Source organism: Pristis pectinata, chromosome 21 (genome assembly GCF_009764475.1).
Source record: "Pristis pectinata isolate sPriPec2 chromosome 21, sPriPec2.1.pri, whole genome shotgun sequence".
Taxonomy (NCBI): Eukaryota; Metazoa; Chordata; class Chondrichthyes; order Rhinopristiformes; family Pristidae; genus Pristis; species Pristis pectinata.
Window position 1 is genome coordinate 2,199,519 of NC_067425.1, and position 64,302 is coordinate 2,263,820.

The 64,302-nt window shown below is 42.5% G+C and overlaps 1 protein-coding gene across 1 annotated transcript; it reads left to right on the forward strand.

Annotated features, from left to right (window-relative positions):
- The first annotated feature begins 14,580 nt into the window (after window positions 1-14,580).
- Window positions 14,581-54,439, forward strand: ywhae1 (tyrosine 3-monooxygenase/tryptophan 5-monooxygenase activation protein, epsilon polypeptide 1). The gene is made up of 6 exons (XM_052035488.1): window positions 14,581-14,986; window positions 41,626-41,825; window positions 44,104-44,210; window positions 47,262-47,468; window positions 48,654-48,790; window positions 53,415-54,439. Exons 1-6 carry the CDS (start codon window positions 14,923-14,925, stop codon window positions 53,465-53,467), a joined length of 768 nt encoding a protein of 255 aa, XP_051891448.1. The 5' UTR covers window positions 14,581-14,922; the 3' UTR covers window positions 53,468-54,439.
- The last annotated feature ends 9,863 nt before the right edge of the window (window positions 54,440-64,302 follow it).

Consider the following 64,302-nt stretch of genomic DNA (forward strand, 5'->3'; position numbering starts at 1 on the left):
TAACCCGTACGTCTTTGGAATGTGGGAGGAAACCGGAGCACCCGGAGGAAACCCACACAGACACGGGGAGAACATACAAACTCCTTACAGACAGCGGCCGGAATTGAACCCGGGTCACTGGCGCTGTAAAGCGTTACGCTAACCACTACACTACCGTGCTAAGGAAGGATATACCTGGGATAGAGGGATTGCAATGAAGTTCACCATCCTGATTCCTGGAATGGTGGGCTTTTGTATGAGGAGGGATTAAGCAGGCTGGATATAAACTCTCTGGAGTTCAGAGGAATGAGAGATGACTTATTGAAACGTGACAATTATAAAGGGCTGACAGGATGGATGGAGTGCCTGGAACCAGGAGTCACAGCCTCAAGGGAACTGGAAAGGAATGCCTTCACCAGAGGGATGTAAGTCTTTGGAATTCTCTGCCTGAGAGGCTCAGAGTTCTTTAGCTTTTTGGGTATTTAAGGGAATTGACAGAGATGGGGATAATGCAGGAACGTAGTACTGAGGTTTCTTATGCAGGTTGCTGAGGTTGCTGAGATGACCTTGTTGAATGATGAAGTTGGACAAAGGACTGAATGGCTTCCATTTCTTACTGCTCTGGTGGTGTGGCAGGTGCTGCATTAAATCCGATTTGCAGGGTTTGTGGATTGCAGTGACCTCTGGTGACTTAGGAGAGTGAGAATACTCGTTACTGGGCCCACTTCAAGCTTTTTAGAGACTGAGCAGAGGGGTGTGGCACAGACTGCGAGCCGCGTGCATTTATCTGATGTTGGCCAAGAGGAATTGTCACCTCCCTGAACAATGTGATGGGACTGATGTCCACTGCTGCTCTGCCCCCGCTCAGTACCCGTGATTTTCATCATCTCCCCAGCCACTCTCGGGCTGATTTGCAGATTGCTGTTGAGTGTTTTGGCTGCAGGTTTAGTGCCTGTCTCTATATTCAGTCCAACCCCAGGACAAAAGCAACCATCTCCTGATGCAGGGTTTCAACCTGAAATGTTGACCATCTCTCTGCCTCCACGGATGCTGCCCGACCGGCTGAGTTCCTCCAACTGTATATTGTTTGCTCCGGCAGCTCCTGCCTCTGTCCCTCACTCAGCCAAAACTCTCTCATCTCAGATGTGGTTGTTCCTGCCCCTCCATCTCCCTGCTTATCCCAGTTCATCAGTTGCTGAATCCTTTCCCCCAACTGTGTCACTGACCAATATCATCCATCACCTCTCCCAAAAGCTTCAAGTTCTTGAAAGTGCCAACCTTTCAATAGCCCCCCCCCCCCCCCCCGACTATCTCCTCAACCCACGGCAGCCCATTACATCCCCAGCCTAACTTATGCACCAGCAAGATTCTAATCCCAGCACCAACCGTTCTTTTAAAGAGTGGTTATGTTCCTGGCCCAGTCTTCCCCCCCCCCCCCCCCCCCCCGTCTCCCTCTCGCTAGAGGCAGGTATGTGCAGGTGAATTCAGGGAGGCTCTGAAGCTCAGTGCTTCTTAAGAGTGGGCCAGGAGGCAAGGTGATGTAGGCACTGGGAAGTGTTGGCTCTCTGAGATTCGAGTGTGAACAGCCAGCTTTTTGAAGGCTTTCATATCTTCAGCCGAATGCCCTGTTGTTCCATGGTCAGGTTTCAATATCAATGAACCTATAAACCCTGTAATGTATCTGTCCCTCTCTCACTTATTTAACATCACCTCACACCATGTCCATGGTTCCAGGAGACAGTTTGGTCCATTGAACCTGTGCTGGTCTCCAGAACCTGTTGTCACCGCCACCAATTCCACCTACCCTGCTCATTGTTGGGATCCAATGTTGGCAGCCTGAAGGTTAACCCTTCCCCACACCCCCATACTGATAACAGGGTGAGCTCCCAATTTTCCCGTTACTGGTCACTGGTGAGTAACCGCCAAGCTCGCTGATGGATTCCTGATAACGCCTCACCCACAGCCTTGCTTCCCCTGCTTTTCCCCTTTTGGACTTTGGAAGATTATGACCAACCCATTCAGAGCTCCTTCTCCTGATCTTTGAACACTTCTGGCTCTGTAGATAAAGGCTTCAGTTCCCCAATTTGATCCAGTGCACTTTTGGTCATTGCGATAACGTCTGTCAGTTCCTTCCCCTCAGCTCCCATTTAGTCTTCCTGTGAAGACTAAAATAAAACCCATTTGTCATTTGTTTTAATGAGTGGTTCGGAGAACAATTCCTCGTGCGGAGGGTGTGGAGGAGGCAGAACCTTGGAGCTTGTGGAGAGTGGAGCAGGCGGCCAGAGATCTGAGCCATGTGGGTGCAGGGGTTGTTTGGGAGGGGGCAGGGGTCACAGCAGGGGAAGGGCTAGATGAGGGAGATCTTTCTTTGACTCCAATATTCTGTCCCTTCAGTGAACACCCTATCTCCACCTCCCTCACTGTCCCTCAACACCCAGGGCTCCCTGGATTTGCCATCCTTACCCTTTACCTCCTGACACCCCAAGGCCTTTCCACCATCAACAAGGCACAAGTCAGGAGTGTGAGGGAACCTCTCCATGCCCGGGTGAGGGCAGCTCCAATAACTCTCTAGAAGCTCGACACCATTCAGGACAGCACAGCCCAGTGATCGGCACCCCGTCCACCATCCTGAACACTCCCTCCCTCTGGGGCCCACACAGTGACTACAGTGTGCACCATCGACACAATGCACTGCAGGTACGGGGGAACACCACCACCTGCAGGCTTCCCTCCAAGTCACACACCATTCTGATTCACCATCACTGGCACCAAACCCTGGAACTCCCTCCCCAACAGCACTGTGGGAGCACCTTCACCAGAGGAACTGCAGTGGTTCAAGGTGGAAGCTCACCCCCACCCTCTCAGGGGCAACTAGGGATGGGCAATAAATGCTGGCTCTGTTGACAACACCCAGAGCTTGAAAATGAAAAATGTTGAGGGAGTAGTATAATCCTCACGTTCCATTCCTGAACTTGCACTTCACTGAGTCAAAATCAACAAGAAAACTTGTGCTGTTGAGGAAGGGCTCCAACAGAGCCAGAATGGACATAATGGGCTGAAGGGCCTCAGTCTGCACTCTGGCTTTCTGCCATTGCTGGTGTGGCTGTCACGCTGACATACAATGTGGTGCTTGTTCTGATGATGCAGCTCTTCACTGGAGCACTGGGCTCTGAACAGATGGAACCAAACCTGAGCAAACTGTAGAAGGAGCTGAAACGGTCACCAGAGACAAGAGTGAATAAGCTGCAGTCAACACTGGGCTTGGTGGTGCCGCGTTTGAAAGGTCAGTGCTTATGTAGAGTCATGGAGTCAGAGAGTTGTGCAGCACCACGTCCGTGCCGACCTTTCTGCCCATCTACACTATTCCCATTTGCCAGCATTAAGTCCATCTCCTTCTGTGCTTTGCTGATTTAGGTGCCTGTCTAAATGTCTCCTGAACGTTGTGAGTGTATCTGATTCCACCACCTCCTCTGGCAGCTCATTCCAGACATCAACCGCTCTCTCTGTAAAAAAACTTTTTCGTCAGGCCCCTTTTAAACCTCCTCCCTTTCACCTATAACCTATGTCCTCTTGTTTTTGATACCCCTACCATAGGAAAACAGATTGTGTCTATCTAACCTATCTATGCCTCTCATAATTCTACACACCTCTATCAGGTCACCCCTCAGCCTCCTTCGCTCCACGGAAAGCGAGCCCATCCTGTCCAGTTTCTCTCCATAACTAAAGTCCTCCAATCCAGGCAACACCCTGGTGAATCTCCCCTGTACTCTCTCCAGTGCAATCACATCCTTCCTACAGTGTGGTGACCAGAACTGCACACATTACTCCAGGTGCTGTCTAATCAATGTTTTGTAAAGTTGCAACTCCTTGCTCTCTCTTCACTGGACTGTGGACCAACCTGAATGAGTGTGAAACACATTTCCTTCAACTTGCCCCATCTTCCCACAGACTGTGAGCTACTTTGAGGTGGGGTCAACTTGGTGTTTCTAAGAGATGTGTCAAGCCGCCAGGTAAGTGATGTGACCCTTGTGCTGTGAAAGATTTTGCGTGAGAAATCAGGAAAGGAGCAACACCATGAGTGAAGAAGCTGCCAACATCCCGACACTGAGGCACAATCAGAAGGAAAGAAATGGATACAAGTTTCAATCATAGACAGGGGGCTGGTCAGCCTAACTTCCCCATTCACTCACTTGCCTGCTCTGAACATTTATCCTTTTCAAATACTTATCCATTTCCTTTTTGATGGTTCCTTTTTCCACCACTGTTTCAGACAGCACTAGACAGATCACAAAAATTCATGGAAAAATATTCTCCTCTCCCCTGGTTCTGTAACTTTAGAAACATTGAGAAAATTTAATCCATCAGCTGGGATTTGGAAGGATTTGGAGCAGGGATGGATGGTATTGGTAAATTCGTTTATTATTGTCACTTGTACCGAGCTCCAGTGAAAAACTTGTCTTGCATACTGATCGTACAGTTCAATTCATTACACAGTGCAGTTACATTGAGTTAGTACAGAATGCCTTGAGGTAGTACAGAGTGCATTGATGTAGTACAGGTAAAAACAATGACAGTACAGAGTAAAGTGTCACAGCTACAGAGAAAGTGCAGTGCAATAAGGTGCAAGGTCACAACAAGGTAGATCGTGAGGTCATAGTCCATCTCATTGTATAAGGGAACTGTTCAATAGTCTTATCACAGTGGGGTAGAAGCTGTATGGTGGGAGATGGAGGGATTTGGAACAAGGACGGATGGTTGGAGATGGAGGGATTTGGTAAGAACCTCTGAGGTGCGAGGCTGTTGATGGTGGGGGACTGGAAGGCTGTGAAGTATGGGGTGGGGCTGAGGAAATGTGCCAGGGGAGGGACCAGGAGGCATTGAGGCAGTTGAAGTAGTGAGCAGAGGCTGGTGGGTGAGTGGGACTTGGTACAGGATAGGATATAGGTGGCATGGTGTGAAACTCTCACTGCCATAGAACACAGAACAGTACAGCACAGGAACAGGCCCTTCGGCCCACCGTGTCCGTTCTGTCCATGATACCAATCCAAACTAATCCCATCTGCCTGCACACAGTCCATATCCCTCCATTCCCTGCCTGTTCATGTGCCTGTCTAAATGCCTCTTAAATGCCTCTATCATATCTGCCTCCACCACATCCCCTGGCAGTGCATTCCAGACACCCACCACTCTCTGTGTAAAAAACTTGCCTTGTAAATCTCCTTTAAACATGCCCCTCTCACCTATGCCCTTTCCCACCACACTGTGCATCTTTCCAAATAAGGGGTGATGTGAAGTGGTCAGGATGCATATAGGAGGCTGACTGGGTGGTGGGACACTGTTTTCTCTGTTGGGTGAGCTAGACCAAGTGGGCAAAGCCTTAAAACCACTTCAGGCCATTTAGGGATGATGACAGGATGCCGTGTATCACACAGCAGGCAGGCACGGTAGTGCAGTGGTTAGCGTCACGCTATTACAGCGCCAGCGACCCGGGTTCAATTCCGGCCGCTGTCTGTAAGGAGTTTGTACGTTCTCCCCGTGTCTGTGTGGGTTTCCTCCGGTGCTCCGGTTTCCTCCCACCTTCCAAAGACGTACGGGTTAGGAAGTTGTGGGCGTGCTATGTTGGCGCCGGAAGCATGGCAACACTTGCAGGCTGCCCCCAGAACACTCTACGCAGAAGATGCATTTCACTGTGTGTTTCAATGTACATGTGACTAATAAAGATATCTTATACACAAAGGGGAATGGAAATCTGTCTCCCTCTGCTCCAGGGAGCTGCAGAGGCTGATGGTCAATTGAAAGTGTGAGGAATAATTTTACACGAAACGGAAATTAAGGGCTATAGATTGTAGAGGAAGAAATGACTGGGGAAATGGGATTGCTCTCTGAACCAGCATGGACTTGATGGGCCAAACAGCCTCCTTCTGTGTCATAGGGAAAGTTAATATTAAGGGTTGTAGAGGAGAGGCAGGTAAATGGAGTTAGGATATGGGTCAGCCGTGACCTTAGGGAATAGTGGAAGAGGTTCGATGGGCTGAATGGCCTCTCACTGCTCCCTTGTGATTTGCACTGAGGAATGAGCACCGAAGCAATGTTGAACGAGAGACACTGAGCAAGTCCGCAATGTGTCCCAGGGGATCACAATCCTACCCTCAACCAGCTCCCTGTGGCCACTGTTCTGCAGCCCTCTCCTGCCTCCCACTGCCACAACCGGCGGTGAAACTTCCTGGCCACCCACCCCACTGGGCCAACACCACCTAGAAACAGTACAGCCAGAAATCTCAGCAAATCTTGAAGCAATGGTACAAGGCTTCACTGATGCTTCCAAGGTGCACAGATGGCGATGAATTTAATGATCACGCACTCACACATCCTGCAGACTCTCTGGAGCTGTGAAGAATGAGAAGTGATCTCATTGAACAAGAACATGATTTCTGAGGGCTTGACATGGTGCGAGTTAAAGGCTGCCTCCTCCACTCACATCAGTAAGATCATCTTCTGCCTCAGTTGCACCTTCCTGCTCTTCCCCCACATACTACTATCCCCTGAATGTACAATTGTTGATCAGTATCACCCCTGAGCACTGTGGTGGGGAGAGAATTACAATGAATTATAATCCTGTGCTGAAATTTCTGACTAACCTGTCTGTAAATGGTGTTGGTCCCATGGATAGGGGTAGTCAGGGGGTTTAATTACCAATTCCAGCACTGTGTAGCAGTGATCTCAGTTGGACAGTACCCCAATGAATCATTCTTTTGAGGGAAGCGAGGGCTATATAACCAATGCTAAAAGAATATTCAGTAAAACTCTGATAACCCGGCACAGATGGGCCTTTGATGCTGGACTGGCAGATTTTCCAAGTTAGTGGATGTCATTCCTGTTAATACCCCAACATACTTTAGTATAATACACATTAGTGTAATGTATTTTTCATGAACCCAGCAAGTTTAAAAGGATGTTACTAGGACTGGGACCTTGGTAAATTTAAGAGGAGTGCGGGAATGGGGCCCCAGTGTGTTTAAAGGGAGTGCAGGAAAAGAGGTTCCAGTGAATTTAAAGAGAGCACAGTAAACAGACTCCAGAGAATTTAAAGGGAGCGAAGGTAATGGTTTCCTGGTGTGTTTAAAGGGAGTATGGGAAACATTACTCAGTGAGCCAGGTGCCAAATCATCAGTATTTCTGGACAATGCAATAGTGGGTTATTGGATTTTTTCTGTAGATGGGGGTGGGATTGTGTTTGCTCGGTGTTGATGCCTCCTGGGACACACAGTGCAGTTAGAGTCACAGAGAGATAACAGCACGGAAGCAGGCTCTTCGGCCCACCAAGTCTGTGCCAACCATCGAGCACCAATTTACATTAATCCCACTTTATTCTCCCCACAGTCCCATCAACTCCCCCCAGATTCTAGCACTCATCCACACACTGGGGACAATTTACAGTGGCCAATTAACATACCAACCTGCATGTCATTGGGATGTGGGAGGAAACTGGAGCACCCGGGGGAAACCCATGTTTTCACAGGGAGAACGTGCAAACTCCACACAGACAGCACCCAAGGTCAAGAGTGAACTGGGGTTGCTGCAGCAGGTCTACCTGTTGCTTTCTTGGTGTTTCTCATTTCTTTGATGCTTATCTTCAATGCCAACTGACTGACTCTTTCTCTAGTGATTATACCCCACTCACAATTTTCCAGCAAGAGGAAGCATCTTGCATGTTAAAGCCCTTTTCTATATTTCAGTGAGATCACCTCTCGTTGTTCCAAATGCCAGGCAATGTGATCTGAGTCTTTCAAACTCTCCTCCTCAGACAAAATCCCTTTGTTACAGGAACTGTCCAGGGAACCTTCCTTCCCTCTAAGGCAAGTATATTTGATAAGGAGTCATACTTAGCTCCCTGAAGTGGTGACACAGGTGGCTAGGGCAGTGCAGAAGTTATTTGGTGTGACTGCCCTCATAGGCCGAGGTACTGAGTATAAGAGGTAGGACATCATGTGCAGTTGTACAAAACATTAGACTGCACTTGGAGCATTGTGTACAGTTCTGGTCACCACACTACAGGAGGGATGTGGTAGCAATAGAGAGAGTGGAGGAGAGATTCCCCAGGATGTGGCCTGGAATGGAGGGCTGTAGCTATAAGGAGAGATGCACTGCCCAAGAGATGGTGGAGGCAGGTGCTCTCACAACATTTAAGAAGCATCTGGATAGACCTTAATCACCAAGGTATAGAAGTCTGCAAACCAAGTGCTGGTAAATGGGATTAGCATGGATGGATACTTGATGGTCGGTATAGACGTGGTGGGCCGAAGGGCCTGTGTCTGTGCTGTCTGACTCTATTTCCAGCATCTGCAGATTTTTGATTTTCAGCCACAGCTTTAATAATTGATTCATGTAATTCCGTGACCACTGATGTCAGTCTGACAGTCAGTTTGTTCCCGGATTCCTCTCTCCCTCCTTTCAGAAATGGCAATTACTTTCCCACCTCCCAGTCCACAGGGACCATTCTAAAATCCGGGGAATTCTGAATCCACTGTCTTTGAAGCCATCTCCTTAAAACTCAAGGACATAGGCCATCAGGTCCAGAGGATTATTGGATGGTGGTCCCATTGATTTCCTGAGTATTACTTTTTAAAATTAATTCCTTCACAAGATTTGGGTGCCAGCATTTATTGCCTGTCCCTGTTGCCTTTAAGCCCCTCAATCTCATGACTTCCTTGGTCCTTCACTCATTCTCTGTTGCTTTTCTGTTTTCCACCCCAAGGACAGAAGCATTTGTTTAAAGCTGCCCCAATATAATTCCTCTGCCATTAAGAGATGAATATTTCCTTCTGCTTTCTTTGTAGTAGTGGTTAGTGTAATGCTATTACAGCGCCAGCGACCCAGGTTCAATTCTGGCTGCTGTCTGTACGTTTGTACGTTCTCCCCATGTCTGCATGGGTTTCCTCCGGGTGCTCCGGTTTCCTCCCACATTCCAAAGACGTATGGGTTAGGAAGTTGTGGGCATGCTATGTTGGCGCCAGAAGCATGGCGACACTTGCGGGCTGCCCCCAGAACACTCTACGCAGAAGATGCATTTCACTGTGTGTTTTGATGTACATGTGACTAATAAAGATATCTCATCTTATCTTAGACAAACACGTCAGCTTTTAGTTTGTTTTGATACATGCTGATAGTTTACTGTCACCCTGTTCCTCCTTTCTAGATTTCTTCATCCTCCTCTGGGCTGAACTCCCGAACCCTCCCCAGTCCCAGACCACTGACTCGTTTCAGCAATGTTGAAAACTTCCTTTAATCTAATAGCACCAGAAACTTCTCTTCCTGGTCACAAGTCTCATGGGGTTTTTATTGCTTACGGGGGAAAACCCAACTCCCTCCTTAAAGGTACGTATGACAGGCTATAAACACCGGCCTCTGGTGACCCCAAATCAGGTGAATGAATGAATGAATTGAAAAATATAAATCAGCCTAGATTATGCACAGGTCGGATTTTGTTCCTCAAACCTCAGCCTCAGAAGTGAGTACAACTACAATTCATAACCAGCACTTCCTCAGTGACAATCGTTCATTAGGTGTGAAAGGGACAGTTTTACAGCTATAACCACAACACAGCCTTGTGTCTCGTTGTCTGCAGCAGTTGTAAAACTAGCAGTGAATAGAACTGCAGGAAATAAAGGAAGAAATGTAACCAAACACCTCAAACTAATGAAGGTGGCATTCTACCAGGTTATCAGAAGAAGCTTGCCTGACCCAGAGTTGTTAACCCATGTGTTTCCTCCCTAGAGGTGGTACATGCTCACTATTGCTTGGGTGTGGGCACCATTTCTTGTTCATCCCTAGCTGTCCTTGATGAAGTGGTTGTGTGCTGCCTTCTTGCACTGCTGGTTGTAAGTTTGCTACAACTGAATGATTTTCTGGGCTAGTTTAGAATCAAGCACTTTAATTTGGGACTACTGTTACATGTAAGCCCAGGTGAAGTAAAGGTGGCAGGAGGTTTTCTGCTTTTCTCTCAGTGAAGAAGTTGGGTTTGTACAATCATCTTCTCTTTCACAAGGTTTTTTTTTAATTGAGCTGAATTCAGAATCTCAAATTGACAGTGGGTTTGAACTCCTGTTCTCAGAGTAATGCTGTCAACAAATGCTCTCGGGGCCTGCTGAGGTGGCCTTCAATATCCCAGTGAATGAAAATCAAAAATCTGCAGACACTGAAAAGTTGAAATAAAAACAGGAAATAAAAAACATTCAGCAAGTCAGGCAGCGTCTGTGGAGAGAGAAACAGAGGCAAAATTTCATGTTGAAGAGGTCTGCCAAAAGGTCGCTGACCTAAAGTGTTAATTCTTATTCACTCTCCATAGATGCTTCAATTAGTTTTCTTTCTTCCATGCCTCCTCCGTGAGTTGTCGACAGAGATCAATAAGTCAGCAGAGATTGGATGCCCCAGCAACTTACTTCCAAACAGGTTTTAATTTAACTCTGCTGTTACCAATTGGTTCCTGTAAACCCCTCGAAGAGTGGAAATGGGGAACTTCCTCCTACAAGGGGTGGTTGAAGGAAATCTCCCCGTGTAGCTACGGCAGAAAGAAAAAGCACTTACTTTTACTGAGATGACTTCATGTGGAGAGACTGGGATTGTTCTCCCTGCTAGTTAGGAGCAGAAGCCAGCAATATCACCCCTTGAACCTACTCTGTCACTCAATAAGGTCAGAGCTGATGTGATTTTGGCCTCAGCTCCACTTCCCTGTCTATCCTATTACCCTTGACATCCCTCTGTCCATCCCAGCCTTGAATATATTCAGTAACCCCACTTTCACAGCTCTCACGGGAGGGAATTCCAAAGATTCACCGCCCTTTGAGAGAAGAAATTCCTTCTTATCTCCATCTTAAAAAGTGACTATTCTAAAATGATGCCCCTGGTTCTAGAAACCCCCACTAGGCAAGACATCATTTCGGTATCCAAATTGTCAAGTCCCTTCAGAAGCTTTTATATTTCATTAAGATCACCTCTCATTCTTGCAAACTAAGAGTATAGGCCCAACTGCTCAATCATTGCTCAGAGATGTTTCACGTAATGAGGGAGTCCAGACAGTCTGAACAGTTGAGGAGTTGATAACCAGGCAGCACAGACTGAATTGAATTGGTTTATTATTGTCACACATGCTGAGGTACAGTGAAAAACTTGTTTTACATGCCATCCATATAGATCACTTCATTACACAACAGTGCATTGAGGTAGTACAAGGGAAAACAGTAAGTGTTACAGCCACAGAGAAAGTGCAGTGCAGGTAGACCATATGGTGCAAGGCCACAACGGGGTAGATTGTGAGGTCAAGAGTCCATCTTACCATACTAGGGGACCATTCAATAGTCTTATAACGGCGGGATAGAAGCTGTCCTTGAGCCTGGTGGTACGTGCTTTCAGGCTTTTGTATCTTCTGCCCGATGGGAGGGGGGGGAGAAGAGACAATGTCCGGGGTGGGAGGTGTCTCTGATTATGTCGGCTGCTTTACCGAGGCCATGAGAAATGCAGACAGTCCACGGAGGGGAGGCTGGTTTCCGTGATGTGCTGGGCTGTGTCCACAATTCTGCAGTTTCTTGCAGTCACAGGCAGAGCAGTTGCCGTACCAAGCCATGATGCATTCAGATAGGATGCTTTCTATGGTGCATTAATAAAAATTAGTGAGGGTCGATGGGGACATCCAAATTTCTTTAGCCTCCTGAGGAAATAGAGGTGCTGGTGATCTTTCTTGATCATGGCATCTATGTGGTTGGACCAGGACAGGCCATTGGTGATGTTTACTCCTGGGAACTTGAAGCTTTCAACCCTCTCGACCTCAGCACCGTTTAAACAGGTGCATGTGCACTGCCCCCCCTTCCTGAAGTCAATGAGCAGCTCCTTTGTTTTGCTGACATTGAGGGAAAGGTTGTTGTCATGACACACGAGGTTTAACGTGAGAAACCAGAGGGGAGATGGGATAAAATGCCATTCAGCAACAAGTTGTTGGGAGTTGGAATTCACTGAAGATTAGAGGAAACAATCCAATCACAGCCTGCAGAAGGGGGGATATTGAAGGAGAAGGAATGGCTGGGAAGGAGCATCAAAAATGTGACAGATGCTGGAAGTCTGAAATAGAAAATGGTGGAAACACTCAGCAGTTCAGGCAGCATCTGTGGAGAGAGACACAGTTAATGCTTTAGTTCTGGCGCCCTTCATCAGAACTGGGAAAGAGAGAAAACATGAGTTAGTTTTAGGTAGCAGAGGAGGTGAGAGAACAGATGAATAGAAGAAAGGGAATATCTCTGGTAGGTCGAGACCATAATGTGGCAGTTCAGGGGCAGATAAGGTCAGCTTAAGCTTCTCTGTCCATGTAATGTGTTGCTAATGGCAATGCTGTAGGACATGTCCAGCAGGTGAAACAATATATAAAAAAAGAAAGACAAACTAAAAGGACAAGAGGCAGAAATTCTGATACAGCAGAAAGAAAGAGCAAGCTTTAAAGCTGGAGAATTTGCTCCCGTTACAACATGCCCAGACAGAATGGGAGGTATTATTCCTTGAGCTTATGTTGGGCCACAGACAGAGAGGTCAGAGAGGGAATGGGATGGGGAATTAATGTGGCAGCAACAGGAAGCTCATGGTCACTCCTGGGCTCTACCTTGCAGGAATTGCAGGGAGGTGGGAAAAGAATGAAGAGTCCAACTAATCCAAATCATCTTTGAAAGATGTGGTGGAATTCAATGGACTGAAGCCCTCCTTCCGTGCTCTTCCATTCAGTAATTCCAGGATCTGCTCATTGAGTGAAATGGCACGGGGTGCTAGGGTACCCGGTAGGGTATTGACACTGGCAATAGACTAGTTGGGCCAAATGGCCTGTCCCTGTGCTGTACACATCCTATGCAGTATCAGGCACCTGACTCTGACCAAGCTTTGTGGAGAGCAGCCAACTTTGTGGCAATGATACAGACTCTTCATGCTGTGGCTCCTAGCACCAATCGGATGCATCACTATTTGTTCCTGTACCATGCACTCTCCTCTCCTGATTAATGCCAGGGCCATTCAGCCAAAACCTGTGCCTCTCTGGATGATCCGATGATCTGTGTCTGGGAACAGTATGTGAGGATACTGCGTCTGCAGAGATCTGAGATCAGAGTCAAGCTTGATCCCACCCACACCTAATGTGTGTTCACATGCTCCTCACAGTGGGTTACACTGGGTGGCCATCAGGATTGGGGATGTGAATTAGCTTCCTTTATCTAATCCAAGCATTCCACAGAATATCATTGCAAAGAACGGGTGTTTCACAGCCTCCACCTCTCCCAAACACTTCCCACCAATTAAGTACTTTTGAAATGTAGGGTGGCATACCATAGAAGGGAAAGTGCGAAATGAGCACCACACTATGGGAGGAGTGGTGCCGGGGAAGAGCTGCACTTAGGAAGGGCAATGCTGAGGGATTGCCGCCCTATGGGAGGGCAGTGTTAAGGAAGCATTACACCATCTGAGGGGAGCACTTCACTACTGAAGATGCCATTTTTTGGACAAGGCATCACATTGTGAGAGATGTGGAGCTGAGGATGTGCCACAGCATCACTGGGGCAGTGCAATGGCAAGTGCAGTCACTAAACTGTGTACAGCAAGATCCCACAAACAACAGGAACTAAGTAACCAGATATTCCATTTGCACAGTAAATAATCATTGGTTAGGACACCGGGGAGTGCTCCCCTGAACATCTTAAAAGTCGTGCTTGGGATAATTAGCATTCAAGCGAATGACAGGACTGGGCTACGGCTTAATGCAATTCTGACTGTGCGGCGCTCCCTCAGCACCGCCCCCCCCCCACAGTGCGGCGCTCCCTCAGCACCGCCCTTCACAGACGCTCCCTCAGCACCGCCCCCCCCCCCACAGTGCGGCGCTCCCTCAGCACCGCCCCTCCCCCACAGTGCGGCGCTCCCTCAGCACCGCCCCCCCCACAGTGCGGCGCTCCCTCAGCACCGCCCCTCCCCCACAGTGCGGCGCTCCCTCAGCACCGCCCCTCCCATAGTGCGGCGCTCCCTCAGCACCGCCCCTCCCATAGTGCGGCGCTCCCTCAGCACCGCCCCTCCCACAGTGCGGCGCTCCCTCAGCACCGCCCCTCCCACAGTGCGGCGCTCCCTCAGTCCTGCACTGGAATCTGACTGGATGTTGTCAGCCATTTGGTTGCGAAATCATATCTGTGGCCCGGTTTAATGACAGGCATAGCTGGACGCCCGGCTGCAGAAGCGAAAGGAACCTTAAACGGGGAGCTGGGGGAAACCTGCCTTTGAAGCGCTCGTCAGCAGCTCGCAGCTCGCAGCACGACGCGCACATCCCGCGCTCCCGCCACCCACACGCCGCTGACAGCCGCACTATCTTCCTCGCGCGACTTGACACAGCGGCCTTCGCTTCTCTTTGTGTCTGCGCTCCGCTGCGCCGAAGCACAGCGCGGACGGTTCGGGCGAGGCACGGAGGGCGCGGTGCCCGGCACTATGTGCTTTGTGCCTATTGCGAGCGGGAGGGGGGAGGGGAAAGAAGGCTGGCCTGGTATCCTTCCGCCGCACTCCTTTTCCTCTGCTACGCATGTGCGCGCCCACACCAAAGTAGAGAGAGGGAAAAAAAAGTGCGCTAACCTCATCACCGTCGGAGCCGAGGCGCAAGCGCCCGGCAGGCCCGGCCCGGCACTACACTGTCGGTCCGCCATTTTGGCAGCTGCTCGGCGGCGGGTGCGAGGCTGGTGTGTCGGCGGCTTCCTGAGCACGGCGCTCGCTCCTCGGTGCCTCTCTCTCTCTCCTCCACCATCTCTCTCCCACGAATAAAACAGCGAAAAGCATCTGTAAATTTTTTTTTAGCGGCTTAAAATAAAACTCGGCCAGCCCCTTCCCGGCAGAGAGAAAACCCTCCCCCCGTCGAGCGCCTCAGCTTCCCCCCCGCCGGAGAAGATGGATGACCGCGAGGATCTGGTCTACCAAGCCAAGCTGGCCGAGCAGGCTGAGCGCTATGACGGTGAGTGATCGGGGGAGGGGGCGATGTTTCGGGACAGCGGTGCGGGGGGGGTTGTCTCGCCTCCCGGCGGGGTTTTGCCCCCTCCCCGCCCCCGGCCGCCGGCTCCATACACTGCACAAAATGGCGGCCGGCGGCGGCTCGGAGCCCGCGCTCCCTTCCCCCCGCCTCCCCCGTCCCTGGGTGCCCCCCTCCCACCCCTCACTCCCGCCTTTCCCCTCGGTTCTGGGTAGGGCACGGGTGGACGGCATCGGGTGTGGAGGTGGTGGCCGATCCCTGATCCGCACCCCCCCCCACCCCACCCCGCTCCGCACCGACCCCTCCCTTCCTCGGCATGGCGAGGCGCCTCCGCCGCAGGCTCCCCTCCTTAGTACTCTTCCCTGCATTTCTTTCTTCCTCGTCCCCCACCGCTTCCTCATTTTTAATTTAAATGCATTTTCTCTGAACGTTTTACCGGCACCTCTCTCGAAACCGGTTCGACCTGATTACCTACTCCCTGCCCAGAATGGCGTTGAGCGGCTTCCTGCATCCATGGTGGGGTCAATGAAAGGGGGCAGGGTCGCTCCCCCACCGTCGTTCTAAAGGATTTTATTGGTGTTTGTCCCTATTTGAGACCCACCCAGAGAATCTCCGGTCAGTCCTCGGCTCTCTAAATGTTTAAAGCCATATTCAATGAAAATTAAGAAAAAAGGGATCTTTTAATATACAATGGGTTTGGATAACTGCACAATAGGATTTTTTTACTCTGCCGAGGCGGAAGTTGCAGGTCACTCTTGGCGCACACATGCTGAGAAATGAGGCAAAGAATTTTTCAAGTCCAGCAACATGCTGTTTTTACTTACTCTAAATACTTTTTTTTTGTCCCCTTTTGGCCTGCCCTATTGAATTTTTATCCAGTGAAGGTTGTGTGGGCTATTTTTCGATCTATTTTTAAGGGTTAGTCTGGGTTCTGCAGCCACAGCCCTGGCAATGTGTAGCTTTGGGGTTGAGTAGTGACAAAATTCTAACATTAAAAAAAAATTTGCTTGACCAAACAGCTCATTTGTTGAATTGTTAATTGTGGCAAATATTTTTCAACTCCATTCCTTCAGCTGTACAATCAAAATATGCTATTAACGTTTAGCACCGTCATGCCTCTGTGGCAGTATGTTCATTTCATTGTCTGTATACTAATGCCCAGTTTCTTTTTGAAGGGTGGGGAGCTTATTCTGTTTTGCAATTACAGGGAGATTAGTGGTTCTACTCTTGTTTTATGGTATATTTCACCTGTGTTATGATTTCATGGTATGTTGTAATATTCCAAAACTGTAATAGGAACCATTTTTAATCTTAACAGGGTTGTGCCTTGTGTGTCTCAAGAGTGAGATATTCTTGGTGGTGCACTTTAGTCTTACATTCAGAAAGCTAACAGGCTGGGTTAGTCTTGCTGCTATTTTGATGGGGGAGGTTGTCAAGTATTTAGACCGAAGGGTTTGTGGTAATCTTACATCAAACTTAATTATTTCAGTTGTCATAAAATTTTTTTCCTTATTTTGCTAATTGCACACAAGTACAATTGTACAGTGATTTTTGCCAGTGCTGCCATTATTCTGGTGCGTGGGTGGCACAAGCAGAGTGCATAATACATCTATGCAGCCACTGGCTCCCAGGCAGCATGTGATACATTGGTCAAGCAATGGAATTGGTTTGAGATTTTTTTTGAAGATGTGGATTCATGAAAATTGTTCTATGCCATTACTGGTGTATTATGCTAACCACATGAACAAGATTGCAGTGCTATAAATGATTTCATTGAGTATTGTGGCTAAAATAAATCTCCAGTTACTAATAATATAAGGTCTTTAAAGAAAAGAAATGGTATCTTCTTTTCAGCAGGACTTACTTGTGTATGTTAAAAGTACCTAACCTGGTGGTTTTGAGGCATTTCATCTGCAGAGATCACAAACATTCCAGGCCTTTTCATATTAACTATTCTGAAGTTTGTTTCTGAAACTGATAATAGCTGTTAACCATATTTTGCTATAGATTTAAACTGAACAACAGCATGAAATGATGGGCAGGAGAGAACTAGAATAATTGTGAACAATTCATATTTGCAACAAATAAAGCTTAATCTGTAAACACGTCTCCCATGTGTGTTTTTTAAATTAATCTGCATTAAGTTGAGGCATTTTCACTCTTAAATATTTTAATATTGGAAAATAATTGGCTCATTTTAATGGGCTGCAGGGGACTGAGTCATCCTGGCAAAGAGGATGCAACATTTGATCTGATTAGCTGTGATATTAATTGTCCTACCAGCTAATCCTTGGTTCATCCATCCTGTTCTAAGGGGAAGCATGGAGTGGGAACTTGAATTGTTTGTAGTAGCAGAATTTCTTGTCTGTTTCTACCTGGTCCAACATTCAGAATTTTAGTTTGCATAGACTTTCTAGTTTTTTTTCGGTTTGACCCATTTGCTTCCTTGATTTTATTCTGACTGTGCTCCATGTCCTATACCTCTCGTCATCTTAGACCATTTAGCTTGTGTGAAATAGGTCATGATGGCTCGTGAGACTGAAAATGCCACAAGATCTGTGACTAAGACATCCTTGACATCTGCCTGCCAGTTATGTGTGTGGGACTTTTGCATTTTCATTCCAGTTATTTAATCAGTTGATGCTTAGTACAGGATTTGGTGTGTTTTAAAGGCAATACAGAATCTCAAATGTAGACATTTAACCAAGTATTAGAAACTTGATTCCAATTTTTCTGTACAGCAGTCAAACCCCCTCTGTACACTGATCAAATGGCCTAATCTCATCAGCAGGTGTAACAAGTACTGATGAGAATTAGGAATCCACATCGTCTGAGGGCCATTTGTATCACCCCAATTTCTGTTGTAACTAGGATCACCTAATTACCTACAGACTGAGAAATGCAGTTAGCACCTATTTTGTGTGGTTAGTGAAGATGAATGAATTTTATTTTATATGGTGTAGTCTTACATCCTCATTAGATCCTTAAAGACCTTGCAACCAGTCACATAGTGATGTGCATTCTCTGTTAATGTAGGTAAGTGGGGCACAACAAAAGTGTCCATTTCATGATTTTCCACGGATGTGGGGATGGGCTTTGGTAAAACTGTTAGAAACCTTCAGTTAGAATTTCATCCCACATATGGCATACCTGTATACTGCATTTATAGTGTTTGCCCAGAGTCGGTGCTGAAGTCAGCAGGAGATAACTGATGTTTAGAGTTCTACCCAGCATGATCAAGTTTGCCACTAGGGAAGCCAGAAAAACTCCAGTTTTAATGAAAACTGGCATTATGCAGACTAATAACCAAGCTGCAGTAGTGATTAAGGTTTATGTTTCTGCATCCTTGGACAAATATATTCCTGGTTTAGGTGAATTTGTATGCTTTGGGAGACATGGACAAGGATAATTTATGGCACTTAATTATAAATATAGTACTTGTGTAAATGATCCCAGCCATTTCTTGGTTGAAGTACTTTGTGACAGAATTTGCCAATTCAGTTGAATGAAAAACAACTGTTACTAATTTACCGTAGCTGCTTTTTAATATTCAAACCTGGCTAAGTTTCCAGTCAGCTCAAAGGGTTTGGGTCATTTTGATACTGATTATAAAACATTAATTTCTGACTCCTGCAACTAAAGCTAATGTGAGATTGGGAATCCAGTCACTTGTTCTCAGTTTTAAGTTGAAATTCAATCATATCAAGTCTTCAGATTTTAAGTACACAATGGAGATTAGATGGGTCCCAGAGATGGCTTGGGTCGTGTCCCCTTGTCTTTGAATATGGTGTGTTCCAGTCTACTATATATAATTTTTGAGAAACTAAGATGAGTATTAAAGCTTAATGAAGGGCATTAAGTTTGTAAGGATTGGGGAATGAAAAACACGGGCAATGGTTATTGATTCCAGAGAGACTAAACTAAACAATTTTCTACATCAGAAAATAAAGCAATAAGTAGTGATAAGGGGTGGGAGATTCAGGCAGTCATAAAAGCCAAGATGTGAAACTGTTAGATTGAGAGGCATTAAGGAATGTTGTAGAGACCCCAAAGAAGATGGATTATTGTTAAGATCACTTTGACAAAATGACTGTTATTGTGACAAGCTAGAGACTAATCTGAAAGCTGTGAAATACTGAGTTGTGTCTTCAAAAGCATTAAGATTTTTATGCAGAGCAGCACAAATTGGGAGAGAGCAAAGCCCCTGTGAACTAAATTTATTGTCAAATTGATTAAATGCAAGTAAACTGCAATGTTTTCTAGGAAACAGTTTTTGAAGCACAAATCTAGAGGGATGTGATGACGGCTTGGTGTTTAGTCAAATGATCTGACAGATCTAATTATGATTGGTTGTCATGGTGAACAGATGGCAGAAAGGAGGTGGGTTGGTGTTGGAGAAAAGTGATCTTAAAAAGGACAGCTTGATTTTTCTTTCATGGTAAAGCTAACCATTGGGATGGCAGCATGGGTGTGGAGCTTTGGAATCGGAATTGTGGGAAGGGTGTCTGTTTAGCCCATCATATGTACCAGAGCTTAAAACAGTACCTTTGATCTCTTCCCCATTCATTATTCAGTATTTCGAGTATTTATCTGGTGCAGATTTAGCTTCCATCTTGTCTTTAGTTGGAAGTTCTACCACAGCTGATTTTTCATTCAACTTCCAGTGATAAATTGGCCTTTTTTTCCAAAGGTGGCAGGTAATTTGACCTTATTAAAACCATAATATTTTGTTAAAACATTGTGTACTTGTGTACTCTCCATTATGTACTTAATTTTGTTTAAACCATAATTTTTTCCAACCTGCTGAATGTGTCCTAGTTTTGAAAGTGATTTTTTGGGTACCATCTGGCAGTAGTATCAATGCCAGAGGGTATTCTAACAAGATACTAATTGATGATTTGTATAAACTTGGTATTATCTTTATTAATGCTGAGTACCCCTATTTCTAAGTCGGGATCCATATATTGTACTTGACCCTTTTGTAAAAATGAGTTTACAAAATGTTTTTTTTAAAAAGTCTGGAAATGCAGCAAGTTAGACAGCATCTATTGAAGAAACAATGCTCAGGTTGTAATCTTTCATCAGAAATTGATGTGCAAACCTAGATTCTGCTGATTATTGTAAGCTGACCCCTCCGTTATAGCAGTTCAGATAATGGAAATTTTTCCTCATGGAATATACAAATTGCACCCCAAAAATTTGAGAGATGGGAAAAAAATTCAACAAAATGCGAAAGAATTAAGAAATTGTCAATTTTTATTCTTAGTCACTCACTACTGTGGGGCTTTGGATATGACATCACAGCATGGATTGGGTTGGCAGTCACTGCGAAGTCTCTTTCCCGCCCTCCTCCCCCTCCCATTGCCATGCTCTCTCCAGTCCAAGGACAAGTGCACAGACGTCTTGGAGTGTAGCGCTGCCGTGCTCTTCATCTGCATGGCATTTGCTCTGCTGTGCTATGTTGTGGGGAGCCACAGTAGCGTGGCCAGCTCTTACACCTGCTCCTTAAAATAATCCTTTGGCCTTCACTTGCACTAAACCACTGCACTTTAACTCATCACCTCCCATGCATTCCATCTAACCTACCTTTCTCTCATGAGCGCTGATGCTCTGATATCCCCACTTCCTAAACCCTTTCAAAATCCATTAGTCTTGTCCATCCCCCAAGTCTAATGTTGCCCTCGTCTGTTTTATTGGCTATGAGTCAATTTGTTATTACCAATAAAATGACTTAATATGAGGGGGAAACATCATTCCAAAGGAACGCATCTCCACATAACAACGGAAAAGGGGTTCACATTATGGAAAATAGTGGAACGGGTGGCTTTCCAGGAATACAACCCCTCTGTGATGCAGAGGTCTTGGTATGTGCCCTTGCTTATTCTTCTGGTTTGTTTTTCTAATCACTGTACATCATCTCAGCACCTTTTTGCTGAATATGAATTAAAGGTATCTTTAAATTGTTAGAACTTCTAGGTGAAAGGTGATGATTCTAATTGGAAATTTGCTTTCCCAGAGGCCAAAGGAAAAACTTGTTTGCTTATTTTGTTACATGGAGATGTTATTGTTGGAAATATTTCTTTAAAGGGTAACTTTTTTCCCCTCCCCCCCCCCTTTTTTTAAAAGGTGACCGGGGGAGTCCTTTTGGGGTAACAGATGCTACATGATATAGTCAGGGAGAAAACGTTCAATGCCATACTTCGAGCTATGCCTGTAATGGAGCAGCCTTTAATACTTAAAATGGTGGACTCAAGGAGGTGAAATGTTAGGGTAGTGGTGGCTAATGGGGAAGAGATGTTTGTCAAGATTAAGCACCCCAGGAATTTTCATTGGGTAACAGATTAAGCTAATAGTGTCTATACCAATCACACTTGTGTTTAAGTGTAGGTGTGTATGGCTGTATCAATCCATTTAACTATTTTGAGAGGTTACCTTTTTTTAATTTATTCTTTCAAGTAATGTGATTGCTTATTGTCTATTCCACATGAGTAGCTTGCCATTAGAGAATCTTGCTATTTCTAGATTCTCCCAGTCACAGATGTAGACATCAACTGCATTGGTATATCTGGAGTTGTATAACAACAGACTGGGAAATGATGGCAGATTTTCTTGGAGAAAATAAAAAATTGGATGGGTTTTTAATTCATCTATTTACAGATGACCACTTCAATTTCAGATTCAATTATTTCCCCAGCTGCTGCAGCGTGATTCAAGCTTATCATTGGATCAGCAGTCCAAGCTATGGATGTTAGTCCAGTAGCCTAACTATTACGCATTTGCAGTTTCTCCTTGCCGTCTGTGGTAATTCAAAGAAAGGTGGTCCCATTGCCAATCTGCTGGTTGTCTTGTGACCTAAATGGTGGGAAAGCTTTTTGAATGCTACAGTCAACGCAGCTCAGCCTGGCTATGTCTTTTACATCTGAACTCATTAGGTCCTATCAGGATTGGTAATCCCGACTGACATTTCATTCACCTCTCTACTGACGTAGAGAGGCTGATGTTAATTATTATGGTTCTTCCAGGGAGGTGGAAATTCGCAACTGAGAAAAATGCAAATAAATACAATGTAAATTTAATTCAGCAAATAAATTCAACAAATAATCGTGTTGGCATGCCAATTTGACCATTTAAGAGTCTTGTCTATGCTTATGAATAAGTAGAGCTACTTTGGGAATCAGTCAGCTTCAAAAGCATTGTTTTTTTTCTCTGAAAGGATATTTGGGAATGACTGTTTACCAGAAGTAGTTGTTAAAGTGTAGAATACAATTTCAATATATCACTTAGAAGCAGGAAGATCCATAGAGTTTAGGACATCATGTGCTTCAGAAGGTATTGCAGACAGATTGAATGCTAAAGCAAATTTGCCAATAGAGATTCTGTTAGTGTTTCAAGATTCTCCCAGCTGGAGATGTGGACATGTTTGCATATTTGAATAATTCTCAAAGTTTTAGTTAAGTGATCTTATTTGAAATGATGTCAGATGCATGGTGATGCTGTTTTGAAGTGCTTTTGAGGTTTTTGTAGTTTATGATTGCAATTTGAGATTTTTAAATAATTTTGAATTTAATTTAGAATTATTTTGAAATCTTTCACATTGAGCCACATGACATTTAGGTATTACTATTGAATGTGATTTTTGCTGAATTGGCTACAAATTGTAACAAAAAACACAGACAACTTGATGTCGTTGCTTTCATTCCCAATAATGGTAATCTCCCTGATCAGATCTGAGCTTTGTTTGCATCTGATATGAATCTTGCCTTTGCAGTCCCCAGTACAAATATCATCTTTGTGCAATTATGATGAAGTATGAGTCTTAATATTTTGGACATTCTGTTGTTAATAGTGATGCACAAATAAGATAAATTCCTTCTAGCTCTTGCTTTTTTTCCTGAAATTATCAACTGTGCTCCATGGTCCCCAAGTAGTTCATAATATTAACAGCTTGATATTTACTCTAATTGCACATGTATTCTAATATTTTGTGCATTAAATTTCAGTTTATTTACCTGTAGCATCAAATTAATTAAATTATTCAAATTGACTGCCCAGAAGTTCTGAATGTCAAGTATATTTTGTTAAGAACACAGTTGAGGTGGCTATGCAAACCCTGCTTTGCTCACTTTAATCTGATGTCAGCCATTCATTCCATGACAATTCAAGTTATTCAACTATGGTAATTTATGAGCTTTTGATAAAGTGGGTTAAATAGTACAAAACATAACTGGTAGGAAGAAACTTTTTTAATTTGATGCTGAGGCAGGGATTAAGGAGATAGAAATAAGAAAATTTACAGAAGTAGCTAAAGGTTTTTATTCATTCGGTTAAAGGCATTTCCTGAAAATTCCAACCACAATCTGCTTGGAGCTATCATTGTGAAAGCGTTATTGACATGTTGCAATTAGGTGTTTTTAGATGTTTCTAATTATCTTCCACTTTCCTAAGCTTCAATGTAATGTTCAACTTGCTGCTACACTTGCAATTTAAAAATTGCAACAGTTAATGAATTTTAAGACAATACATGAGTGATTCTGCTTCACTGAATGACCATCTTTTTACAAATTGCTGATTGTGAATATTGAAGATTTATGCATAAAGAGCAATTACAGTTTAAAGAAGTCCATTAATACCCTGATTGAAGTGATGTTGGGTATAGTGGAATTGGGCATTTAAGCATTTACTTTTTAAAATGTCTGGTGCTAGCCTGCCTTTGCACTTGAAATGAAATAACTGTTACATCTCTAAATGTAAGATCTCACAGGCTGGAATGTTGAGTGAATCATTAGTTTGATATTTGTTACAGACACTTCAGATGTTCTGTGGTTCCATTGATCCAGATTTCACTATTCCAAGTTCTGTATTCTGACTTCAGATATTCCTCAAGTGAAAGCTTGTTTTAATACATGCCTTAGAATACCTATTACTTGTGAGATTATTATCATGAGCTATCCTTAAGGTCCTTACAATATCAATAACTCTTAAAGCCAGCTGAAAGAAATGTCATTAACTCTTGAGTTAGATTCAAATTAAGTTATTGGAGATGGCGTGTTTATCCAGCCAATTCTGGGGGTTTAAATTGCTGAAATCCAAGAATGGTACTTGCATTCAAAACTACTTCATTGAATTAGGTACACTGCTTTGTTGCTCTGTTCATTGGCTCCACACTGCTGTTTCTATTTGTAACGGTCATTGAGTGTAACTACAAGCTTAATTTTACACAGCAAGTGGATATTTAGAAACAATAATTTTGGAAAAACTCTCCGGCAGTAACATCCAGATCCAATACATTTGCATGTTTCTCACTCAGCAGCCATAATACATCATGTAATCGAACACAAATATTTTGTGGTTAACATTTAACCAACTGAACCCAACTGCATTAGTCTTATGGCTATGTCATTGAGTTAGGGCGGCATGGTAGCGTAGTGGTCAGCACAATGTTATTACAGCGCCAGCAATCGGGGTTCGATTCCCGTTGCTGTCTGTAAGGAGTTTGTACGTTCTCCCGTGTCTGCGTGGGTTTCCTCCCACATTGCAAAGACGTATGGGTAGGTTAATTTGGGTTTAAAATGGGTGGCGTGGACTTGTTGGGCCGGAAGGGCTTGTTACCATGCTGTAAATAAAATTTTAAAAAAATTTAACATTACCACTGTTTTAGTGGCAGAAATCACACATAAGCAGGTGTATTCTGTTTTTAGTCTATTGTCAAAAATACAACCATATTGCAGTTTTGAGATGTTCTCTAATGTTAATCTGCTTGTCAAGATTCACTTTTATTTTCTATGGGCTGCTTTTTTGTCTCAATTTCTATGACCACTTTTTCTTTTGGATTCCATGAAGGGTAATGTGCGTGAAGTCAAAAGTTGTTGGGGGGGTGGGGGGAGACACATTTGCAGTTTTAGTACATTTACAAAAATATTGCTTTGTCTAGAGAGATGGGCTGGGTTTTATGATCTGCAATAGAGAGATGGTGCTTGCTGCTGCTTTGCCTGTTTCCCATTAAGTTCATTCAGTTATTAGCTGTGAAGTCTCCAGCCTGAACAACCAGTCAAACTTGACAATGGGCATAACCTTTTTTCAAAGTTTTAAGTGGGAATAACCTGTTAAAAATCTAAGCTCATAAATTCAATACTTTCAGGAAAAAAACTTTCCAGTGTACTGAGGTCCTTGCAGTTGGTAAAAATCGGATAGTTTGAAATTTCAGAATTACTTTGTTTAAATCACATCTGTGCACTTAAGATTGCTTAAGACCATTTAAGATTAAGGTGGCAGATAATTGACAGTTTGTGGGAGAAACCACGTCTTGGCCTCTTCTGTTGAGTGGTGCTTGACAGCAGGCTGTGTCCTTAACCCAGATATTGGATGGACAAAGTAAAATGGACCTAAAACACAAAAATGCGTAGAATAATTTTTGGAGCTGTTAGCTTGTTAGCAAATTGGCAAACTAATTTCTGCAAAACCCATAAATTATTACTTGGTAGTTAAATTTTCTTTAACTAAATCTTTAATTAAAATTCCAACTCATCAGTTTCTCTTCAATTGCAGAGCCCCCAATGTTGCTTTGATCTACACTGGCTCAGCAAACTACAACTGGGGTTTAAACTTCTAGTTTACATCATACCATTTTTAAACAATGTTATCAATAGGACTGAGTATATTATCATTCTATTTGCTGTTGCTCTCTATAGTATTGCACATTATTTGGAAAGGAGGGGTTACTGCTTGTGGTGTTCCATTTGAGAACCACTCCTTAACTGTTCCACATGATTTAATGATCACGTAGCTAACATCGCTGATTTAATCAATTTCTACTGAATTGCATTGGCCACATCTTATTGTTAGAGTTCAGAAATAAGAACTTAAACTAATTTGACTTAAATTGTCCTTTTATCCTTTGTACCTCTGGATATCCAGCATATATATAAGCTAATTTGGAATGTCTGTCCAGTTGAGTAGCCTGATTGAAAAATTCTACAATGCTGCTGTCTTGTGATCCTTTTATCTTGAAGTTTTTTTTATTTAACATGTATAATGGTTACCATATCCCTTTTTATTTGGTTTGCTGCTGTTCACAAGAATCATTTATTTGCTTTTTCTTTAGGTTAAAAGACTGAATTAACAGTGTTGCCATTTTCAGTCATTAATTGCTGGAAATTGCATTAATAGTTCCTAGTAGAGGAGGCGTATATAAAGTAGTTGAATAAAAGTATGCTAGGTTGGAACTCATGATCTGGGTTTGCAAATTTTAAATCTTTCTACTAGTTAATTTTATTTTTCCTGTATCTTCAGTTGCCTTGCTGCTAGATGAAGTTTAAATTTTCAATCTGGATAAACATGGGCCTGTGTGCACCACATGAAAGTTAAGATTTAAAGGTGAAAATCTAATTTACTGGTCTTAATGCCTTCAAGGCCAATTGGTATAAGTTTAAATCATGTTTGCAAGAAATCTGAAAGCCATGGAAATTCTGTATGGTAATCAAACAGGCACAGTTGAGGGAGTTACGATTTGATAGTTGTGGGTACAGCCAAGTTCATTTTGTAATGAATGAGCATTTACATGGGAGCACAAAGTAAATCCTCCTTTGAACAATCAGCAGACTTGGTTGAATGTTGAAGACTTAAGCACATCCTTGTTTGCTTGAAGAAAAAAAATGCTGTAATTGGAATTTGAACTTTATCACAAGGGATGTCTAGTTTTAGATACTGCCACTGGGTTAATGGATGTGTTCTTGATGTTCCTGCTTTGAATTAATCAAGAGTAGCTATAGAAGATTCAGTTTGCCTTTGGGTGCAAGATCTCACTTTCGCTAGCTATGCCTCCCAACCTCTGGTCATTTATGTCGTGTCAGCCTACAATAGTCCAGGTTCGTACTCTGAACATCGGTTACTTTGAAGTACTGGGGGTTGCTCATTTTGGCATGGGCTTTCCAGTTTTAAAAAGATGGGGAGGGGAAATTGTGTAATATAGTCTTCCTTTTGAAAATGATTGCATGAAATTGGAGATCTGTGGTAATCAGTGAAGTGATAGGTTTTCGTTTTGTACTGGTCAAATGAAATTCTGGTATTGGCTATAAAAAGGATTAATGTAATATAAATTTCATATTAATTTGCCTAGAATGCTTGCGGTTAATGTGGTGACTGTTAGTTGGGCGGTTGAGGCCATTGCAGAATGTTTATATTTGTATTGAGGCAAGTGAGCATCAGGGAATTAAATTCTTGTTTTTAACGGTCATTTCCTTCCTTCATCTGAGCAATGCAATTTTGCAAGAAATATTGGTAATGTCTGCCTACTAATCTGAGTGAAGAATGTGGGCAAAAAGTGAGTTTCATGTTAGGATCAGGGATGTAGTGAATTGTGCTGAGGGGAGTAAATAGTAAATTGTCAAATGTAAAATAGAGCGTGACATTAGAAATGGGAGAAGGGAGTAGGTCAATTGCCCTTTGAGCCTGCTCCACCAGTCAGTAAGATGGTTTATCCAGTCTTGGGCTCAATGCCACTTTCCTACTATTGATGTCCCTTGCTTTTCTTGTTTAAATGGCTTCAGTAATTGTCTTGAGTATTCAATGACTCTGTCTTCATAGATCTCTGTGGGAAGAAATTCTTCAGTGTTAAGTTGGGGTTCCATTATTGTGGGAGCATGGTCCCTAGTTCCAGATTACATGACAAGACAAGATATCTTTATTAGTCACATGTACATCGAAACACATAGTGAAATGCATCTTTTGCGTAGTGTTCTGGGGGGCAGCCCACAAGTGTCGCCACTCTTCCAGTGCCAACATAGCATGCCCACAACTTCCTAACCCATATGTCTTTGGAAAGTGGGAGGAAACCCACACAGACACAACGTACAAACTCCTTACAGACAGCAGTCGGAATTGAACCCAGGTCTCTGGCGCTCTAATAGTGTTACGCTAACTGCTACACTACCGTGCCTGTCCTTAGGAATAGTAAAGGGAAAAAATAACCAGTGGGAGTTGACTATAGGCCACCAAATAATAACATTACAATGGCATAGGCAAAAAATAGATGTAGTAGAGGATGCAGAGAGTCTACAGAGAGATATAGATAGGTTAAGTGAGTGGGCAAGAGTCTGGCAGATGGAGTACAATGTTGGTAAATGCAAGGTCATCCACTTTGGAAGGAAAAATAGAAGATCAGATTATTTAAATGGTGAAAGATTGCAGCATGCTGTTGTGCAGAGGGACTCAGTGCATGTGCATGAATTGCAAAAGGTTTGTTTATTGCAACTGTACAGGGTACTGGTGAGGCCGCAGCTACTGCGTGCAGTTCTGGTCTTCTTGAGAGATATACTGGCTTTGGAGGCAGTGCAGAGGAGGTTCACCAAGTTGATTCTGGAGATGAGAGGGTTAGCCTGTGAGGAGAGATCGAGTTGCCTGGGACTATACTCGCTGGAATTCAGAAGAATGAGAGGGGATCCTATAGAACACAGAATTATTAAAGGGATAGATAAGATAATACAGCAGCATGATACAGGCCTTTCGGCCCACCATGACAGAGGCAGGAAGGTTGTTTCCACTGGTAGGTGAGATGACAACTAGGGGACATAGCCTCAAGATTTGGGAATAGATTTAGGATGGAGATGAGAAACTGCTTTTCTCAGAGTAGTGAATCTGTGGAATTCTCTGCCCAGGGAAGCAGTAGAGGCTACCTCATTAAATATATTTAAGACACAGGTAGATTTTTGCATCGTAGGGGAATTAAGGGTTATGGGGAGAAGGCAGGTAGATGGATCTGAGTGAAGTAACTTCTCGGCATCCACCCCTGTTACTTTCTAATGAGTACAGGCTTGATCGCTCTTTCATCCCAGGAAGCAGTGAAACTGTTCTGCACTACCTCCAATGCTGAAATGGTGACCAAAACTGTACACTGAAATCCAGTTGTGGCCTTGTCAGCACCCTGTAAAGTTGTCATCAACAAACTGTGTCACTACATCAAATTGAAGATGTTTTTGTCAAAACTGCACCTAATTTTGGTGTAACTTTGCTAATTAACATGCTTTTAATATTATAATCTGCCCACATAAAGCAGAGGGTGGTAATAGTTGGAGAGTATTCTGCCTGGAGGTCGGTGACTAGTGGTGTTTCATGGGGAACTGTGCTGGAAGCCCAGCTCTTTCAGTTTTGTAAATGATTTAGATGAGGAATTAGAGGGATGGGTTAATAAGTTTGCAGGTGACAAGATTGGAGGTGGATAGTGTAGAAGGTTATTGTAGGTTACAATGGGATACAGACATCATGCAGAGTTGGGCAGAAGTGGCAGATGGAGTTCAGTCCAGAAAAGTGTGAAGTGATACACTTTGTAAGAACAAACTTGAAGGCAGAGTGTGAGGTTAATGGCAGGACTCTTAGTGTGGAGGAACAGACGGATCTTGAGGTCCAAGTTCATAGATCCCTTAAAGTTGCCACGCAAGTTGATAGAGTGGTTAAGAAGGCGTATGGTGTGCTGGCCTCCATTAGTAGGGGGATTGAGTTCAAGAGCTGTGAGGTAATGTTGCAGCTCTATAAAACTGGTTAGACCACACCTAGAGTATTGTGTTCAGTTCTGGTCATCTCATTATAGGAAGGATGTGGAAGCTTTGGAGAGGGTGCAGAGGAGATTTACCAGGATGTTGTCTGCATTAGAGAACTTATGAGGAATGGTTGAACGAGCTAGGGCTTTTCTCTTTGGAGTGACCGAAGATGAGAGGCAACTTGATAGAGGTGTATAAGATTACGAGGGGTGTAGATAGTGGACAGCCATCACCTTTTACCCCAGGGCGGCACGGCCAATACCAGAGGATGTTAGTTTAGGGAGATGTCAGAGGTAGGTTTTTTCAGAGTGGTGGGTGCCTGGAACGCGCTGCCAGGGGTGATACAATAGGGACATTTAAAAGACTCTTAGATAGGCACATGAATGCAAGGAAAATGGGCTCTGTAGGAGGGAAGGGTTAGATTGATCAAGGATTACAACATCATGGGCTGAAGGGCCTATACTGTGCTGTATTGTTATATAATATATGTATAGCATTTTAAATGTTTGTGGTTTCAGAGCTGCTGTTCTTATCAGCTGTACCAAACCACCTGTTTTGTCAAAGCATAATAGTAATCTGAAGCTCACCCTGCACCTAGAAATGGTGTCAGTAAAATTATTTCACGTTTGAAAGATCTTAACAATCTTCCTGGATTTAGCTTCAAAAGGAGCATACTGGTATTTGAAGAGGGAAATTAGATTTAGCTGGGTGGAGATTTGGTTTTAATTGCTTAAGTTCAAAAACTTCTCAGTTCCTATTGTCCTAAAATAAAATTCAACCCTTTAAATGAACTAGATCCCAAATATAAAACTGGTTATGTATGGGAATCTCAAAATCCATGATATTGGAATAAAAAGCCAAATTTGCTAGTTGCTAAGGGTTGTGCTAGAATTCCTTTCATTTCTGTGTAGTAATATGTCAGTGTTGATCTGAAGTTGGTCCTTTGACACAGTTAAGATATCTTTTAGTCAAAGGTACATCAAAACAGTGAAACGCATCTTTTGTCTAGTGTGTTCTGGGGGTAGCCCACAAGTTTCGCCACGCTTTCGGCGGCAACATAGCATGCCCACAACTTCCTAACCCGTACATCTTTGGAATGTGGGAGGAAACAGGAGCACCTGGAGGAAACCCACGCAGACACGGGGAGCACATACAAACTCCTTACAGCAGCTGGAATTAAACCCGGGTCACTGGCGCTGTAAAGTGTTACGCTAACCGCTACACTAGTTACTGTCGGATATGTTATCTGCAGTATGATGGGTGAACTTTCTAAGGGTTCTGGTTTTTGAGGTTTCTTGGGATACAACACAAATGTAAGAATTAGGAGCAGGGGTAGGCTGTCTGATCCTTTGAGCCTACTCTGCCACTCTTCAAGATCAGTTTTGTTGCACTTTCCACACATTGCATGAATCAAGCTATCTGTTGCTCTCTGTTCAAAATGAAAGATGTGCTTCATAGCCCTCTAGGGGTAGAATATTCCAAAATTTGTGTCACCCTGAGTGAAGAAATTTTTCCTCATTGCACATGGTTTACCCCTTATTCTGTGACTGATCCCTGGTTCTAGGATTCATAGAGCACAGAAGCAGGCCCAACTTGTCCATGCCAACCAAAAGGTCTATTCAATCTAGTCCAATTTGTGTGTGTTCGTCCATATCCCTCTAAACCTTTCCTATCCGTCTAAACTTTGTAATCGTACCTGCCTCTACAGTTTTCTCTGGAAGCTCATTCCATATACCCACACCTCTGAAAAGCTTTTCCCTCAGCCCCCTTTTTAAATCTTTTCTCTCACCTTAAATCTATGGTTTTAGACTCCACTGCCCTGTGGAAAAAGAATGTGACCATCCACGTTATCTAGGCCCCTATGATTTTGTATACTTCTCAGTTCACCTCCTATGCTCCAGGGAAAAAAAAATTCCCAGCCTCTCCTTGTAACTGAAGCTCGCCAGTCCTGGTAACATCCTTGTGAATCTTTTATGCACCCTTTTCAGTTTAATGGTGTTCTTCCTATAGTTAGGTGACCAGAACTGTGCACAATGCTTGTGTGGTCTTACCAACAACTTTTACAGTTGCAACATGACATCCCAACTCCTGTACTCAATGCCTTGACTGATGAAGGCAAGTGTGCCAAATGCTGCCTTTAGCCTGTTCCCTGAAGGTGACACACAAGTTATATACCCTAGGTCTCTGTTCTCCTGGGCCCTAACCATTTACGAGGCAGTCCTGCCCTGGTTTAACTTGCAAAAATGCAGCACCATCTGCCATTCCTTGGCCCGCTTCCCCAGTTCATCTAGGTCCTCCCTTCCAACCCATCCTCCCTGCAGCCACTCTGTTGGGTCCTGTAAGAATTTTGCATGTTTCAATGGGAACACCTCACATTGTTCTAAACTAGAGAAGAGACCTAGTCTGCTGTCTCTTTGACAGCAAACTTGCTGTCCTTGGAGCCTGTCAAGTGAAACTTTGCTGCACGCTATGACAAGCATATACTCTGCTTGGGCCAGAAGAGCAAAACTGCACAGTACTTCAGGTGTTGTCTCACTTAATAAGATATCTGTACTCAAATTCTCTTGTGATGCCCAGTATACCATTTGCTACCTTCATGCCTTGATGCACTTGTTAGTTTTCAATGGCATACCAATACAAACAGCCCGAAATTTCTTGATGATCAAAGAATTAGTCTAGATTTTCTCTTGTGTAGTTCAAATGAATTTGAAATAGCTTTCTGAGGATTGTTAGGACAGCTGGTTGAAACATCTTACAGGGTGGTTTCTCGATGTGGTATTTCAATATTGCTATTTCAGGGAGTGGTAAGAAACAAGTTTGGAACTGCATTTGTTCTCTTCGGGAGAGGCTACTCTCTAGCTTTAGGCCATGAAAAGAGAAAATTGAAGTTCTGGCTCCAGATAATTACATAGCAATTCCTAATGTTTGTGCTTTTGGGTGGATATTGAATGAAGAGATTTGTTCTAACAATGCAAATTTCAGTTGTTACTAAATCACCCAATGGTTTTGGTTCAAAGGTATGCTCCTGGATCAAGTCCTGTAGTTAGAGGTTTATTAGGATTAAACACTTAAGACTGGTACTTTCAATATGTATTGCATTTTGGGTTTGGCTCTGATATTCAGCCTGAATGATCAGCTATACATTAGTTTGTACATGTGTATTTGGATATGGTGCAGGAAGGCAGCCAATAAATGGAATTCCAGTTCAGTGAGATGTCAGATACTTCAAGCAAGATGTTTTGTAGGTGGATTGGTAGGTGCAGGGTAACCGTTTTTAAGTTTGTTCTTTTTTTACTTGATTCCCTGGCAACCTCTTGATTTGTATCTTGAATCAACTTGGGTTTTCAGTTTTAAAGTGCAGGAAGTTGTACTAAATGAAGCTTGCATTGTGTTCTGCAGAATTCTAGGCAGGAAATGGTGCCATTTCAGTTATAGAATTGTTTGGGCTTATTTGGGTATTACGGCAGAGTGAGATGAGGAAGTAGCCTGGACTTAAGGATTATTTCTGCCTATAGTGCACAGTCATTGGGCGGGGCATCCATAGACAGCAGTGAGTGATTGTGAATCAGTCATGGTGACATTTTGTTTCTATAGAATACAAATAAGGGTGTGGTTATATTTGTGTTCCATTCAATTGGTTTTAACAATCTTATGATTGTCACACCTTTTGATCAGATGTAATTTAACTGCACTGCAGATAATGCACATTGAATCTTGGACTTGTCTAAACAGGTCTGGATGAGATCTGAATAGACAGTTTACTTGTGTAGCATTCTGAATGGGAACTTTGTAGCCTGCACTGTCCCATGTATGAAAAGGTTACGGTTGTCCAATTGAATGTATTGCTCCTTGAAATGTCACTCAAAAATGAGTATCCCAAAGGTAGTTTTCTTTTGTATCTTTGGACTCCTGAAGAAACTTGGTTTGTAGACTGATTAATGGCTCAACAGGACATGAGTGCTCCGTTTGTAACAATCATTTTATGCCAGTCATTATATAGAATTGTGCATGGAGGCAGGGCTTAAAGGTTCCCACAACTGATACTTGGCTAAATGTGCCCACAGGATGTGAATATTCTTAGTAACAATAAATAAATTCTTGCTGCTTTGGCTAAAATGTGTACACACTTAGTACTGGCTAGGTTTTCAGAAGGTCTTAGGAATCTTAGTGGTGGTTTAGTCTTGTGTGTTTGGAAGCAAGCCAGTTCTTCATTTGTCCTGTACGTGAACTCACTAGAACTAGTTTGTGACTTGCTAAAGTGTAGTTACTTGCAGCTATTTTCTAGCTATTTTGTTGCACTCCATCACCTTGGGTTCTGATGCAGTAATGAATTTGTTAACGGACACAATTGAAGTGTATGGGAGATATCAAGTGGTTATTGAAGTCTATAAAATGAATTTGCAATGTGTTTTCCATCAATTTTGGATCAAATTATCTTCCTAGTTTGCTTAGTCTTGTTTTGAGATGATGTATTGGATTGTGGAACATTTTTCCCTTGTAACTTGACAGAAACTCTTCTGATTTCATGTTTTCTATGTGTATTACTTGTGGCATCTAAGATCTTGTAAAAGAGTTGATGTTGGATATTGAGCAAGAGGTCAGGAAAAATTTTAGTTGCATTCCTGGGTTAACTGATCTAGGCCAGAGTGGTAATGCCAGCAGCAGTTACTATGTCAGAGCTTGATGTGCAATTAAATTGAGATGAAATTTTAAGGAGAAGGGGATGGTAAAGCATCCAGGTTTCTCTTTCCTCAGTACAATGGGAGAATGTGAGGAGATTCACTAAGACCAAGATAAGATGTTTTTGTTAAGATGCTCAAAACACAGGCTCCTTGATCTCAAGGGAACAGTAGAGTTTGCATTTTTTTTAAATAAGAGGGTAAATATTCTCATAAATTAGTAATAAAGCAAAAATATTTGTGGAGGGTTAACAAATATTATACAGTTTCTAGGTTCATTGGGGAAAATTTTTATAAATGTTTGATGTTAAGCAGATAAGTTGCAAAGATGTATTAGGTTTGGGGGGTGGGGGGGGGAAGCTTGGCTTGGGTTGCCCTGCATTTGAATGGTTTGAGACCAATAGAAGAGTGCGGTGATTTAAATTGGTAGCATTGTATACTAACACTTGAGTTTGGATCACACTGTGGAATTTAAATTGTAAATAACCTGGATTTAAAAATCCTTAGTAGTGCTGACTAAAACTGCCAAGTCATTTTAAAAACCATCTGGTTCACTAATGTCATTTCTGGGGAGGAAATCTACCATCCTTGGGACTCAAGATGCACTAATCTGGTTGATTCCTAAGTAGCTTAGCAGTCCACTCCTTTGTACCTATACTACTATGTTGAAACAAAAACATGTGACATGATCTTGATACTGAATCTGGACATAGTAAAATGATTTTCACCTTGGTGAGCATTGAAGTTCTCCTCTGGAACGTGGACTAGAGTCCCAAAATTAGAGAGCTGTCCCTCAGACTAGTCAGGCAACAGTCTGGTGTAGTTGTTCTCACAATTGCCTCAGAAAATGTGCCAGAATCTACTACCAAAGGGGACAGCAAAGTCACAAGAAGGTGGGTGGAAGTAGCCTCCTCAGCATAGACTCTAGCTTTCGTGTCTCGTGGAATCAGATCGTGTGTTGCCAAGGAAGTCACTGCCTATAGCCCTCGTAAACTGATGAATCAGTGCTTCTTCACGTTCAGCACTGCACATAGCAATAGCAGTCTGGGTGGGTAGGGAGGAGGGAAGGGTGGCTGCAATATCCAATACAGAATGGCTTGGCAGCGCTGCCATTGACTGAGCTGGCCAAGTCCTGTAGTATGTAGCTGCAGACTCAGTCCAAAAGCTATGAACCAACAAGGGATAGATCTAGCTGTGGCATTGGAATTTGTCAGTGATAATGTTGGTTGAAGTGACCACCACTGGTCCTTGAGAGAGATTCCCACCTGTTGTGCTGAATTTGCACTTGTGTTGCAGATATGTGTTACTTGTGCTGTCAGTTAATCACTGACAGTTGATTAACTCTTAATTGCAGCAACACTCTACAAGCACTCACACCTTGCATAGTTATATACCACCATCCAAGATGCATGATAATTTCTCAGACTTGTGACTTCCCTTTGCCCTCTCGGCCCAGGGCTTGAGGTCTCCTTTCCAATGTTAATACTAGGGTCTCTTCGGTTCCATGTTCTTCTTGTTCCAGGGTTCATTAAGGAGTTAAATCCTGCTTCCTATGCCTTCAGTTGTCTAATCAGATGGTAGCACATTGACATTCCAGGTCTGACCCGTTTCATTCATCTTTGTCCAGTTGCAGCTGGACTATTGGCTGCCGCAGTTGTGTAGCATTCTAGTAATTGGTACTTACCCAGTCAAGTATGGAGGAGTATGGAATTGATTGCTCCTGACAGTTCATACAAAGACCTTGCTCTTCATGTGACTAATCCTCATCACTTGAGTATTTCTATCTTAACCTAAACCAAGTTGTATCTTATTGCCAAAGTAACAGCTAGCTCTAGTGCCCACCATCGAGTCCTTGGTTGTAACTGGAGATGTTTTAAAGTGGACTTGTTCTTAACTCACTACAGTCAGCTGGCAGTCTTGTATTTCCACTTCAAGGTTTCTGGGACCTTGAGTCTTAGTCGCAGTCATAGCAGTACAGAAGCAGGCCCTTTAGCCCACCATGTTCAAGCCAATCATTGGGGTACCCATCTATACTGATCCTATTTATGACCACTTTGTCAGTAACATTTTGTGCCTTGGTAATTCAAGTGCTTGTGCAGATATTAAATGTTGTGAGAGTATCTGTCTCCACTGATTAATGCTCAATCTCAATTTTATTTCCCAATGACTTTCCTACATTGGCGTTAGACTCATTGGCACAATCTGACTATCCTTGAACACGGATACTGCATATGCTGCCCTCAAGTAATCTGGCACCTTGTGAGCAGCAAAGATCTAAATATCTGTCATCACTCCAGCAATTTCCTCCCTTGCCTCCCGTAGCAGCCTACGGTACGTCTCATCAGTTCCTTTATGCCTGCTAAACCATTTAATACATCCTTTTTAATGTCTAGAATATTCATGCCCCTTTCTGAAATCTGCATCTTTCTCCTAAATGACTACCTCAATTATATTCACTTAAGACCTTGCCCACTTCCTCTGGCTACACCTGCAGATTGCCCTTTTGATTTCTAATGGGTCCTACTCTCTCCCTGGTTACCCTCTTAATATGCTTATAACATGCATTGGGATTTTTCTTAATCTTGTCCAGCAGTAATATTTCATGGTCCCTCTTTGTTCTCCTAATTTCTTTCCTATATACTCCTCTATACATTCTATACTTATACAGAGCCTTGCCTGTTTTCAGTATCCTATATCTGCTCTATGATTTCTTTATCAAACCTTCATATCCTTTGACATCGAGTTCTCTGGACTTGCCTTCCTTACCTTTCTCTCGTATATCTCCTTCCCCCCCCCCCCCCCCCCAAAAAAAAACTATCCAAAGCAGTATATATGAGAGGGGATGGCTGCAAGGGAATAGTAAAGGGAGCTAACGTCCCATTGCATTACTGTAGTTTAATGAATGAGGATATAACGTTGGGTTATTGTCTTATTTTGTGCTCAAAATGACATCTATCCTCCTGTGAAATCCTGTGTTGTGGCTTTAGAATTGTGCTTGATGGGATAGTCTCTGAACAAATCATGCAGGCAAATGGGACTAGGTTAGATGGGAATCTTGATCAGCATGGATCAGTTGGGCCGAAGGGCCTGTTTCCTCGCTGTACAACTGACTCTAAATTTGCCAGCTCAAAATAAGCAGCAGCAGAAGTGTGTATACCATGACAGTTTGTAACCTCATGGGCTGGCATATCCTTTGCTCTGCCAGCAACCCTGGTTCAAGGAAGAGTACAGAAGGGCATGCTGGGAGCAGCACCAAGCATACCTAAAAATGAGGTGCTAACGTGGTAAAGCTGAAACACAGAACTAGGCAAATACTGACCTGTTTTTAAAAAGTACAAACAGTAAATGCTGAAGTGATCTCAAAATCAACTGACGAGATCAAGTTCTATACCCTTGCTGCATCTAGTCATAAATATAGGTGAGCAACTCACAGGAGTCTTCTCTGAGTATTCTCATCCTCAATGATGGTGGCACCCAGCATGACTACTAAAGATGAGGCTGAAGCATTCAAAATCATGTTCAGCCAGAACATGGTTAAGTGGATAATGTTCTACTAGTTCCCCACCATCACAGAAGCTAGTCAGTATATACATTTCCTGTGATATCAAGAAATGACTGAGAGGAGTTGATACACGAAAGGCTGTGAGGCCAGGCAGCATACCAGCTATTCTTCTTCCCCCACATTGTATGGAAAATAGTCCAGATTCTCAAAACAATAAATCCAGGCCAGCTAATTGCTCAATCTGTGTGCTCACCAAGTGATGGAAAGTGTTGGTAAAAGTGCTTTCTTTTTCTTGCTCGAAAGTAATCTTCTAGCTGATCAGTTTGGGTTTGTTGGGACTGTTTGGTTCATACCTCATCATAACCTTGGTCTAAGCAGGGACCAAACAGCTGAATTTCAAAGGTGAGTTAAGAAATAGCAAGTGTGGTGTTAAGAAGGAAATGCTTTAATAGTTGGAGTCAAACCTTGACAAATGGTTGTGGTTGTTCAATCATCCCAGCTCCAGGACATCATTGCAGGAGTTCCTCAGAGCAGTGTTCTAGCCAACCATTATCATGTGTTTTGTCAATCACCTTCCATCGTAAGTACAGAAGTAGGAATATTTGATTGCACAATGTTCAATTCCATTTGCAGCTTGGCTGCATATAGTGGATCTTAGTCAATATTTCAGGCTTGGCCTGATGTGACAAGTATCATTTGTGCCACAGAAGATGATGACCATCTCCAACAAAGTCTGACCATGTAATTTTTACATTGAATGGCATTACCATCAACATTGTGGGATTGTCACTGGCCAGAAATTCAATGGACCAACTCTCACTCTAGTTAAAATAGTTCAGAGGCTTGATATTCTATGACACCTGAAGCCTTTCCACCATCTGCAAGGCAAGTCAGGATTGTGATGAATAATCTCCTAGACTGGATGTGTAACTCCAAATACTTAAAAGCTCCACCATTCAGGATGCACTTATTCAGTTAGTAACCCATCCATCATCCTAACATTCATTCTCTCCACCACTGGTGCATAGTGGCTGCAGAATGTATTATGAGCTGCAGTTACTTGGCCAGGCTACTTCCAATAGCACCTCCCAAACCTGTTGCCTCTATTACTAAGAAGAACAGGTACTTTAGGTTCTTGGAACCATCTCTTGTAGAATGTTTCCATCTTAGTTGTGCTTCCTCCTGACCTGGAAATATTTACCATTGTTGTTTGGGTCTAAATCCTGGTTACTCTTCCCCAAAAGCATTGTGGGAGTACTTTCAGAAGGACTTCAGTTCAAGGTGGCATCTTTAGGGCAATTGGGGATGAGCAATAAATGTTGGCCTTGCCAACAGTGCCCAGATCCCAGAAGAATTTTAAAAATAGTAGAAAGCAAATGGGGACTATTTACTCTATTCCTGCCCTAGCCAAATAGTCTGTGATGCGTTCTGGTTGTCACAAGGCTATCTTGAAAACACAATGACAAAGGCAGGTCTTTGTTCTCTGGTACTTGCTGCCTTTTTAATCTGATTTCTGCTTGCAATTGGATTGAGAATCTGAATTATCTTGTTTATATTTGCTTTTGTGTAATAGGTTGTTGGGTGAGATATTCCTTTGCACCATGTCATTAATTATCTTGAATGGTTATCTTTGATGGTTGTGGTTGGCATGTGAATCCTACCGGGTGTACACATTTGAAGGTTTTGTACTGGTTCTGGCTTGTCTCATAAGAGCTCCTGCTATTGGTATGAGTCTTTTTGCAATGTAAAGCAAAGTGGGATACATGCTTCTAATTGTGGATGTCAAGGCATAGATAAGTTAGGCCAATAAGTTGCCATTTCCGGCAGCATCACTAGTGTAATATTTTTCTTGGTGGCTTGCATAGAAAAAATACTTGTATGCATGTTTCTTTTAAGTACTTGATTGTGTGGGGAGTTTTTACCCAGAAAATTTGAGTGATTTTTATTTGCTCAGATTCCTGTATTTCAACTGTCAATCAACCATTAATTGTTTCTGAAGTTATTTGCAGGTGTGTGAAAATCTAGTGTTATATGGTTTTAAATGGAAGTACTGCATGTACGAGGGAAAAGCTTGCTACATGGTAATATTATAGTGTTTAAGTATAGGTATATAAATTTTAGAGGCATAGATGGCTAGTGTCTGTTTCCATGATAGAGGTATCTAAAACTAGAGGGCATAGGTTTAAGGTGAGAGGGTGGAGGTTTAAAGGGGATCTGAGTGGTCAACTTTTCACACAGTAGTTGGTATCTGGAGTCAGTTGCCAGAAGAGGTCATGGAGGCAGGAACAGTAACAGCATTTGAGGTGCTTGACAGGTACTTGAATGAGCAGGGCATAGAGGGATATGGACTTAATGACAAGTAGGATTAGTATAGACAAGCATGATAGTCGGCATAGGTGTGGTGGGGCAAAGGGCCTGTACAACTCCTTGATTATGACTCTAAATGTATTCTGTATGGAGTACTGGGGAGGAAGGATTAATCCTTGAAGCAGACGTTTTGCTTGATGAAATATACTATGATGCTGGAGGAACTCAGCAGTCCAGACAGCATCTGGAGAAAAGCAGGCAGTCAACATTTTGGGTCAGGACCCTTCAGGACTGAAGATGAGAAAAGGGGAAGCCCAGTATCTTGGAGGGAAAACCAGAGCAGTGATAGGTGCACAAAAGAAGGGAGGTGGGGTAAACACAAGGTGGTGATGGGTAGATGTGGGTGAGAGATAGTGGTGGGTGAGGGGATAGCAGATTTACTGGGGGGATGGATCAAAGGCAAGGAGAAATGGTGGGGGGGAAGGGTAGGTAAGAAAGGCTGGGAAAGAAGTGAAAAGCATGGTGGGGGGAGGGGAGAGTGGTTGTGGGGATTACCTAAAGTTGGAGAATTCAATGTTCATGCCGTTAGGCTGCAGGGTTCCAAGATGGAAAATGAGGTGCTGTTCCTCCAGTTTGTGCTTGGACTTCTGGCAGTGGAGGAAGCAGAGGACTGACATATCTGTGATAGTGTGGGAGTTGAAGTGACTAACAACAGGGAGATGCAGATTGCGGTTATGGACAGAGCGCAGGTGTTCTGCGAAATGGTCACCTAGACTGTGTTTGGACTCACCAATGTAGAGGCGGCCACACCTGGAGCACCGAATGCAGTAGATGATATTAAGGGAGGTGCAGGTGAATCTACGGACAGAGTGCAGGTGTTCTGTGAAATGGTCACCTAGTCTGTACTTGGTCTCACCAATGTAGAGGAGGCCACATTTGGGCACTTTGCTTCTTTGATTTGATTTAATAGTGGAGCTGTTCTCTGTGCTGAAGCAAAGTTGCTTTAGGCGCTTGACCAATATGGGTGTGGTGTACTTGAGATCTAATGGATACTAAATTGTGCAAATGCCTGTCTGATCTGGAACTAATAAATTGCAGGAAAATTAAGTTTGAGTTTAGTGTTGAGACTTCTTCGCCTCAAGAAGCAATCAAGTTCATGGTGAAAAGCTAGTCAAAATTGCTTCTGATTTTTGTATCTGTTTGAGTTAGTAGGATGTAGCAAATTTTTCTTGTCTGTCTTGATTCCATCTTTGGTTCCAGCTAATTCAGCTTGTAAGTTTCCTGGTGTAGATCAATGGAAGCTTTTCTAATGCTTAGATGAAACAAACTAACATTTTTAGGATTTAAAACAATAAAAACAACCACCCAAAATGGTTGTATGGCATCAGAAAAATTAACTTGGTGCTGAACATTAAATTTGGCAACTTGAGTATGGAGTATTAGTGTAAAAGTGGTAGCTCTGTTAGGATGGTAAAACTTGTGGCTCCTATTCAAGGATTAGTTTTGCATCAAATAATGAAATGGGAATCTTGCAAACTGCAGTTATGGCTTTGCATTGGTCAATACTTGTTACTATGCCAATAAACACATTTCCTTGTTCAACAGAAATGGTCGAATCAATGAAGAAAGTAGCTGGTATGGACGTGGAGTTGACAGTTGAAGAAAGGAATTTGCTGTCTGTGGCCTACAAAAATGTCATTGGAGCACGGAGAGCGTCCTGGAGGATAATCAGCAGTATTGAGCAGAAGGAAGAGAACAAAGGTGGAGAGGAAAAACTAAAAATGATCCGTGAATACAGACAGACGGTGAGGCCAGTGGTTTGTTGACCTTACAAATTTACGGGTATTAGTGTATGTTAGCAGACAATGATTTAGTTGCTTGCAACACTGATTTCTGAACCTCAATGTTTTACCATTGGGTTTGACTTTTATCGATGTATCTTAAAATTCTGTTCAATGTTACTTTCATTGCCAAGTGAAATGTTCCTTGGAGAAAATGCAGTCAAAGATGCCAGGTAAGGTGGTGATGGGAGCCCTATCAGGTTTGATTGAAAAGGGACTAAATTCCAACATTGGGGTGGTCTAAGGAAGCCATTCTGTCAGAGCAGCTGATGGCAGTCTTGATTATTTGGTCAAGCTGAGACATATTGTCTGTTGAATGTGGAAATCTGGGTCAGAATTTCTTGGAAACTAGGCAAAGCACTGTAATTTCTAAATCATAAAGGATTCAGCTAAATAATTTCTCTGATCTCTAGTTTCTGACATGATTTGTAATTTGTTTTATCTATTTCTACTTCCACCTAATTGAAAGAAATGATTTTGTATACATTGAACCTTAATTGAATAGTAAGGAGGTCCTTTTATTTTATAATCTCCATCCAGCCATAGGGACAGTACTGGTTCTGGGTGTATTTCACTGACAGATCAATGATTTGCATTGTCAGGAATTTCATCCTACAGTGAAACTGTTTCTGCTATGCTATCAATACTGTTCTGACCAAAATCCAAATCTTGCTATGCAGGAAATATGTGGCTGAGAATGCTGGAAACTAACTGCAGGAAGAGATTGTATGGGATAGGATCTGATTCTAAGGCTGCCGAGGTATTAGGTGAATTAATGAATTAATTCCAGCATTCTGTTCTGGTGTTTAGTATATAGGCTTCAGTTTAAATTATGTGGAAAGTCCCTTTTTTTTTATAAATTCATTTAGTTAGTAATTCACAATGGTTATGTAACATTAAGTAGGAGCAAAGGTGTAGTACAACATATTTTGTCTAGTGCCAAATTCCTGCCTCTGTACGTGGTGATCTGTTGCTCTGAGTTAATTCCCATTTGAGATCTTAGTCTGTGGGAGTAATGTGGTTAACTTTTAAGTGTAATGAGAAATGTTGATCTATGGGCAAATTGCAGAGGCTGTTCTGGTGTTTTAATTTCCTCCCCCTTAAGTTGTGAAATGCAAGTCTTTGAAAAAGTTTCACAAGTTTCTTTCCAATTTCCTGCAGTTTTTATGGGTTTTACAGAGCATAATGTGGCAGAGTAATGCAGAATAAGGTCCAAACTGCATGTTGTACTAGTGTGGAACTGAGCCATTGGAGTTTATTCCCATGTTCCTTCTGTGATCTGTTTCACTTGCTGATCTAATCAGAATGGTAGTTAATTTTGGCTAAGATTTAGTTTATTATGTCTGTGAAACTCCATTGGAATAAAGGAGAAGTGGTTTGATTATCCACGGGCCTGAAGTTTGGAAATCTTTTCACTTGTTTCCCTTTAGGAGTGCAGCTGGAAATTTTCTAATCCTTTGCACAGCAAATACTATGGATTTTTGGAACAATTTGAATCTAACTTTAAGCTCTTTGAAGTGCATCACATCCCTGTGGTATGCCACTTGTTACAGACTTCCAATCAATTAGTGTTCAACTTGAAAGCATTTCTGGTGTTTCCAATCAATATTTTGCACGTGGTGTGTTAAACATTCAGTGATTCATTTTGCCCTAGAAATCAGTAGAATAAAGTTCCTTCCGTCTTATGTATTGCCAGTACCAAGCTATCCAATACACTTTATCTCCAAACCAAAAAGTGTATATTTTACGTCCACTGTGGATACCCCTGTTGGTCTGTGATTTCTTTCTTAAACTGCAAAAGCTGCTCTGAGACATTATAACAAGTAAAAATGAATTTGGGATAGTGTTGATAAAAGAACTCAATTAACCTAGTCTCTGATACCTGAATATATTGAGGCATTTTCTCTATTAAATGGCTTGCATTCCATGGCTCATTGGTATCTGTAGTATATAAAGATAGGTACTGTGTGTAGTTGTCAATGCCAACATTAGTGCACAAACTTCTGCCTAATCTTCTCTGTATTGGTTTATTATTGTCACTTGTACCGAGGTACAGTGAAAAACTTGTCTTACAAACCAATCGTACAGGTCAATTCATTACACAGTGCAGTTACATTGAGTTAGTACAGAATGCATTAATGTAGTATAGGTAAAAACAATTAACATTTCTATTGATCTTGCATCAATATATAATGCTGATTTAAATTGTTGCTAGAGTGTTTTAAATGCTTTGTCGTTTCAGGTTGAGAATGAGCTGAAATCAATTTGTAATGACATTCTGGATGTACTGGATAAGCACCTCATTCCTGCTGCCAACACTGGGGAGTCGAAGGTTTTCTACTATAAAATGTATGTATCAGGCATTTCACTGAAGGATACAGTTATTTGCTGAGAACAAATTCATACTGGCATTTACTGAACCCTGACTCTTAATAGGAGTAATGGACAGTTATAACCATTCCAAATGTGCCACTTACTCCCCTGTAGCTGGCAGCACTATTATAAAATAGCACTGTTTATGGGAGGAAAAAAAGTCAGTTTAGTCCAGCTAAGAGTTGAGTGAAGACAATGTTCCCTTAATGGTCTAGTAGGTAGTTCCTTCCTCTTGTGTGGTCATGATCATAGGACCCAAGGTGTATTTCTGGACTGGAACAACATTTGGGGTTGCTGTAAATGGCCAGTACCTCAGTTGAGATAGAAAATGTCAGCCAACAACAATTATCCAGTGATTACATGGAAAGTGCCTCCATGTGGATCTCTGCAAATAAGTCAAAGCAAGCCATTGACTGACTTTGCTTTGCCCCATTAGATTGCATCCCAGCTGAGTCAAAGAAGCTATTACTCATTAAAATACAATATAAGACCTTCTAAACTGGTTTTCAGAAGGCATTTGACAACATTCCTCAAAAGGCAGTTACATAAAGTAAGAGCTCACAATATTGGAGGAAGTGTTAACATGGATTGAAAACTCCTCATCACACAGAAGGTAGAGTCAGAATAAATGGGTCTTTTTTCAAGCTGGAACAACGTAACCAGTGGACTTCCCCAAGGATCCATTCTTGGACCTTAATTATTTACCATCAATATTAATCACTTGGAGTTGGCAGCAGAGTGCCAACTAAGTTTGGATACCAAGTTTGAGAAGCATAGGTGGTGTGATGAGGGTATTTGTATGCTACAGCAGGATATAGATAGTTGAGTAAGTGGCTGAAAACTTATTAAATGGAGTTTAATGCAGGGAAAGTGTGAGGTCATGCACTTGGATAAGAGAAATCAAAAGGCAGACTATTCTCTGACCGGAGAGAAATTGTAATAAATGGAGTACGGGGGATCAAGGGTTTCTTGCATGAATCAAAAAAGGTTAGCAGGCAAATGCAGTTATGAAGTCAAATGGTATGTTTTTCTTTATCTCAAGGAAGTTGGAGTAGAAATAGTATTGTTTCGATTGTACAGGGTGTTGGTGAGGCTGCACCTGGAATACTGTGCAGTTTTAGAACATATAGAACACTACAGCATGGTACAGGCCCTTTCTATCTAACCCTTATACAAGATCTATCTAACCCTCCCCTCCCGCATAGCCCCCTATTTTTCTATCATTCTTATGTCTATCTCAGAGTCTCTTAAATGTCCCTAATGTATCTGCCCCACAAACTCCACCGGCAGTGCGTTCCATGCACCCGCCACTCTGTGTGTGGGGGGGAGAAAAAAGAACACAACAATAACTACAACTTATCCCTGACATCCGCCTTATACCTTCCTCCAATCATCTTAAAATTATGTCCCCTCGTGTTAGCCGTTGTCACCCTCGGGGGGAAAAAGTCTGACTGTCCACTCGATCATCTTATACACCTCTATCGAGTCACCTCTCCTCCTCCTCTCCAAAGAGAAAAGCCCTAGCTCGCTCAACCTATCCTCATAAGACATTGTTCTCCAAATCAAGCAACATCCTGGTAAATCTCCTCTGCACCCTCTCTAGAGCTTCCACATCCTTTCTATAATGAGGCGACCAGAACTGGACACAGTACTCCCAAGTGTGGTCTGACCAGAGTTCTATAGAGCTGCAACATCACCTCACGGCTCTTGAACTCAATACCCCAACTAATGAAGGCCAACACTCCATACGCCTTAACAACCCTATTGACCTGCGTGGCAACCTTGAGGGATCTATGGACGTGGACCCCAAGATCCCTCTGTTCCTCCACACTGTTAAGAGTCCTGCCATTAACCTTGTATTCTGCCTTTGAATTCGATCTCCTGAAGTGTATCACTTCACACTTATCTGGGTTGAACTCCATCTGCCACTTCTCAGCCCAGCTCTGCATTCTATCAATAATCCTGTTTTAATCTACAGCAACTATCCACAACACCACCAACCTTTGTATCATCAGTAAACTTACTAACCCACCCTTCCACATCTTCATCCAAGTAATTTATAAAAATGACAAAGAGCAGGAGTCCCAGAACAGATCCCTGCGGAACACCACCGGTCACCGACCTCCAGGCAGAATACACTCCATCTACCACCACCCTCTGTCTTCTATGGGCGAGCCAATTCTGAATCCAAACAGCCATGTTTCCTTGGATCCCATACCTCCTGACTTTCTGAATGAGACTTCCGTGAAGAACCTTATCAACTGCCTTACTAAAATCCATGTACTCTACATCCACTGCTCTACCTTCATCAATGTGCTTTGTCATATCCTCAAAGAATTCAATCAGGTCCCCTAATATTGGAGGCAGTCCACAAAAAATTTACTGAGCTAATTCCTGTGCCAAAGCAGTTATCCTATCATAAATATTTAAGACTCTTGTAGAATATAGATACAAAGAAGAATAGACTATAGGAAAATGGGTGATCATATTGAAACATAAAGGCTTCGGGTGGGGGTAGGGGTGAATGTGACAGTAGATGTTTGCAACAGTGGAAGGGTCTCCAACAAAGGAGCCTGGTTGCAAAATTGGGCACGTCATTTCAAACTGAGGTGTAGGAATTTCTTCTCACTGCAGTGAATCTCTGGGACCCTGTACCCAGAGGATTAAGAAGATTGCTGGAGGTATTTGAGGTGGTAGGTACATTTTTGTGAGGTTGAGAAACTGAGGGCAGTTCATGTTTTCTTTTGTTAAAACAATTGGTCTTAATTTTTTTCCTGCCAGTTAGTCCCTCGATGTAATTTATTATCTTTGAAGGTGTGCGATACAGCATAGTGTAAGGGAAGGGGGTAATGTGGGAATCATTATTTTATAAGATTTGATTACTGACAGTTTTCAAAACCAAGTAATTTGTGTTGCTCTGTTTTAATGAAACTGGTTTTAAATCTCCATTTCAATGGAGAATGATAAAGTGAAACCACTTCAAAGATCTTGCATGGGGTTACTGATTGTTCATTGCTCTGATTGCAGGAAAGGTGATTACCACAGGTATCTGGCAGAGTTTGCAACAGGGAATGACAGGAAGGAGGCAGCAGAGAACAGCTTGGTCGCATACAAGGCGGCTAGTGATATTGCAATGACAGAACTTCCGCCAACGCACCCCATCCGCTTAGGCCTTGCTTTGAATTTCTCTGTATTCTATTATGAAATACTCAATTCCCCTGATCGTGCCTGCAGGTACGTATGGGATATAGAACTACAGATGTTTACGTAAAGTTGTTTTGGTATGTGAAATCAATTTTTGTTATAGCTTAAAGTTATTGATTTTAATTATTAATGCACTTCACTGGGTCCCAGTAGTCCTCTGATACCTTGTCTGAATAGTCCCTTGTATAAGCTTGGGTGTTACTTCAGCCATTGTTTCAGTGTCAGAAGTTAAATCCTGTAGTGTGAAAGGTCATGGCTCTCGTGACCATGACAACACTGACCCCTCTGGCTGGGATGACACCATTGAGCACGTGGCTGAAAGCAACACCACTGTCAATCAAGGTTTGGCTCCACCCATCCATTAGTACACACCTTGACCATTGGGCCGATGTAAGTACCTGTTGTACCTGGCCATGGCCCATTGGACATTTTTGAATCACCTAGGCTGGCTCCACCCAGCTCTCCGGCACTATAATAAGTGCTGCATGTGCTGGTTCGTTCTCCCTCCCTCCTCCCGAGGATGTTGAGGTAAGCTGTGCACTACTAAAGGGTAGATAGTTAAAGATCCCGGGGAGCGTTAGAGCCATTGTTTGTCCAGATTCAAGGTGTTCAGACATTGTATTGTTTATTCCTTGATCATTTGTAACCATTTCATTGTGTGTGTGCATCTCACCCCTATTGCAATTTCCCCCATGTCTCGTAATCACCTGTGTGTGTGTGTGTGCATCGGTTCCCATCCATTCTGTCCCTGTGTTTGTCTTTATAAATAAATTTTCCCTTCTTAAAATACAAAGACTTGTGTCTGAAGCCCTCTGCCTTTAAGACCAGAAAGAACTTTCTCTCACAACAAATCCCACACTAAGTTGCTAATCCATTGGGTACTGAGGGATCTTGGTATGTAATGTTAAACTGATGTCTTGGCTGCCTTTTCTATGCTTCAAATGGATAAAAATTTCCTGGTACATTTTTGATAGACTGCTGGTGTCTGGTCATCATTCTTTCCTTGTGGTACTGTTGAAACAGCCTGCTCAGATATATAAAATGCAGTCTCTGAGAGTTTGCTGGTTTAGAGCAGCTACTCCATTTACCCAGTGAGGCACTCCACCAAAGGCTGCAGACTGAACACTTTGGACCGAGATGCTATGTACCAATCTGGGCTGTCACATCTACATTCAAGTTGACTGATGCAACAAAATAATTATTTTCACCTTGCAGATTGGCAAAGGCAGCATTTGATGATGCAATTGCAGAACTGGATACCTTGAGTGAAGAAAGCTACAAGGACTCTACACTCATTATGCAGTTGTTACGTGACAACTTGACACTATGGACTTCAGACATGCAGGGAGATGGTACGTAAACAGCAAAGGCTATTGTTTGCAGGGATCTTATTTTCTTGTGATGAATGAAATCAGTTTCCGGTTTTGCCTCTGTTTTTCACTTTTGTTTCTCTGAAACCCAAGAAGGGGTGGTTGTGTTATTTGAGGTATGTGGTGAGATCATAGTACAACTATTTTGTGTATCCTTGCATTTATCATTCAGCAAAGATAATGGAAATCCTTTCTTGTCTAGACTATTATGTCTGGGCATTATCAAAGGGAACAGGGAGAGGAAATGAAATAGGGCACTTCTAAGGTGAGCAGCATTTTGGACCTTCAGGACAGTTTATCCTGTTTCATTTGCGATGAATTGTGGTAGAGTCAGCATTACAGGTCTTTTGTCAGCTGAACAGAACATAAATTATGACATTTTAAAAGATTAAAATTTCCACTGGTTTTGAGTCTAAAGCCCACTTAAATTGTTATGGTAATGTTTTAGTTTTCACACCATCTTAGGAAGTCCCTATGTTCTTTTGATAAGCCACTTGTGAAATGTACAAGGCTTCGTTTGCAGGAAGTCATCTTATGGATATGTGCCTGTGTTGGTGTTTGCGTTCCCTTAGAATTGTCACCACCAAGGCAAATGGGGGAAGTGAACACCTGAGTGAATGATATACTACTACCATCTGCTGAATGGCAGTTTGGGAAGCTACAAGCATTTGGTGATTTCTGCCTGATTTCATCTGCAGATTGATCTTTCCATAGTTGGCTGTAACCCTGTTAGGCAGCAATAATTATGTGACATCTGTATTGTCTACCTAAAAATGATTTAAAGGCAAAGTTTAAAAAAAATCTAACTCCTCAGTTAAGGTATCTTTCACTACACACTAATTATAGGCTTTTTTTTCCAAATCTAAAACTGTTATCTAAGCTCTAAACTGACCTTTTAGTTCTGAATTTCATTTACAATGTGGCTAGGTTTAATTGCTGGATCTCTGTTTGACAGTTTCTACCCTAAAGTACTAGGCATTTTTTTTTGGTATATGGTGCCCCTTACTCTTCTCTCTGTTCTTCAATTTAATATTGTGAAAACCTTTTCTATCAGGAAGTATAATGCTGAGTGTGACTTTAATGGCATTGAATGTCAACTTAGTGGTTGCTGAGTGAATAATTACTTTGGGGTTGGTACTACAAAATAACCTAGCCATCCAGTATAATTCATCTCACATTTCATCAAGGGATGTTATGCTGTTACTTGTGCCCTTTGTTGTAGTATTGTTAAATCTTCCTGTGATTCTGGATTCATTCTTTTTTTTATTATTTTTCTCCTTCCTGAATAGATTCCTAAAGGATATGAATCATTCACTCCCCTGTAATCTGTAATTTGTAAGTCACTCAAATGCCAAGCAGTTGTTACATCTCCTAAGATGTCACAGTCCCATTTTCAAACTAAATTCTAATGATGCATTGTTTGGGGCTTTTGGCTTGCAAGCAGTAAGTTGTTAACTAATGCTGATTCAGGACCATTTTGTGATTATCGCTGTAAACTTCAAAGGCGTGACATTACAATTATCCCAACCATATAAGAGTTGAACCTTGGTGTTGGGGTGTGCTAGCTCTCTTGGTAAATTATGGAGTTAGCAGATACTTGCTGATGCTGATGTCCTCCATCCTAGCAGCTATTGCAAATGGCACAGCCACATCTGGGGCAGGGGAAACTGCTTTCCTTGGGCTCTGGTGGCATACAGATTTAGAAGAAAATTAGAAAACTAGCAGTTTGAAAATTGTAACACATCAAAATTATTTCATCCCTTGTTTCTTTTCAGGGCTCTGTATGGTTTGCATGCCAGTAATACTGGTCTTTTAATGACCTATGAAATATTGAAAAGCACTCTTAGAAACATGAGCAATATCTTTGTGATGAGATGTTAAATAAATGGGCACTTATTCCATGCTTTAACCCCTGTTAAGCTCCTAAGAAATCTATGGGCAAATGAAGGGAGGAAAATCAAAATTGGATTGTGATTTTCCTATCTGTGATGTCAGCCCATCCTTGCATTAACCTTTTGTGTAGTTGTTCACAGCTGGGCCTGAATCAGTTGCACTAATAGAGTTGGAACATATTTGGCAAAGCTGCATTTCAACTTGTCTGCTCAGACTTGATATGTTTTCAGCCATTTACATATTTTTGCTCTAGTGAATAGTTTCTTTGTAGCAATGATCAGTGCAGATGGTCTGGAATATCTACAGACCTGAATCACAGCAGCTTCTTACATTTAAAGTATTTTTTTTGCAGGAAGAGCAGCCTCAGTCCAGAGTCTGGGCATACTCAAGTTTAGTGTTTTGTTTTTACCATTCAATCCACTTATTCCTTGCTTGCATTTGTTGCCATGCTTGCTATTCTTTTAAAGCTGTGGTGTCTCAGTTAGTTTCATTTAACCTTAATCTGTACAGACTAGTGATTTGTGAAATTGAATGACGTATCTTAGAGGTTAAAACCTATCGTGACCATTGCAGTCGTCCTATTCCTCCCAAATTGATTAACATCAATGAAATGGATATCTAAGCAAATGATTTATTACAAGTGATTGTATTTCCTTTATTGAATGGCCAGCACTTCTGTTGAATGTTTATACTCCATTCGGGCATGTGCTGGAATAATAAAGATTCGGACATCCTTTCCACATCCATTGTTGTGAATGGAAATCAAATCCTTGAACTTCATTTCCTTTAAGTAACTTCCAGTCTGTGGAATGAATTACAGCGTGCTTCCCTCTACATCCTATCAACCACATGTCCATATTCTCTGACTTCGAAGCACCCTCTTTAAAGATCTCATTTAGTGCTTACTATCCACCCCAACTGTCCATGGATAAGTTTAAAATTATGTGCCATCATGTGCTTTGTATGTGTTGAGACTGCTGTAAATTGGTTTCTTCCATTGACCCTCTGTGCCAGAAGTGAGAGTGCAACTAGCTTACTGTTCAGCCGCCTCCAGTGCATGGACCCATTGTGTCAGTGGCATCCAAGATTGTGGTGGGCTACTTCTCTTTTCGGTGAAGATTGGAAGCTGTTCCAGGCAATGAACTGACCATGTTCGGTATACACATTGGGTTCTGATGGACCTGACATAATGCAAGAGGTGCTGCAGCATTCTGCTATTCATGTTGCCTCTACTTAAAGCCACTGTGTTTACAATAGGTTTGCTAATTTTGAAATGCTATAAAACTATTTTCATTAAAGCTGTGCAGTATGTCAGCACTGAAGTTAAACCAGAAACTTGCTCTTCATGATACTGAAATCTTTCCCTGAACTTCGTACAAAATGATATCATACCTTTTTTCATTGGATTTTTTTGGTGTGTTTCTGTGTGTGGAGTTAACTGACATCAATCTCAAGATTTCAGTTTTGAGTGGCATTGACGCATGCAGCAAGAGTTATGCAATTTTCAACTAACCCAGAAACTATGCTTCATACTTCAGTTTTCCCAACAATAATTTTCCACTTGTCATTACAGGAGCTTGGTTATTAATTGGTAGAAATTATGATTCCTATATAGTTTAAATTCTTGATGCAGGTACCCCATGCTACTGTGGGGAAATTTGCCTTTTGGTTTTGAGCCAGTTGCCTTTTTCCTTAAAACAGAGTTGGGAATCCCAGCAGTGTTTAAAATGAAGTTAGGCTTCCAAGTTGGCTGCTGAACATTTTCAATCTGACTAACTTCGAGGAACTACAGTTCCTGTTATCTCATCATATGAACATCTTTGCCTAGAATAATCAGAATTGTACTTGTTAACCACTAATTCATAGAAAATGTTTCCTGAAGGTAGTGAATGACTCTTTGGAAGATGGCCTGCTTTGGGCCCATCTTATGAATTACCATAGGATGGATAAGTAATTAAATGAAAATCCTTCCAATGCTATTTTAACAGGCATTAATCCATTCTAAAGTAAGCCAGTTAATGCTTGAGTATGTTGAGCATTTACGCCCTAGTATCTTGAGGCCTCTGTAGTCAGCTTGAATCTTACCTTTGCTTGTGCCCAACAGTTGGAAGTGTAGCATTCACCAGGTGTTCCAGTTGGTCTGGACATAAGCATAATGCCAATAATTTGTAATCTCTCCATTCCTGTCTCCTGTAGCCACTAATAATGCTGAATATGTATTCAACACTTGGTTATTGAATTTATAATTTGAGTGATTTTGATCAGGTCCTGTTTTGAGGCTTTAATGTGCTCTTCCAACTGGGGAATAAAGTCAGATGTTAGTTTCTGTAGCATAAGCAAAATTTGTTACTCTGATCAGGTCCTGCATGAAGATGATCCAGTTTCTTTTAGGCTTTGTCATGGGTAGTTAAGGTGAAAAGGATGGAGATGGGGGAGGGTTCATGAGTTCTCAGTCTATCTTGTAAAATGAAAGTCTGCTTGAAGATGAGCAGAGTTGAAATTGGCCAGAACTGAAGAATAATGATTGTATAAGTACAGGATGGTTTGGGGCAGATTTCCCATTGCTTCAGTAGCTGGAATGCAACAGCTAATCTCGAGAAAATGCATGTATCTCTGAAAGCTGCGACTGTGGACATTGTAGCTGGTGTTCCTGTAATCTGTTGGTATGTAAATCGATTGCTTTTTCTATCATCTCATTCTTTTTTTTACACAGGGGAAGAACCAAGTAAAGATGTGGTGCAAGATGTTGATGATGACAATCAGTGAGAAGACATGGCGAATGAGAAGACCCTGTCTGCCCCTCTCCTGCCACCCCTATAGTCCCAGTCCAAGCTGAGAACCAGTAAATTTGATGTTGGTACTGGACCTCAGAATTAGCTATGTGCCCATTTGGGTTCCGAGGATTATTTTTGTTTTTTATTTTTATTTTTTACTTGTTTAAAAAAATCTAAAGGCAATGCTGGCTCTCTATGGATGCTTAACTGGGACCTGCTGTCTTTGACTAGATATCACAGTCCCTTAAATCTTTTTGAATAAACTGTTCAATTCTACTAAATACAGCTTTGTGAATAATTCATGCCTCCACCTTTTTACCAGTGGCAATCTGAGCAGTGAATTGGTGGTCAGTCATGAATCGCAATGATTGATCTGAGCCCAGCTCCTATGAATGCTGCAAAACCCTTTGGTCCTTTGGGGGGTGGGGGGGGAATAATTAGGCATTTACAACACACCAAACAGTCTTAACCACCTTTGTGATTGCATGCTCTTGGTTTGCTTTCCTCCTTAAATAAAATGTACATGCACACTCACTACCTAAGCAAATAAAACTGTGTTCTTTGTGAGCAGTTGTGAGCTTGCTCTGAGAGTCTTTGAGCGTGATGTGCACAGTGTTTTCTTTGTTTTTTTAACCCTGAAGGTAGCAGGTGCCAGTTACAATCCATGGGTAGTCCTTTGCTGTTATTTTTTGTCCATCCTGGCAGAGCAGGTCTTGTTTGAGCTGCTGTTGAAGCCTGCATGCTTTGTTAAAACAAGTTTTTTTTTCTGACCCATTCCTCCTCTTTCTCTCCCCCCCTGCCCCTGCCCCCTTCTCTTTTTCTCTCTCTGTTCAGTATGTGTAACTTGAAGCTAATTTGTACTACTGGATATATCTGACTGGAGCCACCGATACAGATCTGTATCCTTCTTACTGAAACACAGCATGGATTAATATTAAACTTAAAATAAAAGAACCTAAATTAAGATCTGTTTTGCTGTTTATCCTCTGTGACAGTCGCTTCTTTTTTGCAGACATTGAGGAAAGAATTGGTAATAGGCAGATTAATTCAAGGGGAGATTGTTCTTTATGTGGAGTTTGTGTTAGCATTTGAACCATTAGTGGAGAGAAGTTGGAGAGTCTGTGTAATAAATCTGTTAAACTGGCCTTCAGCATCCCTGGCTAAACACAACAGTCCACATCAATTGGTCTTTCTCTGATTGACAAGATGTACTGAACAGTGTGCCAAAGGGATCAGTGGTGGGGTTTCAACTGCGTTGCCTTTATCCAAATCATTTGTATAAATTGTTACAAGTATTTGGTTGCTAAATTTGCTGATGAAATGAGATAGGTAGGAAAGTAAGCTCTGAAGAGGGGGGAGAAAAGGCTACAGATAAAGTGAGTGGGCAGAGCTATGGGAAATGGAGTATAATGTGGGGCAGCGTGAAATTCACTGGTAGGAAAATCACAACGCTGAGATGCAGAGATCTAGATGCATGATTTACGAAAGGCTAGTGTGCAGGTAATGCAAATAATTAGGAAAGGGAAGAAAATGTTATTGTTTAGGGGAACTGAATATAAAAGCTGAAGTTATTCAGTAATATCAGGCTTTGAGACCACAGCTGGAGTATTGAGTACAGTATTGGTCTCTATTTATGAACAGATGTTAATACACAGAGGTTCACCAGACCAATATCTGAAATGAGTGGATTGTCTGAGGAAAGTTTGGGCAGGCTAGGCTTGTATCTGCTAGAATTCAGTAGAGAGAAGATGGGACTTGATTAAAATATAAGATCTTGATAGTATTGACCAGGTGCTGAGGATATTTCCTCAAGTGGTAGTCTTGAACAAGGGTCACCCTTTTAAAAGTAAAGGGCTGCCCATTTCAGATGAGGTAATTTTTTCAGAGAATTGTGTCTTTGGAACTCTTCAAAAGCAGATATTTGATAAAGGGGTGAAAGGTTACTGTGGTAGGTGAGGATGTAGTCAGATCAGCCATGGCAGATGCTTTAGGGACTGAGTGGCCTATTGCTCCTAATTTGTATGTAAAAAAAAATTGTCATTAGTTTTGGGTATTGGTCTGATTTGTAGAATCCAGTGAAGCCTAGACTATCCACATTACATCACAGCTATTATACAAGTTTGCTTTTTGAGTTGGAACTGTTTACACCTTTTTATAGCCATTAGATTCAAGAACCAGGAGTGAGTGTCTCAAAACAGTTGTCCATCCAGGGCAGGTAAGAGTTTCTTCACCCAAAGGCCAATAACTATTTTGAATTCCCTCCCCAAAGATGGCTGTGGAGGTTCACTCAGCTGCTGACTACATTTGTGGTAATGGATAGATTTCTGGATGTTGATGTGAGGACAGGAAAGTACAGGGGTTAGTACAGGAAAGTAGCACTGGTAGAAAACCAGCTACAACCTTATTGAATGGCAGAGCAGCCAAGAGGGGCTGAATGGCCTTGCTTCTATTTATGTTCTCATGGCAGAATCTCCACAATTTGCAATTCAAATGGCAGTTGTGAATGTGTATTGGTAAATCTGGTCCCAGCATTCTGCACATATCCTGACTCCACAGCAGCTGCTTTTTGGATAATGACTTGCAGTACTATATTGTTACTTGCAACACCTCCAGCAGACACCCTTGCTTTCTATCCATTAACCCCTGGGGATGGTGGAGTGTGGGATTTGAGTTCCTATTTCCTCAAATGGAGACTGTTTTCAAAGTTTGGCCAAATCTTTCACTGAGTGGATGCTGTAATGTGACCACCCACTTTCTATAAGAACAAATATTACATTGTAAATAGGGCTTGTTTTGAGAGAATCAGTTGCAACAGAACACTGCCCTTGAAGTAATGTTGAATGTGAACAATTGTTGAGCTAACTGCTTGTAAAATAGAATAGATTAGTCTTCTAGTTTGAGAATAAGGAATCTGTTGGCAGGAGATGACTTAAAAGCAAAATGAAGTGGGTACATGCTTCAGTGTGGGGAACTCTGGAAATGGACCCATGACTAATTGGAGGTCCTAAATTGTGAAGATGTTACTGTGTGGTCCATGGAAAAACCTGCTAACTGTCCTGTTGAACAATTGTTTTGGTAAAAAGCAGAAATAATGAGCATTAGATTTAAAGCAGTGTTATGAAATGAGAACTATTTGGCAAAGTAAACAGTTAACTGAGGCATTGTCCATTCTAAAATAGGACATGAGACAGCAGGGATGTCAATCAGGAAGTGGGGCATTGGTCAAGTTGTACATTTTGTGAAAAAGTTTTAATTGTGTATGTAGTTTTGTTTTGGGCCATCTCACATTCTTAACAGGAATTAGAACATGGAACCATTTCCAAATTCCATAGAAATAGTTGGAAAGATTACAATTGATCTGAATCTTATGTAAATGAGAAAAGGTCAGGCACAGTTTGGCTATAGAATTTGTAAACTACTCTTTAGGGTCAAGTGGTGTTGGAGAAGTAGCCCAGTAAATTAGTGAAAATTGTATTTAAGGAATCCCTGGGGAGGTGGAGGAAAAATTACATTTGTAACCAGGAGCCAACAAAGAATTAAGAGGCTGCATTTAAGTCACTGGCTTGAAAATAAGATAGATTAGGGAAAGGTAATACTTAAATTAAGCAAAAGGATCTTTGCCAAGTCCTTAATGCGCAAGATGTCAAGGATTAGGGAGAAAGCAGAAATTGAAACATGCAGTAAGTGAATAATGTTGGTACTAGTCAGGCAGTTTCTGTGGCAGTGAAACCAGTGGTCATTAACCCATTTCTCTCCACATTCTGCCTGACCTGCACATTTTCTGTTTTAATTTCCAGCAGTCATATATACAGACAGACAGTGTGTTGAACCTGTGATATCAATCAGGTGTTTGAGAAGCATGCTAATTTTCTTCACTGTTCTAAGAACTTGTACTTCTAAGTACTTTGAGCAAATCTGAATTTCTTTCTTTCTTTTGGCTCCTCGGTGTTCAGCTACTTCAGCTTCCTTGCTGTTCACTTTTGGTCCATCAACCACTTAATATTTGATTCCTGAACTCTTTTTTCACCTTGATCCACTTTACAACAGGTCCCATTCACTTTTTGTTTGGACCCTACTCATAAGCCATCACAGCCACAGAATTGTTCTTCACTACAGTTTCCCAGTGTACCCCCTGCTGTACCATAGGGCCCATCTCTGGTTCAGTGAGGGAATGCAGAAGAATGTGCCAGGACCAACAAGCCCATTTGTGAATAAGGTGCTGATCTGGTAAAGTTGCAGTAGAATTAAACATGGCAGAAGCAGTATGTTATTGCCACAGCTAACTAATCCCACAACCGCTTGATGAAGTCAAATCTGTGGACTTAACCCATCCCATTTTGAATTATGGTGGACATTTAATGAGAGGTGGTGACTCCATGAATATCCAGTCCTAAATGATAATCAAACTAGCATTTGACTACAAAAGACAGGCTTGAAGCATTTTCAGTTTACTTCAGCTGTAGGTGGGCTTCTATCTGAGATTCCTGCTATTACAGAATCTTGCAATTTGATTCTTATCAAGAACTGGCCTGAAAGCATTGGATTGAAGACTTTGTGCAGCCTGGCTGTAGTTTTCAGTGCTGAATCAACACTGGCATCAACCTAGCAAAGGGAAAATTGCCAAGCAGTACCTTGTCTACAAAAGGATCAATAAAGTCCAGCCAATTATTTTGGATTCATGGATGCATGTGGAGTTGAGTGATGACCATTTCCATACTATATTATTTATTCCTTTGCAAGCTCCAGTTCAAACATGGAGAGAAGAACAGAATTCCATAAGTGAGGTGGTCATCAAGATATTTGACTAAATGTGGTAAATTTTTAGTTGCCTTGACAAATTGAGGTTAATGGAAATGAGGGGAAATTTTCCATTGCCTGGAGTCACACCCAGTACATAGAAAGATGGCTTGGGTTGTTGGAGGCCAATCATTCAGTTGTGGGATTCGTGAAGGCAGTGTCTGCTCTCAGCTGCTTAACTTTTCGTCTAGCATAGGGTAAAAATTGGGCACAGTGGTATATGATGGTACACTTTGGTTACATTTAGAATTTGGCAATGTGACTGCTTCCTGGATGAGTGCAGCTCCAATGTTCATGAAACTGTCCAGATTAAACAGCCAGCTTCCCTAACACTCCATTCACCACCTTTAATCCTGTTCCTCTGGCATCACTACACTATGGTTGTGGTGTGTACCATCAACAAAATGTGCAATAGTATATTGTCATGTCTGCCTCATCAGCATCCAAGCATTCCACCAAGGTCAAAGGCAGCATAGAAAAGCAACTGCCTGTTTGTTTCCCTCCAAGTCTCCTACCATCCTGACCTGGAAGCACATTGTTAATTTTTTGCTGGGTTAAAAATCCTGGACTTCCCTACCCAATAGTGCTGTGCAACAGCCCATTGGGGTTTGGTCTCTTCAGGGACAGATCCGTTAACAATGACCTAATTGAGATTATTCAGTAATAGACTATTTCAGAGCATCTTACCTGTGGGAAAGATTTCTTGTCTTCAGTGAAGCACAGCACCTTGCCAGTAATGCCATGAGTGAATAATTATTTTTAAATGTTGGCAGATACAATTTAAATCTAGTTAAGTACCAATGGTGAAACAGTGCAGTCCATGTCAAACAATATGCATACAGACTGTAGTACAAACAATACCACCATCTTGCCTGCACCTTATGATTGAGGCAACAAAGACATTTACACTGGGTTAGACCAATACAGCATGGAAACAGGCCCTTTGGTCCAACTTGGCCCATATCCCACAACCCATCCTATCAATATACTCACCCAAATATCTTTTAAATGTTATTGTACTTATCTCAGCTACTGCCCCTGGCAACCTATTCTGTATGCAACACTCTGCATGAAGTAGTTGCCCCTCAGGTGCCTTTTAAACCTTTCCTCTGTCACTTATACCCTCTAGTTTTTAGCTCCCCTTACCTGGGAAAAAGACTGTTCACCCTATCTATACCCAGCATGATTTTATACACCTCTAAGGTTACCCCTCAATCCCCTACATTTCAAGGAATAACGTTCTAGCCTGACCAACCCCTCCCTATAACTTGAGCACTGGCAGTATTCTCATAAATCTCTTCTGCACTCTTTCCAGTTTAATGTCTTTCCTAAAACAGGGCAACCAAAACTGTACACAATACTCCAAGTGCAGTCTCACCAATGTCTTATACAAATGTAACGTGAAGGCCAGTGTGCCAAATGCCACCTCCACCACCCTGTCTACCTGCGACACTGCTTTCAGCAAACTGTGTACTCCTAGGTCCCTCTGTTCCACAACACTCCCAGGGCCTGACCAGTCACTGTACAAGCCCTACCTTGGTTTGACTTCCTAGAATGCAACATTTGCACATCCAAATTGAAAGCCATTTGCTGATCTTTGGCCCACTTTACCCAGCTGATCAAGATCACACTAGTTTTTGTTAACCTCCTTCACCGTCTACAATACCACCCATTTTAGTATCATCTGCAAATTTACTAACCATGACTTGTCCAATCACATCCAAATTGTGTATATAAGTAATGAACAAAGGTCCCAGCACCGACCCCTGCGGCATACCACTAGATACAGGCCTCCAGTCCGAGAAACAACCTTTGACCATCATCCTCTGCTACCTACCATTGAGCCAATTATGAATCCAATTAGCTCACTCTCCCTGGATCCCTTGTGATCTATGATTCCAGACTAGCATTCCATGCGAGACCTTGCTAAAGTCCATATAGGCAACATTCACCACCCTACCCTCATCTACCCTCTTGGTTACATCCACAAAAAATTCAAAGATTTGTCAGACATGATTTCCCACACACAAAGCTATGCTGACTATCCCTAATTAGACCTTGTCTATCCAAATGTTGATAGACCCTGTCCCTCAGAATCCCCTCCAGTGACTTACCCACCAACTGATGTCAGACTCACTGGCTTGTTTTTGCTGCCCTTTTTAAATAAATGTACAACGTTAGCCAACCTCCAGTCTTCAGGACATCTGTGGCTAAAGATGAAGAAAATTTCTCTGCAAGGGCCTCCACAATTTCTTTCCTAGCTTCCTACAAGATCCAAGGATGCAGTCACAGGCCTTGGGGATTTATCCACCTTAATGCACAATACCTCCTCCCTGCTAACTCCTACGTGGTCCAAGACATTATCACTCATTTCTTTCACATCCATCATTTCCTCTACAAACACTGATGAGAAATATTCATTAAAAGTCTCACCCATCTCCTGTGGCTCCACATACAGATGGCCATGCTGATCTTTAAGGGGACCTATTCTTTCCCTAGCCACCCTTTTACTCTTAATCTACCTATGGAATCTCTTGGGATTTTCCTTAACCCTGTCTACCAGATCCATCTCGTACCCTCTTTTTGCCCTCCTGATTTCTTTTTCAAGTGTACCTCTACACTTCTTTATAGTCATCAAGGTATTCACTTGTTGACTGCCTCGACCTACTGTATGCCTTCTTCCTGACCAAAGCCTTGATATCATTCATCAGCCAGGGTTCCCTAAACCTGCCAGCCTTGCCCTTCACCCTGGCAGGAACATGCTGTCCCTAGATTCTCGATCTCACACTTTTAAATGCCTCTCACTTGTGATTTGTCCCTTTACCAGCAAACAGTTTCACCCAATCGACCACCGCAAGTTCCGGCCTAATGCCTCCAACATTGGCCCTGTCCAAGTTTAGGACCTGAACCTGTGGACCCATCCTGTCTTTCTCCATAACCATTTTAAAACTAATAGAATTATGGTCACTGAAGTCTGTTTGGGAGCATTTTGGGTCCAGTCACCTGGAGACACAAGAAACTGCAGATGCTGGAATCTGAAGCAACACACAAAACACTGGAAGAACTCAGTGGGACAGGCAGCATCTATGGAGGGAAATCCACTGAGTTCCTCCAGTGTTTTGTGTTACTTCAGTTACTTGTCCTGCCTCATTATCTAAGAAGTCTAGTGTTGTGCCCTCTCTAGTAGGAACCTCTATAGTCCACCCCATTCAAACCCTTTGCACTGTGGATGTCCCAGCCAACGTCAGGGAAGTTAAAATCTCCTACTAATACTACCCTATTACCCTTACAACTATGCAATTTCTCTGCACATCTACTCCTTTACTTCACACAGACTATTGGGGGTCTTACAAAACAGTCCCATCAAAGTGACCATCCTTATTTCTAGGTTCTACCCATACGATCTCAGTGGATGATCCCCCAGGATTATCCTCTCCCAGCACTGTTAAGTTCTTCCTCATCAAAAAGGGAACTCCCCCTCTTCGCTGTACCTCTCGTGTCTATAGCACCTGCATCCTGGAACACTGAGCTGCCAGTCTTGCCCTTTACTCAGTCATGTTTCTATTATGGCAATGATATCCTAGTCCCCAGAGCCAATCCATGACCTGAGCTCATCCACCTTACCCATTAAGCCTCTTGCATTGAAATAAATGCAGTTTAAACCAGCAGTCTTTCCTCTCCCTTTACTGTGCTCCTGGCTATCCTGACTGCTAAACCTGCTCTCGTCAGCTACAGTATTTTCCCCCGAACTTTCATTGGCCTCTCTACAGCTCAGGGTCCCACCCCCTGCCAGTTTAGGTTGAACCCTCCCTAGCAAATCTCCCTGCAAGGATATTGGTCCCTCTCCAGTTCAGGTGCCAATCATCCCCTCTTGTGCAAGTCACCTGCACCTCAGAAGAGATCCCAATGATCCAAGAAGCTGAATCCCTGCCCCTTGCACCAGTTCCACAGCCATGCATTCACCTAGCCTATCTTTCTATTCCTGCCCTCAATAGCACGTGGCTTGGCTGAAGATTGAGGATTACTCTGCTAGTGTGCCCTGTGAAGACCATTTCAGAGAACATAATGTATACATAGATTTTTTTCCAACTAAAATGCAATGAAATGAGTCACAAGAGGCACAGAAATGTACATTTCTACTGCTTTAGGTGTTGCCAAACTTGATTTGCCCAGCAAGGCCTCACCAAAGGAATGTAATTATCCTTAGTTAACCTGTTCTGGATTAGTTCTTTATTACTAAGTAATCTCAATTAGGTCACCTTAAAGGTTCTTTTCTTGAAGAGACCAAACACTGACAAGCTGATGCAGTGATCCCATTCTGCACATTAACTTGTTGAGATTTAGTCTTTGGAAAAAGATATTTAAGGTGACCTACTTGAAGTCAGTTAGCCATCAAGAATTGATTCATGCAAATGGTTTTAGCTGCAGTGAAGGTTTTTAATCCTAGTGAGTTAAAAATGAAAAGTGAAAAGTTGGCAGGAACTCAGAAGCTTTTTGTCCCAAGAGTATCAGAGGAGGGAACACTGAGCCAATTGAGCTACAGTATGCACAAAGACAGCATCTCCCTCCCATAAACTTTACCTCTTGGAGCAAGAACAATGTCACGGGAGTACCTATCACCATTTAGACAGCAGGAGGGCCCACAGGCTCTTGGTCAGGTAGGTATCGAGTATACTCAAGCCACCACTGAGGCCATACAAGATGAAGAAAGTAGGACTTGAAGTGGGAACACTCAAAGCAAACAGTGAATGGTAGGCAGCTGCCTGCCTAAAACCCCCAAAACTTTCACCCAACTGATAAAATGAGTAATCTGAAGGAATAGTCAGAGCAATACAGCACAGAAACAGGCCCTTCAGCCCCACTCACCTCCGACGAAGATGCCCATCTAAGCTAGTCCTTGGCCCATATCCCTCTAAACCTTTCCTATCCATGTACTTATTCCAAATGCCTTTTAAATGGTGTTAATGTACCTGCCTTAACCACTTCCTCTGGCAGCTCGTTCCACATACAGACCACCCTCTGGGTGAAGAAGTTGCCCCTTGGGTTCCTTTTAAATCTCTCCCCTCAAACCTGTGCCCTCTAGTTTTTGATTCCCTTGCATCATTACAGCTTTAAAGTCTTTATTACTGGAACGTGTTTTACGTCTAAGGATCAGCAAAACTGAGTTCAGCAAATCTCGACATGCCTTCATTATTGTTTGCTGCTGTTGGACTAAAACAGGAGGTGTGATGTATTTTCTCGGTCTGATTTGAACAGTTGAGACACAGCCCACAACACTGGACACCAAAGTTCAGGTGGGGTAAGAGGGAAGTTGTGTTGCTGCCAAATTGAGTTTAAAGACTTGTAGGACACTGTGTGGTGGAAGAGGCTGGCACTAACAATCCCAAACGTGGCAGAGATGTGAAAATTCAGCTCATCTAGTTACCACTGCAGTGTCCTGCAGGAGTGGAGCCAGCAATGCCCTCCATTGGGAGTCTAAAGGTAGATCAGTTTCTTTATCTCATTGCTCCTTCAGCAGCCTTGAAACTTCCACATCAACCCACCCCTTCCACTTTGTCCTTCTCTCTAGCCTCCTGTGCTCAGTCCTGGGAACTGGGAGCAGGAGGTCACCATGCTTGTCACCTACCTGAAGTAGGTATACAACCCAGAACAGTTTTGCAAACCCCTTTTGGCCCACCTCCAGCCCCACCACTGGTGTGAACAAACCAGTGGGTATTACTTTGAACTGTGACATATAGCGATAACACTATAACCAGCCAGGCCAGAAGACTGGGTAAGTTAAAGAGCAAGGAAACAAACAATAAAAACCACTCCCAGTGAAAGCAGGGTAATTATTTCAGAAAATGCACTCGGTTGATGATCAGGCACTTAAACTTATCAAAGTCAAACACAGCAATATGATCACTCAGCTTGATTGACAGGAGTGTAGTAGTGGCACTACAGCCAGCCAGAGTAAATGACTGTCACACCAAGAGACCACACAGTTGAACTCCCCGCACCCCCCCCCCCACCCCAAGAGTTGCCTGCATC

Excerpts from the sequence above, each read along its gene's own strand:
- ywhae1 (XM_052035488.1), top strand. The coding sequence starts at position 14,923 with ATGGATGACCGCGAGGATCTGGTCTACCAAGCCAAGCTGGCCGAGCAG. Across the intron at positions 14,987-41,625 it reads GCAGGCTGAGCGCTATGACG|AAATGGTCGAATCAATGAAG; the intron begins GTGAGTGATCGG and ends CTTGTTCAACAG. Across the intron at positions 47,469-48,653 it reads TCCCCTGATCGTGCCTGCAG|ATTGGCAAAGGCAGCATTTG; the intron begins GTACGTATGGGA and ends TTCACCTTGCAG.